The sequence below is a fragment of the Microcebus murinus genome, chromosome 16 (genome assembly GCF_040939455.1).
Source record: "Microcebus murinus isolate Inina chromosome 16, M.murinus_Inina_mat1.0, whole genome shotgun sequence".
In the NCBI taxonomy this organism is placed as follows: Eukaryota; Metazoa; Chordata; class Mammalia; order Primates; family Cheirogaleidae; genus Microcebus; species Microcebus murinus.
The window spans coordinates 44,848,326-44,920,414 of record NC_134119.1 but is presented as its reverse complement, the minus strand read 5'-3'; the positions used below and the strand labels follow the sequence as shown (position 1 = coordinate 44,920,414).

The 72,089-nt window shown below is 44.5% G+C and overlaps 1 long non-coding RNA gene and 1 pseudogene across 1 annotated transcript; both read left to right on the top strand.

Annotated features, from left to right (window-relative positions):
- The first annotated feature begins 6,495 nt into the window (after positions 1-6,495).
- LOC105857109 (uncharacterized) lies at positions 6,496-10,277 on the top strand. The gene is made up of 3 exons (XR_001147503.2): positions 6,496-6,662; positions 8,025-8,128; positions 8,831-10,277. It is a non-coding gene; the product is annotated as an uncharacterized LOC105857109 (long non-coding RNA).
- Positions 10,278-51,127: 40,850 nt separating this feature from the next.
- Positions 51,128-51,246, top strand: LOC142861398 (uncharacterized; annotated as a pseudogene).
- Positions 51,247-72,089: the final 20,843 nt, after the last annotated feature.

The window sequence follows — 72,089 nt, the reverse complement described above, 5'->3', positions numbered from 1 at the left end:
ATCCTAGTCATCTCCCAAAGGAGGTGACAGAAGAATGAACAAAGTGCAATGGAAGAATCAGTGTTTAAATCAAGTGTTTAAAATTTGGGGAGTCAGCGTGGTTTTGAAGGATGGAGCAGGAAGGAAGTCTTGGGACCGTCAAGGTCTCTGACTGGTGGGATCACAGACTGGCTCCACGAAGGGCTCGGCCAAATGGTGGAAGAGGGAAAATGTTAGGATGAATGTAGTAAATGTTCAGTCTTTATTTGAAGGATCTTGGGGAAAATGGAGACTGTTGTGTTAGAAATGATTGGCACGTGTGTGTCTGCAGGGGCCTTACCCCACCCAGAAGACATTGTCTGAAGGAGAAAGTCGGCCCAGTGTCTGTCCAAATAAAAGCCTGGGAAAAACATCTGTCAAGTGATATTTAGCACTGACATTTTCATAAGGATCCCGTCTATAGAGGGTTTTCACAGGGCTTGGAAAACCACATTTTTCATTCTTCCTCCTTCCCCATCTTCTGTAATTAACAGAGTGCACAGGGTTAAAGGTATGTTTGCAGTGACATGCCTTAAGGACTACATTTTATTTGGAAATAACTTCAACAACAATAACTTCAATAATAACAGCTTAATCATAATAATGATAATATTAATAATTTCAACAAGTAATATTTGTTTCCGAATTTGGAAGTAAGTTGCACACATCATGGCTCTTTACACCTAAATATTTCAGTGTATATTTCTTAAAAATAGCAGTATTTTTACATAACCATAGCACAGTTGTCAACTTCAGTAAATTTAACATTGATAGTATTTTTTTTCTAATCTACCATCAGCATTCTGATCTTATCAATAACTTGACTCAACAAGGTATTATGTAGCATTTTGCCTCCTCAGTATTCATTGTCATGTCTCTCTGGTCTCTTTAATCTTGAAAATTTCTATAATCTTTCTTTGTATTTTATGATCTTGGCAATTTTGAAGAATACAGTCATTTGAAAAATAGTATTTCCTTATTTTCATGTTTTCTGTTTTCTGATTCCCCATGAGCAGGTTCAGCTTGTGCCTCTGCAGCCGGATACCCACAGGTACTGCTGTGTTCTTCCCCAGGCATCACTCGGGGGGCACACAACGTTCATCTGCCCTCCTCGGCGGTGTTGGTTTTAATCTCAAAGGGCAATGACTTTGGTAAAACCCTTAAAAAAAAAAGAAGCCTTTTGAAAATATAAGTCCCTTGAAAACCATTTTCCAAGTTCACATCCGTGGAGTCTCAGTCTCTAAGAATGAAATACTGGGAGCGAATGCTCTTCTTGACAGAGTGAGGCAGGGTAAATATGTTCTCAGCTCAGCAATTGTGCTTCTAACCTGGACCTTCTAGATACTGCTGGTTCTGAACTTCCGGCAGGGTGAGAAGATCCGGCCAGGACACACATGGGCAAATGCTCACTGCCAGCTGGGTTCTCAGACACTGGAGGGGGCCTACACGTGACCTAAGCTTTGGGATATGGAAGCCCCAACTCTGCATTTGTTCTCAATCAACCAGGAAATTCTTGAAGGAGCAAGATGGCTGGAAGACATCCTCTCGGATGGAAGCGCCAGCTCTCCGCCACTGGATCTGCCATGCCTGATATTTTCCCATTCTGCTCACATGAAGAAATAGAAGGGATGTTCACTTAACTTTCAGGGGTGCTGATTGGAAAGGGCTGGCTACCATAATCTCAGGATCAAAAATAATCTCCATAAACTGGACCAATATAAGGCTAAATCTTAGGTTATTAAATGTGAAATGTTCTATGTCATTAAGTACTAAGTTTGACAGTTGATATCTCTGACATCTCACTTTGATGCTTCTTGTTTTATTTTTATTGTGAAGGTACATCCTCATTTTTTCAAATGCACAGTTTGGCTTGTGATTATCTTTCAAATATCTTTTCAGAGCAATTTTTGTGAAACCATGGATAAGTCAAAAACTTGTGGTATTTTTTTTATTATGAGTTCTATTGTGGAACAAATGCTTCACAGACTGGTTGAAATATCAATGAAGTGTTTGAGAAGGATGTGGCTAATGAACACACACTACGTTGATGGTCTGAGGAGTGACATTCTGGTGATTTTAATCTGGAAAATGAGCCACGCAGTTGACCTGAGACCAAGGTGGATAATGAAGAGCTGAAAGCTGTAGTGGAAGTGAATCCATCTCAACCTACACAAGAATTAGCAGCAAGGTTACTATTCCAACAATACTGCCATTTGAAACAAATCAGCAAGATAAAGAAGCAGGATAGATGAGTATCACATGAATTAAACAAGCGTCAGCAGAGAAATGATCTCCAGGCTTGACTTTATTTGCTGTCATGACATAAAAGCAAACCGTTTCTACACCATATTGTTACATGTGGTGAAAAATGGATTCTTTTTGACAATTGCAAGCATTCAGCACAATGGCTGGGTAAAGATGAAGCACCAAAACAGGGTCCAAAACCAAATAAATAGTCATCAAAAAAGCTAATGGTGTCTATTTGGTGGTCCAGGCTGGTATTATCCAATACAGCTTCAAGAAACCTGGTCAATTGATTACAGTTGATGTTTAATGCAACCAATTAGATGAAATGATGAGGATGCTTGCAATTAAGCAGCCAAGATTGGTCAATAGAGACAGGCCAATTCTCTTGCAAGACAACACTCCACCCCATGTCGCATAAACAACACTGCTCAAACTACAGAGGCTGGACTTGGAAACTCTCTGTCATCTACCATATTCACCAGAACTTGCACCAATTGACTACTACTTCTTCCAGGCTTTGGACCACTTCTTGGCAGGAAAAATATTCAATTCTCAAGAAACGGTAGAAAATGCTTTTCATGATTTCATCCCCACTCGTTCTCCAGGCTTCTTTGCTGCTGGCATAAACGAGCTACTGTTGAGATGGCAAAACCGTGTGGATAATTTAGGCACATACTTGGATTTATTGTACTGCTTCTTGTTTGAGATATAATAAATTACACTTTGATTCAAAATCAGACATTTCGTATTTACATTGAGCATCATAAAATTAACTAGTATATTTCCTTGATTCTGAGGCTTTCCATCACCTTTTATTGTTTCTGAACTTTAGATGCCTTTTAAAATCTATGTCAAAGGCAACTAGCTAATTAATCGGTAGAACAGTTATAAATATTAGTAAATATGCCTGCATATAGTTAACGGTTCAAGTAATTGTCACCTCATTTTTTTCGTATACCATTGGCTCCACTATACAAGAATACATTTTTTTATTGAGGCATAATTTTTATACACTATGTTTTTTCCTTTTTATTGTGCAGCTTCATGAGTTTTGACAAGGCATATAGTCATATAACCAACACCAAAATCAAGATTCAGAACTATTTCACCCCCCAAAAAAGTTCCCTTGTATGTAGCTGTTAGTAGTCAACCCCGCCCCCAGCCCCTGGTAGTCATAGAGCTGTTTTCTGTCTTTATAGTTTTGTCTTTTCCAGAATGTCATAAGAATGTAATTATATTTATGTAAACTTTCCATAAGACTTCTTTTGCTTAATGAATGTGCTTGAAGTTAATCCATGTTGTTGCATGTATTCGTAGGTTGCTCCTTTTTATTACTGGGTAGTATTCCTTTGTAGGAATCTAGCATGGAATGCTCATCCATCCATCATTTAAAGGACATTTGTGTTGTTTTCTATTTGGGGCAATTATAAATAAAGCCATTATAAACATTCATGTACTGTTTTGTGTGCGAGCATATCTTTTCATTTCTCCTGGGCAAATATTTAGGACTAAGGCTCCAAGTGAAGTCACGTGTTAGGTATATATTCAAAAAGTTGAATTCAAAAAGTTTGAAACGTGTTAGGTGAATATTCAACTTCTTGAATATACACCTAACCTTTTGAACAGTTTTAGGAAACTGCTAAACTGTTTTCCAAAGTTACTGAACCAGTTTGCAATCCCACCAGCAATGCATGGGAGTTTCACATCTTGGGATTATCAACATTTTTTAGCCATTCTAGTATGGGCAGATTGATATTTCACGGTGGTTTAAATTTGCATTTCCCTAATGACAAATGATGTTGAGCATCTTTTCCTATATTTATTTGTCAATATGTCTTCCTAGGTAGAATGTCTGTTCAAATTTTTTGTGGGTTATTTTTTTATATATACTCGTGGTAAGTTCTTTATCTGATATATGTTTTATAAATATTGTCTCCTCTACCTAGGCTGTGCTTTTTCTTTTCATTTGCTTAACAATGTCTTTTCTTAAAAAAAAGAACTGTTTAATTTTGGTGAAGTAATTCAATTTAAATTGAATTTAAATTGAAGTAATTCAATTTAAATTTTGGTGAAGTAATTCAAATCTTTAATGTGTCGGATTTTTAGTGTCATATTTTAAAAAATATTTGTCTAATATGAGGTCACAAAGATTTTCCTATGTTTTCTTCTAGAAGTTTTATAATTTTATATTTAGGTCTGTAATCCATTCTGAGTTTATTTTTGTATATGGTGTGAGGTATAGATTGAAGTTACGTATATTTATACATAGTGGGTTTTATTGTTATTTTCCTGCAAAGATAATATTAAGTCAAGGATACATCTTACAAATAATAGACCTTTCAACTGAAATAAGTACTAGACATAGAAGACCAATGAAACCTGGCTCAGTTTTTGTAAGAAAGACCTAGAAGTGAAGATGATCTACATGCTCACTAAATACCAACAGTGTGTCTGATCTATTAAAATAATTTGAGATTGTGACATTCAGTTGAAAGGAAACACTAATCCTGCTGTTTTCCATACTGGTCAAGCAATGCTTGTATTTCTGATAAGTTTTTGTGTGATTTTTTTTTAAAAGAGGGGCAATGACAAAACAAACAAGGATTGGAATGATGTTGGTGGGTTTGGCCTAGGGGTGGAGGGCAGGAAGGTGAGGGAGGTCAGGATGTGACCATCATTCCCGATAAACAAAAAAGAAGGCTTCATTCTTTGGACAGGCATTCTAGTGTTAAGAACTCAAACTTTGATGTCAGCCAAATTGGCTTAAAATTCTAATGCTGTATCACTCTGGCTGTTGGACAATAAGTAACTTGTTTAACCTCTCTGATTTTTTGTTTCTATATCTGCAAACTGTGGATAAGAAAACTCCCTCTCTCATAATTTTTTATTGTGAACAATTAACATAAGATAATCCACACCAAAAGCCCAGTTCAATGCTTGGTGTTTGGTATGTGCTTCAAGAAGAGCTAGCTTTTTTTTTTTTTTTTTTTTGGCTATTTATTATTTATCCACTCAAGTTTCATTCTTTAAGCTTCCACCATGTATCGGGAAGTGGGGGTATCAAAATGAGATAACAATCCCTCAAGAGGCTTTACCTAGTGGAAGTGGAAATTGGACCAATATAGATAAGTGAGTCAATATGGAATGCAGGGTTAATTGTTTGCATCCGAGTTATTGTGTGCATGTGTGTATGTGGGGTATACAGAGTGAGATATGGTTTGAGGTTGTGTACATTTATTGTGGTGGGATTTTTTTTTTAATTTTCCAGTGAAGATGATATTAAATCAAGGGTGCATCCTATAAATGATGGAATCTTCAACTGAAAGAAGTATGATAAATGCAAGACTAGTGAGGCACCTGAGTCAGCCCAAGGGTCAGAGGCCAAGCACAGCTTTCTAGAGGGAGAGCTGATCCTTGAGCTAAGACCTGGAGGGAGCTGGGGAAGGATGTAGAAGGTGGTCCCCACTGAGCGATCAGCCAGTCTCCCAGGGCATGGTGGTGAAGAGCATGGATTTTTTATTTTTTATTTTTTTTGAGACAGAGTCTCACTTTGTTGCCCAGCCTCGAGTGCTGTGGCGTCAGCCTAGCTCACAGCAACCTCAAACTCCTGGGCTCAAGCAATCCTCCTGCCTCAGCCTCCCAAGTAGCTGGGACTACAGGCATGCGCCACCATGCCCAGCTAATTTTTTCTATATATATTAGTTGGCCAATTAATTTCTTTCTATTTATAGTAGAGACGGGGTCTCGCTCTTGCTCAGCTGGTTTTGAACTCCTGACCTCAAGCAATCTGCTCGCCTCGGCCTCCCAGAGTGCTAGGATAAGAGCATGGATTTTAGAGCTGCACAAAATGGTTTTGAATGATTCTGGGAAATGGTTGACCTCTTTGACTCAGTTGTATCACTTGTGAGGCATTAATAATTTCTCCGTCACAGATAGTTGTAACGGTGAAAGGAGACACGAGTGCAGCTCGGAGTGAGCACTCAGTGCTGACTGTTTTCATATTAATATTTATCCGTGGAACTCAAGCAATCCAGTCAGTCTGGAGCAGAGGGTGAGGCAGAGTGGTGGGGAATCAGACTTGAGTGGTAGCAGGGCCGGATGATCAATGGGCGGGGGTGGGGGGGTGGGTTGCACCACAAGGAATGTGGCTCTTATCTTCTAGGTAATGATTAGCTAGAGGAGGCTCTTAAGCAAGGCACACCGAATTTTAGAAATAACTGCTGAGCACTGGATAGGACAATAAATTACAGGGGGTCCGACTGGATGCAGGGAGTGAGGTTAGGGGATGTGCAGATTCGAGGCTAGAGATGGAGCCTGGGAGAACTGGGACAATGACAGAAGGACCAAGAGTAGGGGTTGGAAGTGAAGAACATTTCAGAGGCTTGTGGCTGTGAGAGGTGAGTGGGAGTGGAGGTGGAGATGGCTTCCCAGTGTCTGACTGGGGCGAGATGGGGGAGGATGGAATGGAATGGGCGTGCAGGGAAAGACATGAGTTCACATCCATCTTGAGGTGCCTGTGGGCCACTGGAGTGGAGATGCATGCAGGCAGTTAGAATTTGGGTCTAGATCCTAAACAAAGGGTCCCAGGTGGTGATGCTCACATGGCAGATGTCACCAAATTGGCAGACACAACCTTTAGTGGGGATGAGATTGCTCAGAAACAACTGGTTGAGATGCAGCCCAATGGCCTGTGCTTATAGTCCTCTCTGAGCGATTGAGCTGGGATATGTTACTTAACCACTTCTAGCCTCAGTTTCCTTATCTGTAAAAGGAGAGTCAAAGTACCTGTGTCCTTATCTGGGAATGAAATGTGTATCTATATGCAAAGTGCTTACAGTAGTGCTGGACACAGAGCAGGTCCTCAATGACCTTGACCACCACTTTTACAAGAACAAGAGCAGAGAGCTGAGGGAAGGCGCCAGGAAGGAGTTGCAGGCGAGGGGGAGAGGACTGAGGAAGAGTGGCCATGACAGATCCTGACAAGGAGGGTCTTCCAGAAAGGAGGGAAGGGAGACAATCTCGAGAACCTGGTGATGTGGAAGCTAAGACAGGAGACCCTTTGGAGGAAGAGTGGGTGCTGGGCAGTTTCACAGGTTCTCCAGGGGGAAACTGAGAAGGATTAGGTAACCGAGAAGCCATGGGCATGCATCTTCGGTGGGGTAGGAGGCTGGGGGCAGAGGCTGGAGAAGAGGTGAGAACTGAGAAAAGAGAGTCAAATAAAGGCTTAGAAAAGAAAGAGAAGAGATCTGTATTGAGAAATATTTAAAGCTGTTGTATAGAGCAAAGCATGTCATCTCACGTAGCACAACACGTCCAGGCGGGTGTCGTCAGCCTCATTTTACAGCTCACCAGATCGAGGCTCAGAGAGGTTGAAAGACTTGCTGGAGGCCACACAGCTGGTAAGAGTGGCATCTGATCTTAGACTGCCTTGGGCTTACACTCTAAATCCAACAGGCGGAGGAATAAGAGGACAGGTGTGTGCTTAAAATTAGAAAGAATGTTTTAGCCATTTCAGATACCTAACAATGGACTAAACCGTATCACAAAGTAAGGAGGCCCCCGACACAGATAAATATATAGCCCTTAGGAGGCACAACCACTTTATATTGTGCGTGTATATATTTAAGTGTTTGCATCCCTCACTGGAGCTCGAGTTTCTTGAGTTTATTAATTTTTGGAATGCCCTGATTTCCCACAGTGCCTGGGATATAGTGGGAGCTCCATAAAGCTGTGCTTAGAGGGCATTCCTGTACCAACAGGTGAGACCGGGTATCTGTACCGCAAGACCCTCCTCTGATCTAAGCCTCCAGGAATCTCTGAATCCTCTGAGTCACAAGTGTGAAATCTCCAGCCGGAATCCGCCGTGAGTATGGGAGGCTGGGAGAGAAGCCAGGCAGACACCAGCGGGACGGAGGGAGGAGGGAGGCAGGGTCAGAGCCAAGGCCAAGAGTCCAGGTCAGGGCGAGCCCCAGCGTGCAGGCACGGACGGGGCGGTGGAAACCCAGCGCACGGAGGGTTCACCACAGGCATGTCAATTTCAGAGCAGGGCCCCAGATGGGACAGGGGCCCGGCACAGCAGGGGTGACACTGAGTCCACCAAGATCTCAGGCTTCGCTGTGTGGGCTAGGCCGGCCAGTGGCTCCCACTGCAAGGGGCTGGGCGGCGTTATCAACTTCCCCAGTGATTTCGAGTGAGTCAGAGGGTGGGTCTCCAGGGATACTGGAGCGGGAAGGAAGCAGGGGACTTGGGGAGCCTTACTCACGGACAAGGCACGACAACAGTGCCGCTGAGAGTCATCGCACGAATGCTTCAGAGCGAAGGGTCAAAACCAAGGCACGTCATAGACTTTACAAGATGCGGTGCTCGAAGCAAACCAGCAAAACGTGTGTGATGATCCTGACGGACACAGAATAATGCCAAAGCCCAGAGAGGTTGAGCGTCTCAGCTAGGACCGCACAGCCAGCAAATGGGGAGATTGGAATTAAGCTCAGACTCCCAGGGTTAGGGAAAGAGCAGGGAGCCTCTGAGGTCATAAGACTTCTTAAAATTGTTCCTTTCTCTTCAGAGATATCAACACCAGAGAAGACACTGGTTTGAGACTGAGGCAGCCTTTTTTGGGGCTGGGGAAGTCTCTTGGAGGAAAAGGAAGATTGAGTACGCTGGGTTGTGTTCTTTGATTCCAGGTGCCAGTCCGAGGGCCCTGCCGCACCTCTGGGAGTGGTTGGAGCCACTCTCAGAAGTCGCAGCAGTGCTGGGCATCACGGAGGGGACGTGTCACAGGGTGGCAGAATGGTGACAGCGGTGTGTGTGCCGTGTCATCTTTCTCAAAGGTGCCGTGCGGAACCGGTCCTTTGTCATACAGCAGGGCCCTCGTGGGAGCCGGATTCCGAGACTTCAGGACAGACGGCCTCTCTGGTTGGCTTTCCAAGCGCCAGACCTGGAGAATGACCTCAGGTCCCTGGAGAAGGCTTTGTTCTTTTCCCCCTCCCCCCAGCCTTTGTTCTTGGCAGAGCTAATTAGGCTCAGTGGTTAATTAACAGGTCCCAAAGCGAGGGAGAACAATGGCAAAAGCCCTGGTGGCTTTGTCCCCCTGACTCCCCTCTTCCAGGAGGTGGGTCATCCGGGCTGCTTTGATGGGACTAGCTGGCCTGTTGGAAAAGTCCACCTGGGAAGGGCCTGCGGGCAGCCCCAGCTAACAGCCCGTGAGGAGCCGAGTCCCTTGAGAACGCTAGTGCCACCAACGGCCACCGCAGTGAGCCTGGCTGCAGTTCCTTTTCCACTGCAGCTCCCGCAGGAGAGCCCTGGCCAACATCCCCACTGCAGTCTTACGAGAGACCAGGAAGCAGAGACCCCGCCTCGGCCAGGCTTGGTTTCCGACCAACAGAAACTGTAAGATAGGAAACGTGTGTGGATTAAGCCACCGAGATTTGGCGTAATGTGTTCACACTGCAGGAGTCGTTAATAGCACACCCTAGATTAACTGATTTCACGCGTGCATCATTTCTCAGAGAGGTTAAGTAACTCCTGCCAGATCACACAGCTACCGATTCATAGACTAGATATTTGAACTCACATCAGAGGTGCTTCTCAGAAGAGGATCAGGATCCAGGATCCTACACAGTCTGCTAAGACTTCTGGGCTTCAGTTTGCTGGAATGATCCCCTTGCTTCCATTGTCTGATGTGAGGGAGAAGTTAACCACCTGGTTAAGAAGGTAGTTAAGCAGGTGGTTAAGAAGAAGTTAACCACCTGGTTAAGAGGTTAAGAAGTTAACCTCGCTGACCACCAGGTTTTTGCCAGAGACTTTGCATGTACTTTCACATCCAACTTTCCCAAGATGAGGTGGGCATCACTGTACCCATGTATTGGATTTTCTATGGTGGGTTTTCCAGATACTGATCAAGCTGCTCTGTAAAAAAAATATTCTATTGCTCAATATTTTTGGGAAACACTGTACTCTTGGAAATTCACTATGCGTGTGAGTCCATTAAAGGCTCAGATGAACTGCAGAAACCTGCTTCCTGTTTTCTCATATGTTCTAATTTTTGTTAGACCGTGAAAACTTTCATTCATCTAAGGACAGCTCACTTTCCAAGGAATATTCCACAAAAAATACTTTAGAAATGCTGGCTTATAGGAAATTTTTATACTTGTGTATATATTTTTTAACCAAACCTCAAAACTTTGTAATGACAGAGTAACAGTTTCCATTTTAGGGATAGGAAAGCTAAGTGTCAGGGAGTTGTGAAATCATCGTCAATTAATGTTCATCCTTTGGGTTGTAACTGATCTCTGCAATGTTTGATGTGGTCAGTCACTCCTTTTCTTCTTCCTCCCTCCCTCCCTCCCTCCCTCCCTCCCTCTCTTCCTTCCTTCCTTCCTTCCTTCCTTCCTTCCTTCCTTCCTTCCTTCCTTCCTTCCCTCTTCCTCCCTCCCTCCCTCCCTCCCTTCCTTCCTTCCTTCCTTCCTTCCTTCCTTCCTTCCTTCCTTCCTTCCTTCCTTCCTTCCTTCCCTCTTTCCTTCCTTCCTCTTTCTTTCCCTCTCCATCTCCTCCCTCTCCCTCTCTTTCTCTCTCTCTCTCTCTCCTGTGGTCCACAAGAAAATTGTAAGGAATTCCAAAAAAGATTTCTTCTATGACCTCGCTCCACTCACTGTCTTGTTCTCTTTCTATTTTTCAGACCAGTCCTCCTCTCACTGTCCTTTCCTGAGTGTGCCTTCTCTATCCTGTCCTCAAATGTCTGCATTTCTGTAGTCGTCCTCCTTCTGCCCACTCTGGTGTGTCCTCCCTGACTGACCACAACCCCCATAGAGCTTCCCCTGCCCCTGAACGGTCCAGCCCTCTTCCCAGACCCTCCCTTGGCTCTAGGTCCTGCTGCACAACTTCTTACCAGGTGTCCCTGCTTGGACACGCTTCCAGTGCTGCGTTCAAGCTGCACCAGCACCCTCCTCCCACACCCACCTGGAAGCCTTCCTCGTCCACTGTAAGCCCTTGCTAATCTGGGTGACATCTAGTCCCCTTGCTAAGCTGGAACCTGGGTGGTGTGCTGACTTCTTTCCTCCTAATCAGTTTGATCCACATTTTAACAAACCCGCATCAGGCAGTTCCGGAAGTGGCTCCTTCACCCCCTCCCCCACTGTCCTTGTCCCTAATTAGGGCCCTTGCCGGCTGTTGGTCGGTTTCCGGTGGGCACTCCATTCCGGACAGCCCACCAAGTCTTCCTTCCTCTGGAATTTTTCCCCACACCGGCAAATCTGACCCTATAGACTGTCTTTCCTTCCTCTGGGCAGGTCCCCCGTTACCTCCAAAATCAAGTGCATGTTCTCCCACACGGAGTGTGAAGAGGTCCTTTCATGATCTCATCTCTGCTTACCTCCCAGACCAGCCTCACCTCCCAGACCTGCCTGCCTGTCTCCCAGGGGTGCCAGGAACTTCTCCACTCTGCCTACAACCCCCCTTCCCTCAGCGTGCACACTCCTTATCTTTTTGTTCACTCACAGACAATTCCTGCTTCAAAATTCTGCTTGGTAAGTGATTAAATGGTGACAAAGCATGCAGCCTCATAGTATCATCCTGGGGAAAATTTGTAGCAGGTATCAAACATTTTTTTAAAAAAGTGCCTACCTTTTGTCTCTGTAAATTCATCTCTGAGAATTCAGGCTTGAGAACTAATCTAATACATGAAACATTCTTTAGCCCCAGAGATGTCCGTCACAGTGTTATTTATAATGAACTGTGTTCTCAAGAACAGGAGAACGATCAAGTTAATTATTCGATATTCGCTGGAACGTGATGAATAGAAAAGTGATGTGGCAATGTTGTACCTGCTATAAGTTTAAGTGACACAAACAAATGGGAGACAAGTTATTATACGTTTTTATTTTTTTATTTTGATTGTTAAATATGTGCAAAAAAGCTGGAGGAAAAAGCACACAGCACATCACTGATCCCAGGGGCTAGAGCCAGACTGCCTGTTCTTTTCTCCCCGTGACTCAGTTTCCTTATCTATAAAATGCACATCCTAATGCCCAGGTTGGAGAGCTCTTGTGGGAATTAAATGAGTTTAGAGTAATGCCCATAGAATAGTGTTTGGCAACTAGTAAGTACCTAACAAATATTAATTATTATCATTGCATATCTATATGGCTATGCCACTGAATTCCTTGAGGGTCAGAATGTATCTGATTTTGTTTACCACCTTAGTTCCATATATATATAGAAGGACTGCAAGAAATATTGTTGCTGAATCACTGAGTTAAGTAGCCTGGAATCTAAGGTTCTCCAGAAACCAAATGGGCACCTAAGATCTCTCCCTAGGAAGATGGGGGGCCTGAACCGAGACCCTGGAAATTTTAGGTCGTTGGCAAGCCGGCAGCAGACAGAGGCTTGCAGACTTGGCCAAGTGGGAAGCACGCTGCCGCCCTTGAATTATGGTTCCTCAGTCTTGCCTAGCTCCAGGTGAGTGACCAGGAGTTTTAGCTGTGATCATCTGAGATGTGACCTTGACTCTTGCTGCCCCAGGAACAAAGGGCAATTTATGGCTCTTTTGTGAAAGGCAGTTTAAGTGGAAGAAAAAGGCAGGTTCATCCAAGGTCGGAGGACCTAGCCACGGGTTCGATTTATAAAATAAATGTCCTACCTGTGTCTCGGTTTCCTTATCTGTAATATCCCAACCTTCAGCTGGTGGTCCCCAGCTCTTTCTAAAACATTGCTATGGGATCATTTTGCTTTGGGATCATTTCGAAACATCTTGCTCCCCTCCCCACCCCCCCTGCCCCCGCAGGTCTGTGGTCTACAATATAAATTTCATGCTCTGAAAAAAAACAGTCTCTGTGAAGCCAACTTCAAAGCTTGGGCACGCAGGCCCCTTGCAGAAGTGCTGGGAGCAACAATGGGCTGGAAGCAGGGCTGGGCTGGGGCTGCCCGGCGGGTACTCTTTAACCTGGCAACTATTGTGTTCAAAGTCATTGCTGCAGCCGTGGTGTAACAATGCATTTGGCAACCCAGCGAGGTTGGCTTTCACAGCGAGGTCGTTCTTGCCAGCAGTACCAGGCTTCGGACCCTGGGCATAAAAGCTTCAAATGACACTAAATAAAAATAACAAAAACTTTTTTTTTATTAAAAAATAAATATAGTATAACCACATCAAAGGAAAAATTTACATAAAAAAGTAAACATCTTCTTGTAATCTCAGCCCCCTTCCCTGTCACTGTGATTTTTGGATGCTTCTACTTTTGAGCTTTGGGTGTTTCTGTTTTCCTTTTTTATTTAATATCATTGTAATCAATGCATAAAAGTTTGCCTCTCTGTTGCTTTACTGAACGTTATAATAGGCGTAAAGTCTATCATCTTTTCACCTATTGTTTTAATGGGTATAGAGCATTTCCTAACGGCGATATAGCATAACAAATTGGAACATTTTTTCTGGTTTTGGAGGACAATGTGCTATTATAAATAACACTGTAATGAATATCCCTGGACTATAACATGTTTTACTGGGTCAAAATTTTTAACTTTTTTTTTTTTGGCATTTTGGTAATGCTACCTTTATTGATTAATTTGTTTGTTTGTTTGTTTCTTTCTTTTCCAAAAGAGAGACTCCTACTAAATGTATTGCCTCTAGACATCTGTGAGACTGCAGTTTTCAGTTAAGATGATTTTTTTTCCTCCCAATAGTTTCTTTTGAACATTTTCAAACACACAGAGCAGTTGAAAGAATTTGATAATGCACGTGCACATGACAATTCGGGGTGACTTTTAAACACAAGCCTATCTTTGAAATGCTGAGCAGAAAACTAGTAGAGAAATATGCGTCTTCTTTCAGCTAGTGCTTTTTGGACATAACAATCATGGCAATTTATTATTATAACATTTTATAGCCTTAAGAATTTTTCAAAATGTCATCAGGTTTATTTTATTCCTTGATCCTAATCCTCAAGTTATAGATAAGGCAGGAGTTATCATATGTCATTTATGTATTTATAGGTGATGAAACAATGAACAGAGAGGTTAGGGGACCTGCATAAGGCCACACAGCAAGAGACGTGGCACTGTTATCATGGTGCTGAGCGCTAAGCTGAGCCATACTTTTATAAAAATGTTTCCCTTTTCCTTTCTCCTTAACAAATTCCACTGTCTTATGGGAAACCCTGAGCATGTGTCACCATAGTCCAGTGGCACCTTTGCAGGACAGGAGGGCAGGAGCAGGCGTCGTAGATAGCCCAGTGACTGTACGTGCCCACATGAGGATTAAAGACTAGCTACAAAAGGAGTTCAAAATCTCCACCCAATTCTGACACTTTTCTAAAGACACAATTTAGCTGGCAAAGTAGGACTAATTTGGACAGCAAATAGACCCAGAAAGTAGGTGTGCGCATGCGTTGGGTTCCTTTCCTGGAGAGAACCTGGGAAGAATCTAAATGATGTCTGAACCACAATTCTGGAAGTTCTAGAGGGCAAAGGATTCACCCTGGAAAAGAACCCTCCATCACCATCCTCCCCAAGTCTCATGCCTGGGACCAGCAAAGGCCAAAGACCTTGGCATGGCTCAAATGTGAACTTTCACCACTAATGGTGGTTTCTCCAGAACAGCTCAGTGCTCAAGATTTAAATTTCCCTCTCTGGGGATGCAGACTTCAAGGCTCAGGAACATGACCCGAGGTGGGACTGCGTGCCCCGTTCTGACACGGCAAAGTGCCCTGGGACCTGGGGTGAAGGAACCTTCCCCAAATCTCACAGGCTGCACTTTCTCAACTTCCTTTTCTTTGCTCCTCCATAAGAGCAAGCAAACTGTTTCTGTCCTTGCTCTAATAACCCATTTAATGCACCTTGAAACTGTCGCCTGCAGAGGCCTTGTCGTTCCATTCTATGGATGATGAAACTGAGCCTGGAAAGCATTTGGTAAGATGACCGTGGCGACTCTACAGACCTTTCTCTTTTAACCAGACCACCACGGGTCCCACCCTGCACGCAAGGAGAGGCTGTGCTTATGCAACTTGGTGGCATTCCTCCAGCCTGGTTTCAGTGTCGGACTCTGGAGTGACTCTTGTTTTGCGTGGACAGAGCTGTCCTGGTCATGGGAACCCTTTGCTGGTGTGGAAACACATCCCAGTCCCTCTGGGTCTGTGCAGAGGGTCCCCCCGGCGACTGAGCTCCCCAAGACGGCTGTGCACACGGGCTCGGGGTTCTGAGATGGCTTCTTCACCTGGACAGCTATTTCTTCAGCAAGATGCCCTCTGCTCTCTGCAGAGGCAGCCAACCTCAGAGCTTTTCCTTTCTTTCTTTTTTTTTTTCTCCCTCAGCCTCCAGAAGAGCAGCTGTTCAACATAAAGAATAAAGGGCAAGTGCTGGAAAACCATCGGGGAGACCATCTGCTTGTACTTGCTCTTTGGAAAAATCAATGAATTTGATTTTTGGACAGTCAGTTCCTTAAGCCTGAAAATATTCATTGGATCACTGTGGGTGAACGAAGTCCACCTTTCCAGGCCTCATCGATTTCTCTGAGGTTGGTCAGATGTTGTCACAATTTCCCCACAACAGGCCCGGGGAAGTTGGGTGGTGAGAATAGCACTTGGGGCTTGGATGAGCTAGGACACAACTGTGAAATGGACAGTTATCCTAAGCAAAGGATTTATTTGGTTATTTAAAAAAAAAAAATTTGGCAGGGTACGGTGGCTCACACCTGTAATCCTAGCACTCTGGGAGGCCGAGGCGGGCGGATCGCTTAAGGTCAGGAGTTCAAAACCAGCCTGAGCAAGAGCGAGACCCCGCCTCTAGTAAAAATAGAAAGAAATTAATTGACCTACTAAAAATATATAGAAAAAATTAGCCAGGCATGGTGGCACGTGCCTGTAGTGCCAGCTACTTGGGAGGCTGAAGCAGTAGGATTGCTTGAGCCCAGGAGTTTGACGTTGCTGTGAGCTGAGTTGATCCCACGGCACTCTGGCACGGGTAACAGAGTGAGACTCTGTCTCAAAAAAAAAAAAATTGTGTACAACATGACAAATAACAAATAAAGCAAATACAAATCCTATAATGCACTCATTAGGCCAGTGGAAATTCAGTGGAGGTGCCCTCATAATCTGGAACATCAAAACTGGTAACTTACTAACTTGTCCCAAGATAAATGATAGAAAAGCTTGATCTATGGATGGGTCATAAAATAAATATGTAAAACATTATGGATTAATAAAAAAAAATCGATTGCCAAGCTGGCTTCCTTCTGGGGCAGGTGGGCTGGGAACCACAGCCAGGTCTGAGGATGGATGAGAGGCCCCCAGGGAATGGGCGTGGAACGCTGGAGACCGAAGAGACCTGTCCACAGCACGCGTCTTGCAGGCCCACGTAAGTCCAGCACCTGCCCAGAGAGTTGGGTGCGATTTCACTCCTGGTGGCCAAGAATCTGAGCTCCCTGAATGCCAGCCTAGCTTGTTTTGTCCCGTGACTAGCTACACTCTTTCCTTCATCCAATAGCTTTAACTTAATTTTCATGATGTCATTATTTCTGTGACCCAGACATGCCAATGGCACATCAAAACTATTTTGATAAGAACTTTACTTCATGGCTTAGGATTACAGCAAATTACACACTAGCTTTCCTTCCCCCAGGGTTCTCTGGCAGAAGGGAATAAAACCACTTAATCCAAGGCAAGGGGGAAGGGAACTCGCTTTTATTGCATTTCCCCTAAATCCAGGTGCTTTACATAGATTATCTCAGATAAATTAATCCCAGGCAGCAACCCTATAAGGATTGTCATTTAACAGACAAAGAAAGAGAGATTTAGGGAGGTTGAAAAAGTTACCCAAGACCACAAGACCAGAGCTGAAAAGCGGGCAGATGTGGGGCCAAAGTCCAGAATCTTTCCACTTACAAAGCACCAGCTCTAAAACAGAATACCAAGGACACTAAGGCAGTGTCCCCAGTGCCTCCAGATGAGTGGGGGTGGGGAGGGCAGGGGTAGGGGAAAGAGCGATCCTTGCAAGCTTGTGTCTTGGGGCCAGGAAGAGGTGTGTGCATGGCAGGGCCAGGGAACCCAGACCACAGCCTAAGGACAAGAGAGCTACAGCCACCGATGGGCCAAGCCTCCTTCTCCTGAATGCAGTCCTGCCCTTGTTTGGTGGGAAACGACAGCCTTGCTGGTGGGCACAACACAGAGGACGTTCCCACTCCTATTGGTGGTGGCCCTCACCTAGCTATCAAGGCATGCAGGGCTGAATGTCACCTCCAGCCTGCTTCAGGGAACTGCCAGATGGCATTCAGGCCAATTCTGTGCCTCTGGCTGACTAATCTCTCCTGGTACAAGAGTAAACACAGAGCTTGGGGACACCATATGTCCCTGACTCATAGAGCTTACCGGAATCACCACCATTCTACGTGGCATATGCTTGCCCGGGCCGAGGTGGGAGGTGTGTCAACGTAGTAGGGGACACTTGTCTTAAAATATAGGACAGAGTGATGCAAAGCATAATGAGGGAGTGCGAATATGGTAGTCACATCCTAAATGACATTAATTTTTAAAATGTGCTCTGTTTTGCTAGACAGTGTTCAATGTCCTCCCAGTCAGCGTCCGGCACGGAGCTGGGGGCTGTGGGCCCTTGGGGAGTGTGAGTTGAGTTGGGCTACATTCATCATCCATTTTCTTTGTTTTACACTCTGGAGTTTGACCCTAAGTTGAACGTGAAGCTGAGCCTAGTTTATTTTAAAGGAACTCCTGTTGACATTGGGAAGTGGCATCCCAATCAGATGCCTGTCTCTTCTGCCCCTTCTAGAGCTCACCAGCAAAACAGAGAGGGAAAGGTGGGATGAGGGAGGCAGAGTTGGCTGCTCAGGGCTGAGCACACCTGCACGCTCCTGAGTGCTCACGGGGAAGACAGTGGCTCTCGAAGCTTCCAGCACCTCTGCTCCTTAGTTGACGAGAGAAATGGGAGGTGGGTTAGTGGAGTCCAGCGTCTTAAGTGTAGACTCACAGAGCTGGGGAGTTGAACCTGTCCAATTCATTCCCTTCCCAGGTGCAGTGACCGAGGTACAGAGAGGTGAAGAACCCACTTAGGGCCACACACTTGTGAGAGGTCCAAGTAGGACTAGAGTTCAGGCCTCTCAAAGGTCCAGAGCTTTTCTAGAAAGACATAATCCAATGGGGACTCTGGCATTTCTGAGTCACTGTGAGCCACACGCCGTGGGACCCCACGAGTGGACTGTCTGCCTTTCACACTGCAGGCTGAGGCCATCACCTGCACAGTGCCACCAGAGCGTAGGACGGTTAAGCATGATCCAGAGCCGAGATCATAGTGAGACATTCTAGACCAAATCTTTGTTACTTTCAAGAGCTTTTGGTGTTCATGGCAGTTTCCCATTTCCTGTCCCATCCGACCTTGACAAATCTGAGCCAGTCTTATCACCCCTGCACAGATAAGGAAACCAGATCTTGAAAGGCCGAATGACCCACCCAAGGGCACACTGCTAATTGCATAAAGATGGAACTAGAACTTAGCCCAGCGTCTAAGGTATTTCCAAGGCTATACTTGTAGTCTTGAGAAGATTGTTCTCAGACACATGGGCTCTTGTAGACGAACTCAGAATTTAATGTGCTTGCTTAAAATACTTTGAAAATGTCCTGCTCTAGGACAGCAGTTGATAGGTGGGCTGGACAGAAATGGCCCAAAGGACAATACATCAGTGCTTGTCCCCACTCAATTCTCCATCTCCAAACCCTGTCCCATGGGTCCCTGCTATGAAGGACACAGGAGTTTTCTCAACTTTCTTTATATTTTGTTTTTCTATAATCAAGTCTCTGGAGCTTTTCTTCTAAAGCAAAAGTTCCAACTCAAATTCAGGAATGTTCCTAATGCTGGTCCATAACAGAACTTATTCTTTACTCTTTAGAAAGCTGAACCCCATCGCTAGAACACCAGCCTGTTTAATAAATTAGGGTTGTAGGCTGGGTGCAGTGGCTCACGCCTGTAATCCTAGCTCTCTGGGAGGCCAAGGCGGGCGGATTGCTCGAGGTCAGGAGTTCGAGACCAGCCCGAGCAAAAGCGAGACCCTGTCTCTACTATAAATAGAAAGAAATTAATTGGCCAACTAATATATATAGAAAAAATTAGCCCAGCATGGTGGGGCATGCCTGTAGTCCCAGCTACTCGGGAGGCTGAGGCAGGAAGATCGCTTGAGCCCAGGAGTTTGAGGTTGCTGTGAGCTAGGCTGATGCCATGACACTCACTCTAGCCTGGGCAACAAAGTGAGACTCTGTCTCGAAAATAAATAAATAAATAAATTAGGGTTGCTTTTAAGAAATGAAGTTTTAGAAAAACAATCCTTTCAGAAAAGGTAGGAATAAAAATCACAAAGTTTCTTGTCCATCAGAGTGGAATTTCACTGAAGGAGAAGAGTTGGCCCAGGGTTCAATTGAGCCTCACTGAGCTTGCTGGGGAGAGGCAGATGGGCACAGACCAGTTACTATTAACGACAGGGGTATCCGTGCTGGAAGGGATTTTTTGGAAAATAAACCATTCTGAAAGGCTTATGCTAATGTTCCCCTAAACTGGTAGAGCCCTAAAGTTACTGTGACCTGTTTGACTTCTCACTGGAACTTCATATCTGAATACTCTTCTGCCTGTGGCAGCGTCTCCACGAGCAGATCCGTCTCAACAGTCACCTTTTAGCTGCAGCTCTTGGTGTCCCCCACACTGTCCTCAGCTCTTGCCTCTCTGTTCATTCGCAGCCCACACGGGCTTCCTACCTGCAGCACCTGCCTTTCTGCCTGCATTAAAGAAAGTCACAGTCAGTGTTGCCCTGGATGGAGGATAAATATCCCAGCTCCCCTCCCCTGGTGGAGGAGCACTGATACCATGCAGCGTGCTGGCATCTCCCCAGGTCCCCGAGCAGGACTGAGCCCCAGTGGCTGCAGCAGTCACCTATGTAATCCCGTGCTCGTGCCTTTCCTCCTTTGCTGTGTCCTCCTGTCCTCACAGTGTTTCGTGAGGTCACCTTCCAAAGAAGCTTCTCGTAAGTGGATCCTTCTTGGAGAATCATTTTTGGGGGGCATGCAAACTGAGATATAACTCAAACTCAGCATGCTTGAAGCAAATATCTCTCCCTCCTATTATCCCATCTCAGTTAATGACAACATCCCTGACAGCTCCCAAATCAGAAACCAGCAAGAACTATTTTTTATTCTTCTTCTTCCATATTGGAAAACTCAACATCTTTCAACTGGTCACCAATTTCCATGACTTAGGCCTCGAAAAGCACCTCTCTCTGATTAATTCTTCCCTCACTCCCAATTCTCTCTGGTTAAAACCATCAATGAAATACTGGACAATTTTAGTAGCTTCATAACTCTTTTATCTCCTTTATTTATAATTTACCCTCTCTCAGATCTATTCTTGATAAAGCTACACGACTTACCCTTTAAAAACACATATTGCCCTGCCCCAAACCTTCTTTTATTTATTTATTTTCAGAATATTACAGGGATACAAATGTTTTGGTTACATAAATTGCTTTTGTGCAGTTTGAGTCGAAGTGTGCTCATTCCCTAGATAGTGTGCATTGTACCTGATAGATGCGAATTTACCCATTCCCTTCTCCCCTCTCCCTCCTGCTTGATTTCTGATGAATGTTATTTCCATATGTACACATGACTTTTGATAGATTAGTTTCAATTTAATGGTGAGTACATGTGGTGTTTGCTTTTCTATTCTTGTGATACTTAGAATGGTCTCCAGCTCCATCCAGGTTAATACAAGAGGTATTAGTTCACCATTTTTTTATGACTGAGTAGTACTCCATGGTATACATATATCACATTTTATTAATCCACTCATGTATTGATGGGGACTTGGGCTGTTTCCACACCTTTGCAATTGTGAGTTGTGCTGCTATAAACATTCGAGTGCAGGCTAGTGCAACCTCTATGGAAAGGAGTATGGAGACACCTCACAGAACTAAAAGTAGAACTACCATTTGATCCAGCAATCCCACTGCTAGGTATTTACCCAAAGGAAAAATAAAACATTCTACAAAAGAGATATTGCCCAAAACCTTCCAATGGCTCACAGCTGCCTCCACCAGAAGGTCCAGGCTCCGTAGCTCAGCATGTCCTAGTGAGTGGGCCTCTGCTCTAAGTCCCTCACTAGCCTGGGCCTCCTTCCACCAGTGACCCACTATCCACTCTCTATTTGCAAGCCCCCAAATAACCTACCATCTTCGTCAACATTGGGCTTTGCACATGCTATTTCTTGACCTTAGAATGCCTTTTCACTTCTCTTTTGATCTGACGAATTTGTAATATCACTAGATAACCTAATTGAAACTTCCCTTGCCTGTCCCTGACAACCACACTAGAGTGGACATTCTCTCTGTCCCCAAACACAGGTAGGTGGATACAGTATATTCTCACACTCATGTCTTTCTTTGCCACTTTGCTGGGAACTCCTTCAGTGCAGGGAACGTTTCTTGCAGTACAAATTCCTGTATTTTCCATCTAAATGCTGCCTGGCACAAGAAGTGGGTCCTCAATATCTACATCCTCCCAGGTCCTTCAGCCCAAAGCTGGAAGTCATCCCAGACCCTTCTCTGCCTTTCCATCCACGTGTGTAGTCCACAAATCCATCCTCTTAGTTCTCTCTCGAAGCTACGCCTAGGATCCTGCCACTTTTTACCATTCCCATGTTACCAACAAGATCCACCCCTCACTTTCTCCTGGATAGCTGCAGGGTCCTCCTGCTCATTTTCATCCTGCCAACCTACAGGCTATTTTCAGCAAAGCAGGTCGTCATCTTTTAAAGACGCAAGGTGGTTTAAGCCACTCCCATCCCAACACTCCCCAGTTTCATCCCCGCTTCACTGAAATCAACTAAAAATTCCTGCACACTCAGCCCGACCACCCCACAGAGATCACTTACTCCTCTCTTCCTTGCTCAGTGGCTCCGTTCCCACCAGCCTCAACTCGTCTAGAATGTTCTCTCTTCAGTGTCATTGACATTCTCACCTCCTCCATGTAATGCTCCAATGTCACTTTCTTAATGAAAACACCAAATTTACAATGGTAACCCACCTGCCCACACCTCCCTCATTCCCTGCTTTATGTATTTTCCCTGATAGCACTCATTGGCTTTGAGCATACTCTAAAATTCACTTATTTCCTGTTATTACTTATTGGTTGCCTTTGCACATGAGAAGCTAAACCTCATATTTACTGGGAACTGACGTGGGCCAGGAACAGAGCCTGACACACAGAAGGTGCTCAGTCACTTTTTTTTTTTTTTTTTTTGAGACAGAGTCTCACTCTGTTGCCCAGACTAGAGCGCCATGGCATCAGCCTAGCTCACAGCAACCTCAAACTCCTGGGCTCAAACAATCCTTCTGCCTCAGCCTCCCGAGTAGCTGGGACTACAGGCATGCACCACCATGCCCAGCTAATTTTTTCTCTATATATATTTTTAGTTGTCCAATTAATTTCTTTCTATTTTTAGTAGAGATGGGGTCTCGCTCTTGCTCAGGCTGGTTTCGAACTCCTGACCTTGAGCGATACTCCTGCCTCGTCCTCCCAGAGTGCTAGTATCACAGGCGTGAGCCGCCAGACCAGGCCTCAGTCTCTTTAATATCAAGGGGATAAATGGAAGAATGGGTACAACTTCTTTGACTTGAGTGTCACCTTGGATGTCCAGAACTGTTTGCAAAAGATATGCCTCAGAGAGGTGGCCACCTGTTAAAATCCTGGTTAAGATTGCCTTTTCATTGAACAAATAATATTTGATAAGGATAGGGTGACTTATACAGCCAAACTCTCAAAATATAATTGATATTAAAAATTTAAAAAGTGAAATTAATTTTAGTAATATTTTATTTAACCTAATATTTCTACAAATTATGAGTTTATCATCAATATAAAGCTATTATTGACCTATTTTACATTCTTTTTTATATTAACTCATCAAAATATTGTGTGTGTTTTACCCTTATGGCGCATCTCAATTTGGACCGGACAGCTTCAACTGCCCAACGGCCGCCTCTGCTATCCTATTGGACAGTGCAGGTCTCTGCAAGTCCCAATTTAGGAAAAAGGACTTAGGTGAAAGATCAGTTTTGTTTGCTTGTTTTTGTAACAAAATGAGTTACTGGAAATATATCCTAAACTCTAGCACTTTAAATAAGTTACTTTTTAGGGCAGCCAACATAAATCCTATTAATCACTCTAAATCTAACTGTTTAACTATCAACCACATCCAAGCACTGTTGTAAACTTGGTGCCTATTGGATGTATCACTAGATTGCAGATCTGCAGTAGGCCTGCGTTAGCCTAGTTGGGGCTCTTTTATTATTTTTGGGTAAGAAGGTACCTATCTAGGTCAGATGCTCTGTTGCCTGGGGCACCGTGATTTTTAAAGTTAAGAAGCAATGTGAGAAGAGATTCCCTGATGCCTCTTCCCTCCTACCCGTTCGTAGGTGTGCATAGTTCGTCTATGAAGGACTGCTGGTATCGAACCTAGAGAAAATTGCCTGGTATTCTTGAGTCAAACAATTATACCACTTTTCTATATATATACCTCATTGCCAAATTGTGAGCAACATAGCTAAACTGTGAGAGGCCGTGCACTATCAGTGGCTTTAAAAACTTGATGCATTGATCACTTAAGATTTTTTTCAGAGAGGCATTCATTGAGCTAGTATGGTGCTAGGCATTTCACACATGCATTTAATCCCCTCAATAAGCCAGTATCGTGGAAGGATTCTGAGGCCCAAAGAGCCTGTGGCCCTTTTTAATGAGGATTTATTATGTGTCAAGCCCCATCATGCTTTATTGTATTGGCTCTCCCCACACCCTAAGAGGGAGATACCTTTATTTTCCCCACTTCACTGACAAGGTTTCAGAAGGTTAAAACACTTAGTGAGACCTCTCTGATTCTGACTTCTAGTTTCCAGAATTTGTTGAAAGTCATGGTCTAAGGAAGCAGAGTGAAATGATACGGTAATATATAGTTGGGCATTTTTGCCAATGCTTTTACATACATTTTAAAATGGCATCTTCTGAGATTTGCTAAGATGGTGAAGTCACAAAATGGAGATGTTGGATAACTTTGTTAAAGTCAAACGTGGTGAGCTGCAGATGGGAGGTAGAATGTCACTGATTCTCAAAAATGGATCTGGGAAATGACAACCTCAGGTCTAGAAGGCCAGATACCAAAAGGGGGTTGTCTGGGTCTTTGCAATTATGTGCTTTTGTTTTCCCACACTTCCTTGGTGAGGGTGAGGGGCTTGCCCTGTCACCTCCGCAGGAATCGATCCCCTGGTGCTGGCCCAGGACTGACTGGGGGCAGAGCTGACAACAGGAGGCAGCACCCCGGCAGGCCCCTGAGCACCCTCTGCCCCAGCTCCCACCTGGGCTGGGTGGGGATGGTTTTGTAGGAAACAGCTGTGGAAAAAGAGTAGCACCCCAGAACTCTCTATAGCGGCTCAGTCACCTAGCACAGAGCATGGGTCACTCTGGGGGATGGTGGTGGCAGTCCGGCCCACTATAACTCTGCACCCTGACGCCATTCCCTAGCCTTGTTCTCACCATGAGGAAGAGAAGGCCTAGGCCTGGGCTTCTCCTCCCAGGGCCATCTGACCAGACAGGGCGGCTGGTGTTTCTAGCACATGTGGACTCACCAGGGAATGAAAAGGTTGGGGCCACCCTCATAACTGAGCCATCCCGCTAGATGGCATAGCACGGTAGGTCAGTCAGGGCACAAATAAATGAAACTTAGTAAATAGTCTCAAAGAGATCAGGAAACACAAATGAGAATACACCGCCACAGACAAATTTTGATTGTTGAAATTAAGAGTGTAATCGAGGGACTGAATAGCAGGGTGAGTACAGTGGAAGAACAAGATCAGTGAGCAGAAGGGCAGGCTAAGAATCTCAGAAGACCTTGGGAAAACAAAGAGAGGGGAAATAGAAGAGTTAAGAACATGGAGAATAGAAGCGTTGGGCAGGATTCCCAGAAAGAGAAAGAAATAAACAAACAGGAGGTGAAAACATACACAACTTCAGAATGCGAAGTCTCATAGATGTGACAATCGTAACAGGGATGTTAATGTGTCTTTAAAGTAGTCACTGTCTGATCAAGGAGCCAATAATTAGCAACAATTTGGAATATTTGAGAAATAATATAAACATGATTTAATGCCGTGTTGTCCAATACTATAGCTGATAGCCACGGGTAGCTCTTGAGCAGTTGAAATGTAGCTAATGCGAGCGAATTTTAAACTTTTATTTAATTTTAATAAATTTAAATTTAGATTAAAAACCCTACTACTTGATTTAGGTATTGGAAAACTTTTAAGTAGGTTTGGAGCAAGTTGGGTATGTGAATCTACTCTTTCAATTCTAAATTGAAATCTAAATACGTATCAAATGTATCTGAAGTGAGTTTAGTATTAATATTTATGTTGAAATGTCTTGTAAGAGTGAAGTTCACCCCAGGTTTTTAATACTTAACACAGAAAAAAGAATGTAAAATAACTCATTAACAGTTTTATATTGATTATATGTTGAAGTTATATAATTTTGGATATTTGTGGTAAATAAAATATAATTATCAAAATTAGCTTTATCTGTGCATTTTTACTTTTTTAATATGGTCACTAGAAAATATTAAAAAAATATGGCTAACATTATATTTCCATTTGAAGCACTGCTCTAACAAGTATACATATAACTTACAACATATTTTAAGTTCTCAAGGAAGAAAGGAAACTTTAATAAAAGCCAAACAATCAATATTTACAGACTATGCTTTCTGATTGCAATGAAATAAGGTAAGAAATCAGTAATAACAACAGAATATCTTTGAACATCCCCTAGGCCCATAAAAAATAATGGTATGTACTATATAATCATTGTGGTTAATAGGAAATTAAAAAAAATTATAAAATACTTAAAACTGAACAAAGATAAGTGTCAAGTGTTAAGCTTTATGACCTATAACTCAAGTAGCACTTAAAATTTTGCATAATTTTGAATATATTAATAGCAAACAAGACATATTAAAAATCAAAAACCTAAGTGCATAACTGAACCTATTAGGAAAAAAGAAAAAGAATAATAGAATAAAACCAAAACAAGTAGAAGGAAGGATGTAAAATAAGTAAGAAGAAAAATTAATGAAATAGCCTAAAATCCCCAATAAAATATGATTCTTTGAGAAGTGAGACGACAAAGGTGGCTATGAAATTCTATACACCAACATATTTAAAAATGAGGTGAAATGGACAATGTCACAAGGAAAAATAGCAATCCTGGACTAGAGGAATGAAAAGAAAAGAGTTGACATGGAGTCAAAGAAAACACGCCCACTGCCAGACGGACCCCTGCAGACACATGCCAACACGCCCCTGCACATGAAACCCACTCAGGGTTGTGCTTGTGTGAATGGTTTGCAGTTCCCAGAGACCAAGGGGAAAGTAACAAAATAAGATGGAACAGAAAGGGCCTTGTGTGAGCTCACTGTGCCACGCCTGAGTGGGAGTACTGTTTTAATTCCTTGCACTGGAGGAGATGCATGGTTTCATTAAATGATATAAAGAATTTGCAGGTGAACTTCTCAGCCTATGCTTTGCTCCTTTATTGCATTTCAAAAATATGTCAACACAAACTTTATCACTTCACTTCCCACTGCTTTTTCCCATTTTCCAGTTTCTAAACGGATAGCGCTTTAGAAAGGAATGGCTTTCTTTTCCTCGGGATACATTCTCAGCACTTACCTGCTCACTAAAGGCTCCTGATTTGACTTTACAAGACAAATGCCCGATGCTAAGTGGAGACACTGAGGTCCAGAGCCAGCAAGATAGATCATTTTCCTAGTTCCAAAGGTGTGTGTGTGTGTGTGTGTGAGAGAGAGAGAGAGAGAGAGAGAGAGATCAACTGGGTTTCTTCTTCCGTAGATGTAGCCAACATGGCTAATTTTAGGGCTTATCTGCTGGGTGCAATTTCTTAAGTTTATAGCTGGAAATGATCTAATTTAGGCAGCGGAGGCTACCTAAAGTAAATACAGCACCTGTTCAGCGAGATGAGGTACATGCACCACCCATAAAAGAAGATAAAGACATCTGAACTGTTGGAAATACTTAATTGATCGAGACATCACATTTTCCTAATAGACCCAGATAATGGCCGTCCCTGTACTGTGCTTTGGGCCCACAGGCACGACCACAGGGCCTGTCCTTTCTGCCTCACCTGAGATGAGTCCCTCCGCCTCACCCACCACGCACTCTCTCTTTGTCTGCAATAACTCAGAGGAGCAGGTTGGAGCCCAGGCAGCAGAGACCCGGCCTAACAGCTGACTGGGCCAGGTGCGTCTCCATTGGCTGTGGAGGCCGGGTCGAGCTCTATTTTCTTCTGTACATAAAGATAAGAAGCCAAGGGCCCCCTTCCGAAAGCAAACACGTTTAATTGGAACCACCGCCTCCCCATGGTTCACCGGATGGAATTTACAATGGTGTTTACCCTTTTCCGCAAAAGTAGCAGATGAATCAATCCTAATAGGAAGTATAAATCTAGGACATATAAATCCCCAGCAGATGCATTTTCAACCACACAGGGAAAGAGTCACCGAGAAGGCCACTGCAACTCTAGATAGTGTGCTTTGCCCAGAAGGAAGAGTAACCAGTGTCCAGATCGGTTGGGAAGAAGCAACTTCAGCTACGAGCAAAACAAGTCTTTGCATGTGCCAACTCCTGCCCGGCCCCTCTGAGCGGCGGGAATTCAGACAGAACTCCAGGAATGCTTTCCGGGGCAGCTGGGGTGCATTCAAAGTAGAGAAACTGCCTTAATCTTTGCAAAACCAACAAAGATAAGCAATAGCCTTAGCCGGGCTGAAATTAGCCAACGAGCTGCCACACAATGCCCCGGTGACCATTATCCAGGGTCTGACCGCTGAACGGCACTGCGCAAGTATGCTGGCAATGTTTAACAAACCATCTGTCTTGTACCTGTTCCCACTAAACAGGAGCCTTTGTGTGAACCCTGGGCCCATCCAGCACGCCTGCTATCTCCCCAGCAGTGAAATCTCCTCGTCCTGCCGTGTTAATTTCATTCCTCTCTTGGTTGCGGGTTGTCCTCCTACAAAGTGGCTTGTGGCCCCCAGAAATTTCTGGAAGGGGGCCATGGCTTTGTGTCTGTCCATCCATTACTTCGCATAGCACCATGTACGTAAAAGCCTAACTGGCTTAGTAATTTCCCCCTCATTGTATCTTCTTTTAAGACGAATTTCAATATTCATTCAGATATAGCTGTTGCTGATTTCATTTTTTTTTCTTGGTTAGTTGTCCTTAAATTGGAAACCTCTCTCTCTTGCTCTTTTTTTCTCAGATATACTTTTTATACCTCAGTGAAATATTTTCTGCCTAAATATCCCTAAATATCCCACTATCAGGAGTTTACTGATTATTACATAAGTGTTAGGTGGAACCATTTGGACTTAAAATTTTCATAGATTTAATTACTTAATTGCCAGTCAAATATTGGCATTTTCAAATGGTTCAATGTATATATTTCTTTGTAAAATTGTTCACTGTATTTTAGGATAGAGGTTTGAGAGGATAACCAAACCAATACACAGATTACTTTTTGTTTAAAAAAAGGTTTTTTTTTTTTTTTTAAGAAAATAAAACAAAATTCTCTTTTAAGAATTTATTTCTCTTTTTCTCCTGCCTTTCCTGACTCTCAACTACTCCCCTTCACACTCAGGAGTAAAATGTCCCATTTTCTTTTCCTAGATGTCACCGTGTTAATGTAGTTCCGGCTATCTCAGACACACCTTCGCATGGTAACCACAGGAATCCGCTGAGCCTTGGAAGCTGTCCTTGAAACACACCCTTAAATCCCTGCCCGGCAGACAGGCGGCCCGGGGCTGCTGCCAGAGTCACCCCCTGAGTCACCACCTCACCGCCTTATCTTGGACTCCCTGGGACTTTCAGGACACACATTTTTTTATCTACCCAAGGGGCCATGGGCCAGCACTGAGTTAGATGTGTAGGAGACTCCAAGACATGGTGAGTGTAAAGGGGAAATCCGCTCTGTGTTTAGAGGCAGGTACAATGTATCAATCTATTTCTTGTCCTCCTACCAGAGCTCAGTGTGAGGTCGTCTGTGTCCCATCTCTATCTTGGGCGTGTCCTAAACACAGTGCTGTCATTAGAGCAGACAGACCTCTTTGAAGAAATTGCATATACCCATGATTTCTTTCCAGAGGAAATTTGGAAAACAAAGCAGTCGATGTGAAAACAGCAGCATAACAAATGTCGTCCTTACATTTAAATTTTCTTTGAAGCCTGGAATTAAAGCAAAGATGAGGATGGAGGAACATCCTCAGATTTTAACTCTCCCAATTTCCAGGCAAAGAGAAACCGTTGTGGGAATGTTCTAGCAGATTGGTGGTCACCTTTGGGGACTCTAGAAAAGAGACATCCCTTCATGTTTTTTTCTTTTTTTTGAGACAGAGTCTCACTTTGTTGCCCAGGCTAGAGTGAGTGCTGTGGCGTCAGCCTAGCTCACAGCAACCTCAAGCTCCTGGGCTCAAGCAATCCTACTGCCTCAGCCTCTCAAGTAGCTGGGACTACAGGCATGCGCCACCATGCCCGGCTAATTTTTTCTATATATATTAGTTGGTCAATTAATTTCTTTCTATTTATAGTAGAGACGGGGTCTCGCTCTTGCTCAGGCTGGTTTCGAACTCCTGACCTTGAGCAATCCGCCCGCCTCGGCCTCCTAGAGTGCTAGGATTACAGGCTTGAGCCACTGCGCCCGGCCCTTCATGTTTTTAATCTCATTCTTTAATTTCAATTTTGGCTTTAGCTATCTGTTTTGTAAGGTAATCTAACATTAAATGCACGATGCATTAATACAGTGTGTGTGTGCGTGTGAGTGTGTGTAGTATTTATGAATGTATCTTTTCATCTGATATTTGCGTAGTTTCTACACTTTGGCTCTTGTGACTCATGCTGTTGTAAACAAGCGTGTACACGCATGTGTTTGAGTCCCTGTTTTCAGTTCTTTTGTGTATATACCCAGGAGTGGAGTTACTGGCTCATATGTAATTTTTGTTAAATTTGTTGAGGAATCGCCAAACTGTTCCCCACAGAAGCTGCACCATTTTACATTACTACCAGCAATGTACAAGGGTCCCCATTTCTCCACATCCTCACCTTAATAAGCAAACAAACTTACCAACCATGGCCATCTTGTGGGTGTGAAGAGGTATCTCAATGTGGTTTTCATTTACATTTTCCACAGGTCATCTTTGTCCACATGTCTTTTGGAATGAACTTCAAGGACCGGGGTGTGCACCATCTGGTGTTAGTTGAGAGTGATTTGTGGGTCCCTCCACAGGCATTCCTGACACCTCCTAAGAGCCACCATATTGGTGGCAGGGGCCGATGGCTCCCTCAATGGGGCCCCCTCTTTCTAAAGAGGGTCTTTGCCCCCAGGCAGATGCCAGGAGGGAGGAGTGGTGTGTACCCCACAATGAGGGACATAAAAGAGGGCTTCATTCCTGGCAGTGGGGTGTGAGGTCCTGGAGTCCAGAGAGTGGAGACGGCCAGGCTCTGCGAAGCTGGAAGGAAGAGCACCTTTCGTCTACACAGGCCCAGAGCACGCAGTGTGTTCTGAGCACACGGGCAGAGCGAGGCAGCCCCAGGCCAGGAGCAGGCGGTGAAGTGGGATCTCAGATCCAGGAATCAGGTCTAAGTGCAGGCTCAGGCCAGGGAGATGCAGAGTCTTGGGGTCCAAAATACACGGGCAGGTCCACAAATATACAAATCTGAGAAAAATTCTCTTGCTCTTTAGCCTAGAACTTTCTGTCCCCCGTTTTGGGTTCAAATGGTGGTTCTCCACTTTGGCCACAGGTTAGAGCTCCCTGATGAGCTTGCAAAAACCCTGAAGCCCAGGCCAATTAAGTCAGAGCCACCGCACATGAGACTCAGGCATCTAGTAGTTTAATTGTCCCCGGGTGATTCAAATGGGAAGCTGAGTTTGAGCAAAGTAGAATTTTAGGTTTAACACAGTAGGTTCAAAAAGTAGCATTTATGTCATTGTTGTTTTTGTTATAAAGAATATGAGCACCCTGTAGGAGTTTGGAGGAAACGAAGATGAGGAAAGAAGATGATGCCACCTGTTGCCTTGTGGCCTTTGACTGCCGCAGCTGATGCAGCCTGTTCCCTGCTTGGGGGCCCCATTCCTGAAAGGACAGATGAGGGCTGGCAGCCAGGGCCAGGTTGTGCTGCTGGGGCTGCCATGTGTATTCTGTGTCACCGGTGCTGAGGCAGGCACAGCGAGCGCTGCACTCAATAAATGTTTGTAGGATGAGTGAATGGAAGCAGGAAGGCATGAATTCATGAAAAGCGGCCCAAGACACGGTCCCTGCCCTCTAGGAACTTACAAAGGGAGAGTTGAATAGGCATTACAATGACAATAATCGGATGGCAGTAATAGTTCCTGCATCGGTGGTTCTGTGTGTCTGTGCACGCAGCCCTGCAGCCAGGGAAACCAGGGGAGGGATTTTGAGAACTCTGGTAGCTATGGCCTCTCTTATCTTTATTAATGCCCTGTAAAGCTGTGTCACACCGCCTCCTCCTTAATGAAACATAGAAACGGGAGCAGAGCAAAAGCCAAGGAGGCAGGTGCCAGAGGTGCCCGGAGCCCACCTGGGCAGTCACAGAGACAACCACGAGAGCAGAGCAAACCCAGCCCCTGGGATGCGGAGTTGCTCTGCTGACTGCCTGCAGCTCTGCTTGTTTGATAAGAGTTCCCCGGGTTCTCTAGCCCACAGATAAATTAACCAGCCGATAAGCCCCTAGTTCCTTGTCAAAGCCAGCTTCCTTTTCCGAAATGGTGGTTGTAGGGGAAGGGACACCGGCAGGAGGGGGTGAGCCGGGCTTGTCTGATTGTCCTCTATCTACTCACCCTTAGGTAAGGGGATGACTTCTCTGAACTGCAAAGCAGGCAGCAGTTTCTGCTCTGTTTTGCTGACCCGGTGGTTGTACACATTCAGCAATATAGGTCTAAAAGGTACCTTCCCGTCCTCAGGTGGCTTTAGCCTCCTGCCACTCCCAGGGCAGGGAGTGCACAGGACCCTCATCCCAGAGCCAAGCCCCCCAGGTGTCCTGGCTCAGCCGGCCTGAGCCGGAGCCCCGTGCTGTGCTCGGGTCCGGGGAGAGCAGACAGCTGCCGTAGCCAGTAGGTGCTAGGTGTCTACAAGGACACCCAAGAACCCTTTATAAACACAGCTCCCATAGCCCCTACTGCTATTTTAATTCTTCCTCTCTTTTCCCTCGGTTAGGCACCCCTCTTTCCTGTTCAGAAAGAAAGTGGCCTTTTCCCTTACTGTTTGTTCTACTATTTTTTTTGTAGATCCAGATCAAAATGCATGTTGGTGGCCTTAGGTGGCCCGTGAGTTGGTGACGCAACTGGGGTGTGGACGTTGACCCCTGCCTGCCAGCCCAGGGCCCTGGCATTGGTGAGAGCTGCCCACCTGTTTACTCTGAGCCCTCAGGGCGGCTGTCCCCAGGGGAGCTCACAGGTGCTGTGGACACTTGGTGTCAGGCAGGGACTGGGCCCAGGCCCGCATGTTCACATGTCGTTTGAAAAATTGGTATCTCATTTAATCTTTAAATTTAAATTTATATATATTTTAAATATATATTTAAATTTAAATATATATATGTTTGTGGTCAGCCATACCACAGAGCTTCTCTGTATTCTTTTGAGAGGTGATTTTAAGATCCCAACTTGTTTCTGAGCTTTTTCAGAAGAAAGGAGCAGGAGACTAAGTAGAAATTGGAGAGAGAATGTTCGACACCTGTCATGGCTCTGCTGACACCTGGGTCCGGGATTTACGGATTCCTCTCTTTGGACCTCATTTTTCCCCTCTGTAAAATGGGGAGATGGACTCTTCTTATGGTTCTTATGTACAGACCACGATCTATAAAACCCAAAACAGAGATATTTTATTAGTTTAATAACTAGCTAGTATACTAGTTCTTAGCTTAAATGTGTAGTATTGGAACATTGACCTATCAAAAAGAGGATGATACTGTGATTTTATGATTTTATGCTTAACATCGAAACATACCTGTTTTTTTTTGTTGTTTTTTTTTTTTGAGACAAGGTCTCACGCTGTTGCCCATGCCTGGACTGTAGTGGTGGTGTCATCACAGCTCGCTGCACCTCAAATTCCTGGATTCAAGCGATCCTCCTGCCTCAGCCTCCTGAGTAGCAGGGACTGCAGGCGTGCACCACCAAGCCCAGCTGATTTTTAAATTTTTTGTAGAGACAACCTCTCGCTATGTTGCTCAGGCTAGTCTCAAACTCCTGGCCTTAAGCTATCCTTCCACCCTGGACTCCCAAAGTGCTAGGTTTATAGGCATGAACCACAGTGCCCGATCAACATAGTTTTTATTATATAAAAAGTAAAGTTGGGGGTCTTAAACATTTGCAAATCGTATCAACTTCAGTACACAATTTTTTAAAAATAATTTTATTGGTTGCGCAGTTTGGATAAAATTATGATTCACAGAGCTGAACGCTTGCAAGTGATACCTTTTTAAAAACAATCTCTCTGCAGTCTTGACATCTTCTTTGGTGATCAGGGAAGGGCAGTGAAGCCATACCCTGAGGCTGGCACCAAAGTACCCACCTGGTAGAGTCAGTAGAGTATAAGTTAGTGGACTGTGCATGCCATTTGTAATTCTAGTTTTCAAGTAATTTCTATAATATAAAAATACTGTAGGCAAATGTTCTCTGGCCCCTAAAACACATGCTAGGAAAGTAAGGTCAACAGAAAATTATTAACCTCTCGAGCTGTCCTCAATAGCTGGTGTAGACAGTAAATATTGTGATGGAAATATTAAAATATTTTGTTTGACTTCACACTAAGTATGAAGCATTAAGATGAATGAACTGCTTTATTTTATTTTATTATTTTTTTGAGTCAGAGTCTCACTCTGTTGCCTGGACTAGAGTGCCTTGGCGTCAACCTAGCTCACAGCAACCTCAAACTCCTGAGCTCAAGCAATCCTCCTGCTTCAGCCTCCTGAGTAGCTGGGACTATAGGCATGTACCACCATGCCCGGCTAATTTTTATCTATATATTTTTAGTTAGCCAATTAATTTCTTTCCGTTTTTTAGTAGAGACGGGGTCTCGTTCTTTCTCAGGCTGGTTTTGAACTCCTGACTTTGAGCGATCCTCCCACCTCAGCGTCCCAGAGTGCTGGGATTACAGGCATGAGCCACCGAGCCTGGCCGAAACTGCTTTATTTTTAACTTTGTGTTCCTCAGGGTCATTTAATGTAGCTGTGTGGACCCATTTCTGATGAGTCCCCCAGTCTGCAACAAATCAGTGCAGAAATAATTCCATTCACCATCCTCTAACCCTAGACTCTCACTTTTCCTCATGCTATCAGGAAAGGGAACTTTTAATCAAATAGCACCCAAGCATTCTCACCCAAGGATGCCGGGAGCAGTGTGCCTGGCCCTCAGAATGCTCGGCTCAGTGCTGTTGACACTTGCTTTGCTCCCTGTCAATGCCTACTTGGTAGCACTTTTATCTTCAGTTACCTGGAACAAAGGGTACTGTGACATTTTGAGACTGAGAGTGGCGTTGGTGGCTTTGTCAGAGAGCGATATTTTCTACCTGGCAAGGGGCGGGGAAGGCACAGGAAGGAGTCACTTGGCAGACTCCACCTCTGCATTTCAGACCTTGCCACTTGGGCAGCCCAGCAATCTTAACTTTGGAAATCCCCCCAGTGGTTGGACAGCAGTGGCCCGTCGGGGGGAGTTTGGCTCAGGAGGGCAGGGGCTGTGCATGTGTGAGTGTGTGTCACAGGCAGGTGTGGCAGGGGGGTCATTGTGTTTATGCACGGTGGCTGGCACCAGAACCCTGTGGCACCACACCACTTCCACGAATCCCACTCCGTAAGTTAAGAGCCAGAGCGTGGTCCTGCCTGGCCCGTGCTGGGCCACCACTCTACTGGGGGAAGGCGTGACCTGCCAGCTCCGCTGTGTGTTTAGTTCAGATCTCCACCTGTTTCTCTTAGGGTGAACATGTTGTTGCACCAACTGTCAAGATAGTTGTTTTTTTGGCCAAATGAATACTGGAACTCCAGCCAAATACCGCACCGGCTGCTTCTAGGAAGAAACTGCCACTTCTCCCATGCTGGAAGAGAAATGGGAAGGGTTGCAACACACTGAGACACAACATAGCATCTTCCTTGCAGAGATTTTTCAGGGGTTACTTTTAACCACTTTTGTGTCCTGCAAACCTGCTTTAGAATTCACAAGCTGCCACTCTACCATGTTCAGAAAAGACAATGCCTGGGAGACCTTAGAGGAATCAGCACATTCCATATTATTTGCTACCCTGTCCAGGATAGCCGTTATCTTCAGAGGGCTTAGAGGAAGTCTCCTCCCTGGAGAATATGAGAATTTTTAGCCCTTTAAATGGAGACCATTGAGTTCTTCTCAGGAAGCAGCATAACATAGAATGCTACTTCATCGTGTGCACGCATACACCCAGGCACGCATAAACCATTAACACTTGTATGCGAACCAGGTAAGAAAAGGAGTCTGCCGGCACCTGGTAATGAAACTCGCCAATTAAAAGAAGTTCTCCAGATAGCAGAACATTTTTCAGGATTCCCCGTTCCTAAATTTCTGCTTATTGAAGAACGACAGGCCATGGGGGTATAGGGAGGTGGTTTCGAACACTTGTTTACTGTTGCTTGTGATGCGATCAGGGTCAATGTCGGGAGCAGTGGTGTCCAGCAGAGCTTTCTGTGTGATGGAAATGTTCCACGCCTGCCTGTGCAGTATGACAGCCACTAGCCACAGGTGGCCCTTGAGCACTTGGCGTGTGGCTCCGTGGCAGGGCAAGTCCAAGGCCCAAGCCCAGTAGATTCTGCAGTGGGGTTTTAGTCATTGACTGTAAACCTGAAACTTCCTACCTTTTCACCAAATTGGAATTCTCGAACCATCTCTAGTTCACACTAGAACTCTGACCCATGCCAACATGCCTATGTTGCTTTGAATCTGGAACCTTCCCACCCCCAGCGTGGGCCCCTGGTCCTGCAGCAGCCCCGCAAAGAGAGACACTTGATAAATGTGTGTGACTAGTCCTCTGTTCCCAAGCCAGTTGCACTGAGGAATGGCACTTCCAGCCCTGAGTGTTTCCGGTACAGTTCAGGGTCTTAAAACTTTGGGATGAAATAATCGTGGTACCGTTTCACTGCAAAGCGGCCTATAAACCAAACATGACCATGTAAACTGCGGGGACAGTTCTGAAATGGGGCCCAGTGCCCTGGGGATCCAGGCTGCCCTCCCTGGCACAACCTGTAAGCCCCGCCCACGTGGCTCTAGCCACCCGAGTCCCTCCCAGCTCCCCGTGAGCTCCCGGAGGGCAAGGCAAGCCGAACTCTTCAGTGACCCCAACGTGCTGTGATCCTTCTTCAAGTCCTATGCTTCTGTGGGTGTCGTCCCCTCAGCCTGGGACCCCCTTCCACGCTTCCGGGGCCTCTTCTTTGCTCTGAGCCTTATTTCACCTCATGCCCAGCAGAGCCCAGGGCTCCCTGCTGTCAACATGGCTCCCACTGGGGGACGTGGGCTCGGCGTCCATCCTGCTAGCCACACGAGGCCCGGATGCAGGTGTGCCTGTGTCCCCAGCTGTCACACCAGGCAGGTACCGGAAGAGGGCTGGTTGTTAGATTCAGCGGGAATTCCAAAGGCTGCCTTGGTCTCCTGAACAGATTGGGGAAGTTTCCTCACTCTCCCCCACCCCTGCCCAACCCACCACAAAGGCAAAGAATGACTTCTTTGTTCTTCTGGGACAAACTGTTTTTTTTTTTTTTTTTTTTTTAAATCTTGGCCAGCCTGTTCCTATAAAGGGCTTATCTTCACTGCTGTAGGAGACATTTTAATTCCTTCCTGTTTGCTGATCACTGCTCCTCAAGGCCCTTCTGTGCCTGTCCTTCCCTGCGCACCCGGTAATGTCACTGTCACCGAGGAGGAGCGTTGGAGCCCATCTGTCACCTGATGTGCTATCTTTACAGCCACAACAGCTTGGCCACGCTGGCCACCCAGCCCTGAGCGTTGCTTCTAGGGCCACCTAGAGTGACGACTAGACCCACTTTTCTTTGCACCAACCCAGGTCCCTACCTCACGGGGGAGGTGTCCTCTTGACTATTTGATTTTGCGAATCCTGTTTCTTCACTTCCCATTGGCCATCTCCCTTCCCAATCCCTTATGCCTAGTGTGAATTTATGATCATTGTTGTTTTGGAACTTTGCAAGGTCACTGGAAATTTATGAAGACCCCCCCCTCACCTCACCCCCTTGTCAGAAATCGTTAACCCCTGCTGGGAGTTACTGTTTTAAGCTTAAGTCACCAGTTCTGTTTTGCCATGGTTGATCACCCTGAAATTTTCAGAAAATAAAGTGCTAAGGAATATTTCTACTGACCTTGTGAAAGGATTTCTGCATTTTAAAAAATTGAGTGACAGAAAACCGAAAATAAAGCTGTCTGTTTTAAAGACAACACCACACAATGAAATTCTCTCTTGCCCTCGTGGTCTGCCATGGTGTTGTTTACTGCTTTCCTGCTTCACGGTCCTAAGGAGCCCTAGGGAGGGGATGTTCCACTGGGCAGGGCCACCGTGAATGCTCAAGAACTGGGGTTGGAACTTTTGCACAGGGACAGTGGCTGGGGGAGGGGAGATTTGGAAATGGGTTAGGAGATCAGACAAGTATCACCAGCCAGTCAATCTGGGATGACAAGTACAGCCTGCCGTGGAAGAGGGCCATGGCGGGGTTTGGAGAAAGACTGTGGGAAGTGTTTCCTTTGTGCAGATACCACTCTGCACATCCACAGCGCATGTCTGCTTCCTGGGCGGCTGGGCTGAGACTGCAGAGGATGAGCTGGACACACAGCAGAGAACGAGGTGGCACTGAACTGCACCAGGCACCTCTGCATCTGTCTGTCCTTGTGTCTGACCCCCTTGACACCATTCGGAGGGCAATGGACACTGCTTCACTTTTGCAGCCCAAACCTTGAGTCATGCCTCTTTTGGCCAAATCTAACCCAGAATCATACAGGGTGGGGATTCTGGAAAATGCAATTCCCAGGTAAACCACGCTGGCCCAGTGCAAACCACCATGGAAGTGTTAGACCAGGAGAACTGCTGACCCGAACAGCAGAGCTGGGATGGAAACCGGGGCTGTTGCTGGGAGGAGCCAAGGGAAGAGGTGAGGACAAGGGACAGAATACAGGCTGTGCGAGCAGCAAAGCAGGGTGGAAATTGGAGAAATGTGGGGCCGAGAGAGCAGCCTGGGCATGTGCCTCAGGTCACCTTTGATGGGTGGAGCGTTGAGAGCTGCTGAGGGTGACAGCTTGGAGTCAGGTGTCTGTGCTGACCACAGGTGGTTTCCATGGTGAGACACTTCTGATCCCTGCTGGGGTTGTGGCCTCAAAGGGTTCCCCTTGGAATGGCAGGTCCCTGAATGTCCCATTCTCCACTCCCCACTTTGTGCCCTTGGTTTCCACACCTGAACCATAGACACCAATTTCCCAACTTGTGAAGACTGACTACAATCTATAGGCAGCCTTGGTGGTGACTGTGACAATCACGTCCATTATTTTTGAGATGGTTACAGAGAAAAGGTCGGTGACTTTCTCAAGACACGCAGTTGTCCACTGGCAAACCTGGAACTCAAACCCACGTGTCCTGATTCAAAGTCCAGCGCTGGACCAGGTAAAAGGGTGACAGCAATTGCCAGACAGGCTCTGTCTGGTGCCTCCTGAAGCAACAAGATAGTCACCCCATTTATAGAGCACGAGCTTGGAGCCGGTTTTCTCATGTTGAAAATACATTATTGTGATCTTGTTCATATTTTCCTTGTAGGGTCCATTGCAAATGGCCAGTGACACATCCATGCAGGGGAGAGAGCCGGTCCTGGGCTGGGCTAAGTGTCAGGAGTCAGCCCTCATGTCTAAGCCTGTGACCAAGGCTGTGGGGGCCTAGGTCCCAGGCTCCTGGGCTGATGGACCCCAAGCAGGGAGCATGGGGGCACAGCCCACGTGTGATAGGCAGTGATGGAGACGGCAGCAAGGAGCAAAGAGAGGGAGAGGAGGAGACGGCTCCATGGAGCAGGAGGCAGACAGCAGCCATCTCTTGGGTGGCAGAAGTAGAAATACTTCCCCACCAGACCGTGAGAGACAGGCAGGTTTTGTGGGTAGAAAAGGCAGCTATAGGGATCGGGCAAAGATGCTAAGGTGAGGTGGCCCAAGCTACAGAGGATGGCTCAAGCTTCCTGGAGTCTCTTCCGTGGCTGTCAGCAGCAAGGATGACCCTCCCAGGCGCCAGGATCACTACGTGGGGGGAGAAGCAGAGACCCCCAAGCTGGGTTTCCAGGGACTCCTGAAGGTCACCGCTGTGCCACAGGAGGTTGCAGAACTTGGTGGCCATCAGAAACTCGTCTTCAGCTTTGTTCTCTCTGGCGTTCTGGGGAGGGACCCAGGCACAGGGCACGGAGGGAAGGTGCCAGGTCTGAGGGCAGCTCTAGAAGCAAGCTGTTGTATGCAGAGGAAATGTGTCCCTAGAAGCAAGGAGCCCACCAGACAGCTGTCAGGGGTTCCCGATATAGTAAAAAAAAAAAAAAAAAAAGGAAAGAGAAAGGCTTTGCCTGTGAAAACAGCACCGGCAAAACATCTGCCGAGCACACAGAGGACGCCGGGTCCTGGGTAGGGGTGGGGGACGAGGAAGTCTGTAAACAGGCCCTGAAGCAGGTGCGCCCCAAGCTGTCCGTGTCGTCCCTCAGCCCTGCTCGCACCACCCGTGTTCTAAGCCAGGACAAAGAGGCCACGTGGGAAAGGCAGCTGCTGCAAACAAGAGGACGGGGCCCATGAGATCACCCGAGCACGGCACCCGTGACCTCGCTCTGGAGATGAACAAGGTCGTGGAGCATCATCAGTGGAGCTTCGTGCAGCTGAGGGGACGCGTATGTCAAGGGGACCAGCTTGGGGCGGGCGGGGCGGGGGGTTCTGTTTGCAGGCAGGTGTTTCTGGTACACCCTCCCAGCAATTCACCCCCAGCGCCATCTGCCCGTGAAATCATTACTCACGCCAGCCGGCGTCTGCGGCTGTGCCCCACTCCATCCAGAGTGTCCTTTGGCGCAGAGGCAGGGCCACCGGCTCGTGCCTAGGACGCTCTTATCAGCTGGTGAAAGAGCAACCTCTCTCCCTGGGACAGACGGGGAAAATTATGGCGACAGAAATTTTCATTTTCTGAAACACGTTTTCACCCATGGCCTCATTTCACTGAATCTTCGGGGCACCCCTCTTCAGCGGCCGTCCCTGCACCGCTGTCCAGATGGGGGACCGAGGCTCAGAGATGTGCACGGAGACAGAGGGTGGAGTGGCTGGGAGGGCACACCTGAGTCAGACCCCTCTCAGCTCACACGGTGGCTCCGTGACACTAATTCCCATCTCTGTGACCCTCAGTTTCCCTGCCCGTCTAATGATCATCACACCTATTTCATGAGTTTTTGTGAGGCATTAAGAATCAATGCACAGTTTGTAAACTAGTGCTTGGCACCCCTAAGAGCTTCTTAAATACAGTAGCTTCGTAAATACATAAATACTTTATCCACAGTTTTCCTTTTTGCAGTTTCAGTTACTCAAGGTCAACCTTGGTAGGAAAATATAAAGATATGTTAAGAGACAGAGAGAGAGAGAGAGAGAGAGAGACCACATTCATCTCTTCTTAGAGTATATGGTTACAATTGTTCCATTATTATTGCTGTTAATCTCTTACTGTGCCTAATTTATATATTAAACTTTATCATAGGTATGTATGCATTGGAAAAATATAATATGCTTAGGGTTTGATATTATCTGCCATTTCAGGTATCCACTGGTGGTCTTGGACCCCAAGGGTAAGGTGGGACTGATGTATTAGCAATATTATATTAAATAATATAGTCTAATAAATAGTTTTGCTACCAGTATCTCTTTCATTCTTCCCTATTGAGCTTTCCAAAGACACTGGGGTCTCTGTTGTATCTCTCCACCCCTTCTTACTTACATAAGTCTGTGTTTAAGGTATTGCTAGCTCTGTCCTTACTCTAAAATCACTTGCCGTTCTTATGTCCTTCAGAAAGCGCTACTATAGCACCAGCCACCCAGCGCCACCTCTGTGACACTGGACCCAGGTTCCTCTGTCCCTCCCGCCCCTTTGCTCCCTGGCCCGGGGTGGCTGCCTTGCAGCACGTGCTCCACCACCATATAGAACTGGGGGAGGCAGATGTCCAGTAGTGGACCAATGGGGGCCAGCAGTGAGAACTGTAAAGCCATTCAGTGAAGCCTAGTCTTCGGAATAAGTCAGTTTCTTGACTGTCCATTCAGAACAGTGAGGGTTGTTTTAACTCAGTCCAGGGAGCATAGTCTGTGAGCTTGCTCCACGAAGCACTGTCATCACTGCAAGTGGGGAGGTGAGCACTCAACGTGTCCAGAGGGTATGGAAGAATCTCGCTATTTGTACTGAGTCTTGCAGTGACCCAAGTTGAGGGAGTTAACCCAACGCATTTCAAATTGCTGCGAAACTGGATTCTGTACAAACCAAACAGTGCCATTTTATTACATAATTCCAAGGAGGTCATGAAATTCTCCCCTGGCTCATGTGAGAGTCTTCGAAGAGCCTCTCGTAGAAGAGGAGCCTTTTGGCCATTGTGGCTCAGGGGTTGTGATCACCAGCAGGGCAAGGTAGTTCAGGATTGGAAGAGGGTAAACTTGTTTTTTAATGATGTTTTTCCAAGCACTATATTATGGAAAACTTCAAACACAAAGAAAAATTCAACGAATTATTCAGGGAACACGCATTTGCCCACTATCCAATTCTATAATCCTTAACTTGTTCTTATCCTTATTTTCTCACATACCCCCTCTACCAATTCCTCACTCTTTTTGATGCATTTCAAAGTAAGTTTGGCACATCCATGCATATCACCTTAAACACCTCAGTATGCACTTTATTATTAATTAGAGTTCAATATTTGTTAGCAGCTTTTTTTTTTTTTAAGGTACAAGTTACATACAGTGAAATGCACCAACCTTACATTTGCCATTTGCTGAGTTTAGACAAATGTCGACGCCTGTGTAGCCCAAATCCCCGTCAAAGTAGAACATTTCTATCGCTCCAGGAAGTTCTCCTCTGCCCCTTCCCAGTTTATCTTGTTGTGCTCCCTCCCCTTCCTTAGGCTGCCACCCTAATTTTCCATCATTAAGTAGTTGTTGTGTTTTTTTTTTTCTGTTTCAGAACCTGATATAAATGGAATATACAACATGGAGTCTTTTGAGTTTGGTTTCTTTCGCTCAACATGTTTTTTGAGATTCATCCACTTTGCTGGATATATTAAAAGTTCATTCTCTTTTTCACTGCTGCATAGTATTCCATTGTGCAGAGGGACCAGAGTTTATCCTTTCACCTGTTGACAGACACCTGGGCTGTTTCCAGGGCAGCGTTGTTATGATGAATGGGATAATGTTTTTAGGTTTATCATAAGAGTTGTAAATGGTTGACAAGAGCCTTTCAAGCTCAGTCCAGATGAACTTTTTTTTTTTTTTTTTTTTTTTTTTTTGAGACAGAGTCTCACTTTGTTGTCCAGGCTAGAGTGAGTGCCGTGGCGTCAGCCTAGCTCACAGCAACCTCAAACTCCTGGGCTCGAGTGATCCTTCTGCCTCAGCCTCCCGAGTAGCTGGGACTACAGGCATGTGCCACTATGCCCGGCTAATTTTTTATATATATATATCAGTTGGCCAATTAATTTCTTTCTGTTTATAGTAGAGACGGGGTCTCGCTCTTGCTCAGGCTGGTTTTGAACTCCTGACCTTGAGCAATCCGCCCGCCTCGGCCTCCCAAGAGCTAGGATTACAGGCGTGAGCCACAGCGCCCGGCCCAGATGAACTTTTAAAACTAGATGTGGCATGAAATCATCGATGAGATGTGTGTTCTGTCTGAAGCACTGCTCTGTGGACAAAGTGGGAGAGGGAATGAGAAATTCCCCTGCACCTGACTACTGGGGAAGAAGATTAGTGTCCCTAAAAACTAAAAGTAACGACAACAACCAAAGGCACAAAAGCACAGTTAGTTTGTGCTTTTAAAAAAATCTAAAACAAAACTTGAGAAAGTGAAGTCTTACTTTTTAGCTGATGCTTTTTTCAATAAGAATAGAGAATCAGATGATTTTCTAATAGCCTGTCTAGAATCATAAGTGGAGATCAGGATATGGGGTGCCGGGGGGTGTCCCTCTTCTGTGAGGGTGAGTCTCAAAGTCCATGGGTGAGGCCACTTCCCTGTGCTGGACACCGGGGTGCGTCAGAGGCTGAACCCCCCCCCCCCCCCGGCTGCTGAAGAACACTGCCTGGCCAAGGCCACGCCCCTGTCCAGGTCTTCTCCTGCTCAGTACGTGATCAATGCTGAGGTCTAAAGGCCTGGCTTCCTTGTCCCAAGTGGGAATCCACCCAAAAGTCAGCCCAGCACCAGAACTCCCCATGGGATCAGCTAGGAGCTTTTTGGGGATTTTTCTCTGCCCAATCCCCTTCCTTCCCTTCTCGCTTACACATGTAGATCCATCCCACTCGCTAACAAACATCCTGCTAGTTTCCGTCTCACTGTCTGAGTCCATGGAACCCAACCTGCAACATCTGGGTAGTTGAGTTCATTCTTAAAAATCCCATTAGAAGGGGCCACGCTGGTGACTAACACAGCTGCTCTCAACGCCTCCAAGGAGCCAGTGTTATGTTCAGAGTTTGGATGGATAACTGGAGACTCGGTTGAACTTGAGCACCAGGAGAAGCATCACGTGTGCACATAAAGCCATTGTGTAGACTGACTGGGATGCCCACATCCTGAGAGGCAGGGTGGGCAGGTGTGCTTGCAGGGTGGCGTGGCAAGCTCTCGTCCCTGCACCTTTCCAAAGGCCCCTCCTTACTGTGCTGAGCACACAGCTGAAGTCGCTTGAATTCTGTGCCCCTCTACTATAAGAACAAGTCCTTCTGACTCTGTTCTCTTGTGCTCAAGATCAGTTCAGAGAGGACCGGGAAGAAATACCATCATCCCCCACCAAACAGACTAAGAGGGAATCGCTGTTGCAAAATTTCAAATGTCTGTGTTTCCCTGTTTCCCAGATGCATGGATTTCATATTTTCATACTTTTTTTTTCGTTTGAGATGTGTACTGTACAATCAAGATATCCTTCTCCCCATTCTGGAAGGCTGTTTGTAACTTGATATAGTATCTTAAAATTTGTACCATTTAAAATATACATACAAAATAGGTGAGATGTGCACCATCTGGGGGATGGTCATGCTGGAAACTCAGACTTGTGGGGGGAGGGGGGAAAGGGCATTTATTGAAACCTTAAAATCTGTACCCCCAAAATATGCCGAAATAAAAAAAATAAATAAAAATAAAATAAAATAAAATAAAACTGAGGATGGGGGGGAGGGGTGGGGACAGAAGTTCACAAGTTGCGGTCCCCTGGAGTACCAGGGTTCTTTCTCACGCTCCAGCAGGATCTCCCGGAGGGCTGGCTACAACGCAGCTCCCGGCCTGTGCGGGTTTCTGAATGAGCAGGTCTAGGGTAGAGCTTGAGGATTTGCATCTCTGGTAAGTTCCCGGGCGACGGTGAGGCAGGGTCCAGGGACCGCACTTTGAGAACCACCGATGTGAGGCATGAGTCGCTTCCAGGGACACGGAGTAGGTGAACGGAATGTATAAAATCACTTTGAACAGAGAGGCTTTACGAATGAACACTTTACATGTGCTACAAACATGAATAAACAAATGCATTTACTCCACTCCCTGGTTCTTCATTCCAGTGCCAACCCCACTGGGCTCCCGACGGCTGGGAGGATGAATGTCCAATGAGGCGGAAGCTACTGGAGCTGATAATGGCTTTATTGTGCTTTTTAGGTAAACCCTCTGGACATCTGTGGCCTTTGGGTCTCATAGAGCCCGTCTCTCCATGCTAGAGTATGCTTGTATCGCAAACAGAAGGCTCCAGAAAGAACAAAAGTTGATGCAAACAGTAGCATCTTTCTTTTTTCTGCATTTAGGGATGTCCATGACGAGGGGCTCTGCTCACAAGCTGTGTGGACCTCAGTCAGCCCCAACACTAGCCTCCTTCCTCTTCCTGCTGCTTCCCTTTCAGTGAAGTCCTGGTGGCTGATGTCTTAGAAGCTTCACCAATATCCCCCAGAAGTCACCTGCAGACAGGCCCGTCTGCACGGTAGGCTTCCTCTGCCCGAGCGTGTTCTCTGACCGGAGGAGTGTGTTCCCTAGGGGGTGGGGCGGTGAGATGGCTGCAGAGTTGACCACTTAGGAGGGACCCTCAGTCAATAAAGGACAGGAGTTAGTGGGCAAATAACCCAGGTCTACTAAGCCCAGAGTCACCTGCAGAGCTTGTTCAGATAGCTGGGCCCACCCCTAGTGTCTGACCCAGTAGATCTGGAGTGATGTCATATTTCTAACATTCCTGGGAAGTTTCAGGAGTTGCTGACGCTGAGTGGGAACTGAGTGGCTTCCAAGATTCCTCCGTGTGTTCCTGCATGGCCAAGCTCCAGCCATCCACGGTGCTGTCCTGATCACTCACACACCCCTCAGTGGTTGTTCTCATCTCCCTGTCTTACCTCTCCTGTCCCTTGCTCTGCTTCCTGGGATCACCTTCCATATAAACAATTTGCCCTCAAATTCTTGACATCAGGGCTGTGTTTAGGGTATTCTAAACTAAGGCACCTCTCTTCCAGGAAATGAGATTATGCACGATTCACACCCATCTTTGCGTCTTGATTCAATCTGCTTTAACAATTGCAGGAGAATATCAATATGAATTAATATCAATACATCACTATCAATACGTTAATTTTACCTCCATCATCTGCCCCCAAATATCCATTTAATTGCTGGCTATCCCAATGAGTGATTCAGATAATTCTGCCCCCAAAATAACAAAATAATTTTCTATCTTATCTCCTTTGGGCATGGTGACATATATTTGGTTGAATGCATGCTTAGCCAACTTTGCCTCCTTTCAAAGCCGAAGGTTGTGTTCTAGACCAGTTATACATGGCGGAAAAACAAAGATGGGTTTTTTAATAATACAGTCAATTCCTAACCTTACGTACAAGTCTGCGGTTGTTGAGCCTGTGATCAAACGGAATATGTAGGTTACACGATTCGCTCACGCTACCTGTATGAAGAATTATTTCAAAAAATGAAAGCTGATGACACCACAGAGCTGCTCCTTATGTTAAAACTGATAACATTATTTGAACTGGATGCTTTCCACATTCTAACATCCGGGCCTTCCGATATCACCAGCTTTTCTCTCTGTGGGAGAGTTTTCAGATCTGGAGCAGAGCTCTGCCAGGTTGTAAGTGCTCAAGCATTTCTTCATGTAACAGTTAGATGCCTCACACACTTTCTTCTTGGGCTGTGTTTATCCGTGGTCTGAACTGCTTGTCAATGGCAGGGACTGTATTGTGTCCATCTTTGTTCCTTCTGGACTCAGAAGTACAAAGTAGGTGCCCACTAAATTTGAGGGAGGATGAACTATTTCCTAAAGAATGAACCAGGCCGCAGGTGCAGGAAGTAGCATGCAATGGCAAGCAGTGCATCAGTCCTGAGACACCGTCACACATGCTAATCCCTCTGGGATTCCAATCATCCGTCTGTTGTTCCAGTTCCAGATGACGAAGTCAGTCAGTCAACTTTCACTTCCTCATCTGTTTAAAAAAAAATATGGCAATAAAATCTGTCATCATCCAATATTCCCTAGAGGTTGTAAAGATCAATTGGGTAAAGTCTTTAAAGGTAGTTTCACTCTGGCTGAAAGGAGATCCAGGAACACATGGCAGTACCGTATTTAGTGTGATAGATAGCGCTCCTGACATTGCCTTCACCCGTGATCAACAGTTACTAGTGAAATTTTTCATGTGTACAATTCCTAGAAAACAGGTCAATTTGCGGTGTATATCTCCGCAGCCAGTTAATGCTTTTGAGGAGGCTGGCAGTAAGAGGGTAGCACAAATCTAAAGAACGTTTTCAGCATGTTGGAGGTAAAAGCATAAAGACGGAGGGTTTGGATATCTCCTTCCTGGGGAGGTGGCAGCTTTACAGAGTGAAATGAAAGAACCAGTAGCAGGAAGGTTTTAATGCGGTTCCCACTTACCCTAACTCCAGTCATGCTGACACACTCGCTACTTACTGTTAAGGCTATTAAAGTGGGCTTTTCCACTAAAGCAAAAAGCTGTCAGGGACTCCTGCATTCTAGTTGAGGAGTAGAAATATCACAGCATCCTCATGGGTGACTTCTCTAAACTAGATTTTGGGAGGAAAACACCCCATTGCCCTTATAGCAAGACCATCCACTCTTGGTCCACGTTCCACATCCAAACCAACAAAAAAACCATATTCGGTTCAGCTTTTCTTTTCCCCCCCCTGGTTTGGGGAAAGATAACACAGGAGGATTATGCACTTTTATAATCACACATTTCCTAGCCTTGGTTTGCTGGACTCAGGCAGATGATTTGCAGAAACACGCCGGATTCCAGGCGGGTGGGTGTTCAATCAGAACAAGGTCAGCAGGGGTGGGGTGCACCCTGGGGTGGGGAGGGGTGCAGGGGGCAGGCAGGATTCAGGTGGAAGGGCTGAGTCCAGGACCAGGGCGGGCTCTGGAGCCTGGAGCCAGTGGGCTCATTAGTACCTGGCTATGACTGCAGCCGGCTGATGGCAAATAGAGGCTATCAAAGCCCTGTCAGCACTCCTGAATGGGACAAAGAAAAGGCGCATTAATGATTAACTCTGCTAAAAGCTCCGGCTTTTGTATTCCCATGGTGCCTGGCCTATCTGGCTGCCATGTGACCGGCCGGGGCCATTTTCTCGCAGATTGGGGAAAGCTAGTGAGCAAACACAGGTGGTTCCGAGTCGGCCACGCTGTCAGGGACAACCACGGACAGCACCAGCTATGCCTGGTGAAATTAGCTGCTCTGTTTGCCTCCACTTTTGCTTCCTGGTGCTCTTACTTTCTAAGTTGAATGTCATTTTGCGCTCATTTTCAACTATTCACAGGAGGTGTTAAAAAAGGGGCAAAGAGCCCCCCCCCCCATGCAAAAATGGGAAAGGAAGACACACAACCTCATGTTCTTTGAACTCTGCAATAACATTTGGTGACCAAATGCGAAGGCCGGGTAAACTAATTAAAACCCCTCAGGTCTTTAACTCCCTGCAAAAGCAAATTTATTCTTCTCAAAGGGAAATATTTTAGTGATCCCGACCAAATTTGCAAGCCACGACGATGACGTCATAAGCCCGCTGTGTGCACCCCAGCTTGGTGCCCTGTGCCCGGGGGGCCTGGAAGGACCTGCTCTTTAAAGTCAGCAATGGTGCTGGTGCCCACCGTACAAGCAGGGCGAGGGCTGAGTGCCCTTCGGAGTCTGACCTTGCCTATTCGTGGTTCAGAGCCAAGGTCCCTCTAGTGGCATTATTTGTTTAAATGCATTTCTTCCTTGGCCTACATCAGACAGACCTTCTTTTTCCTGTTCAAATATTTATATGTGTATATTATTGCACGCGGCTTCAACTGCTCCCCATCACACCAGCAGCCATAAAGCACAGATTATCAGCACGAGGTGATAAAGGCCCTTTGAGTCAACACCAGAAATGAACAGAAAATGAAATAAAGTTATAAAAAGAGGACAGTGTAAATGTCTGCAAAGAGTCTATCAGTCTGCAGATAGTCAAGCAATTAGCTACACTAGGAAAGACATTTTATCCAAACTAAAGTACCGCTGAAATGATTAACAATGTTTGATATTTAAATATAACATTCCCCTGGATTCCTAGTGAAAAAGGCGGGTGGTGTATGTAGGGGGAGACCTGTAAAGTCTTTTTACTCGAATGCAGTTCGGAGTTAGTGAATATCAGCTTCAACACAGCTGCAGTGTGGGGTGTTAGTTTCCTCTTCCAAGCGATGGTGACCATAGAATGAACTAGAACACTCACAAGCTCCGCATGGCCTCAAGCTCCGCAGGGCTGTTGTAATCTGTCTGTGCTGTTTGTTTGGGGTTTGTGGTGGCATTTATCCTGCACATTTTCCCATGATTCCTTAACTTTTGATTTTTGTGAGATGAAGATAATATGGTTACAGATCCCAGCTGTAGGAGAGACTTGGTTACCCCTGGGTACAAGCACCTCAGTGTGGACTTCATTTTAGTAGATACTTGTGGGGTTTTTGGGTGGGGGGTACTGATAAATAATTGGTTTTCCCTTGCAAATGCCTACAGAAAGCAGTGGTATCACCCTTGCCTGGATTACTTAGAACACAAGCATCAGAGTTCAATGAAAATCCTCTATTTATTCATTCATTTATTTCAAATCAGAAATAAACAATTATGAGGAACGTGTGGCTGAACTAAAAACTCAGCTTTTGGTTTATGTCCAATACCTTCCCCTACTCTGGCCTTTATGTTATTTGACAAACCCAAAAGTTATTTCTATGATAAGGTCAACATACTGACAAACCTTTAGCTAAACTGACCAAGAAAAAGAGAAGAACTGGACACCATCAACCAATAGGATCTTGTCAACATTTATAGAACACCCCACCCAACAACAATAGAATACTTGTTTTTTCCAAGTGCCCAAGGAACATATACTGATTTTGACATAACCCAGGCCATAAAACAAATCCCCCCAAATTTATAAGAATTGAAATTGCACAGAGTGTGTTCTCTGACTACAATGTGATAAAAGTAAAATCCAATAACAGTAATATAATAGGAAAATCTCCAAATACGTGAAAACTAAACAGTATACTCCTAAATAATACATAGGTCAAAGAGGAAGCCCCAAGTTAAAAAAAAAATTGAACAAAATAAAAATGAAAATACAACATGTCAGCCTTTGTGGTACACAGTTGGAGCAGTGCTGAGAGGGGAATTTATAGCACTAAATACACACATTAGAAAAAAATTAAAATCTCAACTCAATAATGTAAGATCCTTCCTCAAGAACTTGAAGAAGAGCAAGTAAATCCAAAGCAAGCAAGAAAGGGAAACTAAAGAAGCTGCAAGCAGAACTCAATGAAAGTAAAAACAGAAAGGAACAGAGAAAATCTATGAGATAAAGAGGTGGTTCTTTGAAAAGATCGATAAACAAACCTCTAGCAAGACTGACAAAGAAAAAAGAGACAAGACACAATGACCAATATCAGGAATAAAACAGGATATACTAATATCATTACAGATCATGCAGACAACAAATACAAAGGAGGTACTATAAACAACTCTGCACACATAAGTTTGACAACTTAAATGAATTGGGCATTACTGTAGCTACATACAGTAATCAAGACTCTGTGGAATGGGCAAAGGAATAGACACACTGAACAATGGGACAGAACAGAGAAACTGAACATAAACCCAGATAAGTAGGCCCCCAAGTTTTTGCACAGTTGCAAAGGTTGTTCAGCAGAGGAAAAGCCTTTTCAATAAACATTGCTGAAGTAACTGAATATCCATAGGCAAATTATGAACCTTGACCTAAGCCTCAAACTGTAGACAAAAATTAAATCAAACTAGATTTTGAACTTAAACATAAAATGTGAAATTTTAAAACTTTAAAAAGAAAACATAGAATCTTAGGGATTTAGGACTAGGCAAAGACTTCTTAGACTTGACACCAAGAGCATGATCCATAAAAGGAAAAATTAACAATTTGAACTTTATTAAAATTAAAAACTTTTGCTTTGTGAAAGAATGTTAAGAGTAGGAAAAGATAAATCTATGGCCATACCACCCTGAACATGCCTGATCTTGTCTGATCTCAGAAGCAAAGTAGGGTAGGGCCTGGTCAGTACTTGGATGGGAGACAGCCAAGGAATGCTGGGTATTGTAGGCTTCTGTCAAATAAATAAATAAAAGAAAAAAACAAAACAAACAAAAAAAAGAGGTTGAAAAGATAAGCTACAGACTGGGAGAAAATAATTGTAACCACCTATCTGAAAAAAGAACTAGAATATAGAATATATAAAGAACTCTCAAAACCCAGTAGTAAAAAAACACAAATCTATTAGAAAATGGGCATGAAAAGATATTTCATGGGAGAAGATATACAGATTGCAAATATGCAAATGAAAAGATCATTAGGGATTAGGTAAATCATTAGCCATTAGGGAAATGGAAATTAAAACTATAATGAGGAACAGTGACAATATCAAATGCTGGTGAGGATGTGGAGAAATTGAATCACTCTGAGATTTCTAGTGGGAAAGTAAAATGGTACAGCCACTCTGGAAAACAGTTTGGCGATTTCTTCAAAAGTGAACATGTTACTACCGCATGATCGAGCAATTACATTCACGGACATTTATCCCAAAGGAATGGAGACTTATGTTCATACAAAAATCTGTGCACAATGTTTATGGCAGTTTTATTTACAATAGCCCAAAACTGAAACAACACAGGTGTTCTTCAAAGAGTGAATTGTTAAATAAAATGTGGTACATCCATATCATGAAATATTAATTAGCAATCAAAAGGAACAGAATATTGATGTATGCAATAACCTGGATAAATTCCAGAGAATTATGCTAAAGGGAAACAATTCAGTCTCCAAAGGTTGCATACTATGTGATTCCATGTATGTAACGTTCTTGAAATAATAAAATTATAAACATGGAGGACAGATTAGTGATTGCCAGTGGTTAAAGAGAGGGTAGGATGGGAAAGAAACGTGATTCACTATGAAAGGCCAACAGGAGGGATTCTCATGGTGCTGGACATGTTTTACATCTTGATTCTATCAGTGTCAATATCCTGGTTGGGATATTGTACAATAATTTTATAAGAAGTTATCACTGGGGGAAACCAGATAAAAGATACATGGAAATTCTTTGTATTATTTCTTACAATTGCATATGAATCTGTAATTCTCTCAAATTAAAAAAAAAAAGCATTTGCTAAGTTTTTTTTTTAAAGGGCTATTTTTAACTTTTTAAGTCAAAAAATATCTGCAATAAAATGTGAAAAAAAAACGACTCCAACCAATGTTCCTAATGTCACCACTTGGCTCTCTGAGGCTCACGGGTGCATTCCATGTCTGCCTTCACATTAGCTCTCTTGAGGGACAGGAGAGAACCAAGCCTCTCTCCAGAACCAAAACAGATGGCAAAAATTAAAAAAAAAACGTTAAATGTAATGTCATGATAATTTGTTGTGAAAACAATATATTAATCACAGTCTGTAACTCTCCATGAATTAACCTCTTTAAACCATGTTTAACTAATAAACGTATCCTTCTTAGGATGCATAATCATGATTTTAAAATAGAAATAATTTAGCTCACCAGTTATTTAGCCTCAAAATCAGCATTATTAGCTACAGAAAAAATTGTCAGCAAAAACAAAAGATCAGAGAAAGAGTTGGTGGTGAATCATACATATTTATCCATTTCTTTCTAAGTTAAACCCCACCCACTTCTAGATAGAAACTGAGGCAGTCTGCAATATTAAAACACTCAGGGACCATAGTTATTCTTGTATATTGTATACTGGATTATTCTTGTATATTATTTGTGTATTGCAAATGAAGCCAATATTGTTGGTTTCTTTTTAGTCCTGCCTTTCCATCATTGGCAAAAAGAGAAAAAAAAAATGGGAAAAAATATTCGAAAAATGAAAGGTTTATTTGCAGCCTGTTTTGTAGACATTTTGTAGACATTTTTAGTTGGGATTCTACACTCGGGCAGTGCTACTTCCTAACAACCTTAACAAATCCTACTGTGGACTCCACATCTCACTCTGCAATGGCCTTTTTGTTTCCTGAGTGCATCCCCGAGTTGAGGATCCTCTAATCTCACCCCAGCTCTGGAGCTCATGGCTGCCTCTCCTCGCCAGGGGTCACCACGCCTTCTCCTAGCTCACAGCTGTTTCAAAGGCACAGTAGCACTCGGGGTCTCCCGAGCCCCACAAAGGTTTAAGTTCCCAAGGGGAGCCTACTCCCTTTGTGAAGGTGCAAGGCGGGAAGTGATATGCTGTTAATCAATGCGCCCAGCGATAAATGTTTATCTTGAGCAGAGAGCAAACAGAGACAGGTTAGCGAGCCCTTTATTGCCTGCAGTGTGGTCAGAGCCACCTTCGGCAGCTGGAGTCTTTTCCAGGTCATGTGGCAGAAAAGTTTAGCAACCATTATTTTGCCGGAGTGCTGAGAACAGGTAGGAAAACATTCGCCAAGCTTAGTTTTCAGTATTTATTCTAAAATTTTCATGAAAGTGTATGTTGTTGTTGTTTTTTTTCCCCAAAGGCATGGCATCAATGTTGGAGAACGGTGTTAAGGTTAACCCCCAAACACCCACTTGCATGGGAGAGCCAGAGAGAGGCTGAGACTTAAGACTTGTGCAAGATTCTCAAGGAAAGCTCTCCTGTCCATACCCTCTGGGCTTCCCTTAGTGCAGTGGCCCTCAAAACGTCACAGGACTCCTCCTCCTCTGGAGGCCTTGTTAAAACTCAGCATGGTGGTTGGATCCTGCTCCCAGAGCTTTCGATTCAGTTACATCTGGGTGAGGATCCAAGAGCTTTCAACCATTCACAAGTTCCCACTAATGCCAACGCCCCTGGTTGAATGAAGGACTCTACTTGAGAACTGCTGCATGAAGGCATGGTTGCTATTCTTGGGTGAGCCAGTTGAACAGATATTTCCACCAGTGGTTCAGCTGATGTTCCCAAGAATGGACACATTATATCTCCAGTATTTTTTCTGAGCTGAGCAGAATTTCAAAGACTAGACAAAAAGATGGGAGAATGATCCAACATTCAGCAGCAATTAGAGCAGCCATGCTCAAGGGCAGAGACCCCAGACGATCACAGACTCAGGGCAGAGTGACCACGACCTAGAGGAAAAAGGCTGACCATCACGAGATAGACAAGAGGCCACAACGCAGGGAGGCTGTTTTGAACATTCCTTTTGAAGAGTCCTTTAACATTACAAAGCTCAGTAAGAAAGCCAAAGCCATGTCCTTGACCATCTGGGCAAGTAAATCCCATCTCAGCCAGGGGCACACGAGGAGTGAGCAGGAAGGGCATTAAAGAGCTGGCAGTTTAAGCCATATAACTTATATAATTCAACACCCCCTGGGAGTCGGTGTTGTTATCCTCCTGTTGAGAATGAGGGAACTGACTCTCCCAGCACCACTGCCTGAATATGGCAGAGCAGAGATGGAACTTGGATACCTGATTCCCACTCTCCAGGCACATGTCCCTAAAGGCACATGTCCAGGCACATGTCCCTAAAGATTACAGTCACCCAGTGGGCATCTGCTCCCACGAAGAGGGGGCCTGGAATATTCTCCCGAGAGATTCCTATGCCGAGGAAGGAGAGCTGAGCAGAGACAATACCCATCAGAAAGCAGAGAGGCATCTATCAACTAGCATGATAGGATCAAGCTCCACGTTATAAAAACAGTTGAAGAATGCAAAAACTGTGACTGAAGTGATCCAGTATGGATTTTAGCAGGTCTTTGGCTGGCCCTTCTCTCTGCAGAGCAGCTGTTTAGATGAACATCAGTGTGCACAAGATTTGTTGGGAAGCGTCCTTGCAGTCAATAATTATGGAGGGTGAGGATGAGGAGGAGGCAGGGCTGGGTGGCAGAGGGGCAGCGAACTTCAATGCAGGCATAAGAAAACCTCTGCTCACCTCTCGGGCCCTCTGCAGGTGGGACGACCCTTCAGCTCTGTCCTTGGGAGGGGTGACAAGGCAGGCCCTATGCTCCCACATGAATCAGTCCTTGGGCGTGGGGCTCCCAGGAAGAGAGGCATGCTCTTTAGACAAATTAAATGATCTGTTACAGAATCCAGTTCTGCTAAAGGGCTCCAGCCCTGGCACAGATTGATGTCACATGTTTCCTAGGCCTTCATTAAAAATTACAGTTGAATTCTAATTTTCACCCTGGAATAAGCAAGTCTAGGGCCAAAATAAATTCCCCATTGATTTTAATAAAAAAGGAACATGAATAATCCTTATCAAAGTTAGCCATATCAACATCTTTGGAAATTACCATAAATGCTTGTGGCAGAGGCTGTTTTTAGACCCTGAGAGTCTCTGGCCCTTATCCCCCACAGTAATAAATTCTCAGTTTTTAGCAGGGCCTTGGTTATTCATGAAAAAGACATTTCTCAACCCCCTGGGTGTGGCCATGGTGATCAAATTCAGGCCAGTGATTTATAAACAGAAATGTTGCCTGATAGCTTTGTGGATCCTTCATTAAAAGACAATTGATCCATCCTCCTACCTGGAAAGGGTATATGGTGTTGCCATCTTGGATCATGAAGACCAGGACCATAGCAGAGAGGTGATTAGTGACCGGCAAGGAGTTTATGGAGCAAAACCTGGATTATGTGAGAGAGAAATAGACTTCCTTCTTGTATAATTCACCCATTGTAGATCCCTGTTACTTGCAGTCAAACCTAGTCTTAAGTAATACAAATGCCTAAATGTTCTCTTATTTTGAGCATTGATGTTTGTATTTGCTCATTTTGGGGCATGAGAATGGCTTATTCCAAGCACACATAGGCCACATATATACACAAAATTACAAAAGAATTTGGTGATTCTTATTCACCGGTTGGCGGACCCATTTCCTTTTTTTCAGGCCGGCTTCTTGATGCCAATATTAAATACAGCCACCACCACCCCCCCCCCCCACATCTAGCACAAAATCTAGAAACAGCAATTTATCGTCATTTATATGCTAATTTAATTTAAATAAATGATACTGTGAACAAAGTACATCTCTGCTGTACGTGGAAAACATATGGGTGTTAGTCTACAAGGGGTTATTAATTTTACACTTTCCATCTGGAGCCCATAAAAGATCCATTCTCAGAGATAGTAAAGATCCAAGGTCATGCTAAAACATCACATCTGCAGCGAAGGCGAAGGTCTTAGGATGTTTGAAATTGGGAGCTATCACACCTTCAATAATTCTGAGGACACGGCACTGTCTCCTAGTCTCCCATTTACACAAAAGCACCGACATAATTAACACCTGTGTGTGTGTGTGGGCATTCCAAGACGGGTTATGGTGCCTAAAAGCCATCTGAAAAATCACTGAGACTCAGAAAGTAGTATTCAATCTTCATAATCTTATCAGTGACATGCTAATTAGCTTTCCCTCATTAGCAAGCCAAGTGTCAGCGGAAACAAGAGTAAATTACTTGGGGAGAGTCACTCTGGGATGCTACACGCTGATCCTGTCAATTTTTAATGGCAGCACACTTTGAGTTTTAATATCAGTGTCGTAAATATCCTGGTGGGTAAGAAATGCTCTCGCAAAGCAAAAATCCAGAAAAAAGGAAGCCGAACATCTTGGGTTGTAGGAAAATTTGTAAGAATATGACAGTGGGTGGAATGGCAGAGAGAGGCTCAGCAGCCCTGCTGTGGGAGTCACCAGCTTTGGGTTCGAGTGCTGGTTTTGCACTTGCCTCTGACACCCCCTGTTAGACCCCTCCACCCCCATCTTACCTTTACTGTTTCTGTTTCCCCTCTCCTAGCTGTGGTGTGCGTTTGCTTTCAGCACACCTGTGTTGAAAGTCCACACCTGTGACTATTTTCCTATCCAGCAGAAAGAGCCAGAAACGCCTAGGAGTGGTACATACCCCTGGGGGGCCCATAGCCAGCCAGCAAAGGGGTGGGGGAATGTGAACCCCACCTCCTGCTGGGGAAACTGACAGGAAACTGACAGTTTCCCTGCTGGGGAAACTGACACCCCAGCTCCTCCTCCGGATTGGGATGAAGCCATCCTCTAGGAAGCTTTTCCTAAATATCACCCTTGCTACCCTCTTCCCCCATCTTATCCTGCGCCCCTGACTCTCTCATGGTCCCCCCTGGGAGCATGTCATTGCTAGATTGCTTGCCCACGAATCCTCACGTCGGGGTCTCTGGGGAACGGGCTATAAGACAGTAAGTAGTTCTGTGATGTTAGGCGAGTTATTTCTCTCTCTCTGTTTCCTCATCTGAAACCTGCAGGCAGTAACCATCCTCACTGCATGGGGTTGCAGTGAGCCAGATAACGTGTGTAGGCAGTATCTGACGTGCGGTTAGAGCACGATCATGTTATTATCCAAAAAGCTGCTCCAGGAGGAAGATATGGCATCTGTTTTGTTCATCTGTGTCTCAATTCCTTTTCTTTTTCTTTAAAACACATATTGCAACTTATAATCTTTTTTTCAAAGTCGACCGCTTCATTGTGTTTTGTTCATGCCTCTCACTGGACAGCACGTTCCTAGATGCACCTCCTGGTGACTGACCATCCCAGTTTGCCTGGGACTGCTCTGCTTTTAGCACTGAAAATCCTGCATCCTCAGTCCTGGGTAAATTGAGATGGTTGTCACCTTACACCTCTTGTTTATAATTGTGTCTTACCATCTAAGCACGGCGACAGCATATAGTAGATGTTCAATAAATACTTGACAAAGTGTTGATGACAGAATATGCACGACATTTTATGATGTACTTTTTGATCATTTTGTTCTAGGGAAGTGTTCACGGACTACAAGGTGGGCAAAATAATGGTGTCCCCAAAGATGGCCACATCCTGACCCCTGGTAGCTGTGACTATGTTAGATTACATGCCAAAGGGGATGAAGGTTGCAGATGGAATTAAGGATTACCTTTAAACCGGGAGACGACCATGGGTTATCTGGGTGGACTCAATGTGATCACAAGGGTCCATATAAGTGGAGGAGGGAGACAGAGGAGAGTTCAGAGGCAGATGTGACACCCAAAGATGGGCACCGAGGAGGGACCCAAGTCCTGCTCCCCTGGCTGGCTTTGAAGAAGAAAGAAGAGGGCCACATGCCAAGTGACACAGGTAGCTTCTAGAAGATGGAAAAGGCAAGGAAATGGAGTCTCCCCCAGAGCCTCCAGAGGAGGAAATATCCCCACCCACATCTCAATGTTAGCCCATTGAGACCGATTTTGGCCGTATGACTTACAGAAATGTAAGAAAATAAACTTGTGTTTTAAGCCTCTAGATTTGTGGTAATTTGTTACCGCAGCAACAGAAGACTAATCCAGGCCCTTTGTAGAATCTGCTGAAAGTTACACAAACTTCCTGCAAAAGTTGAAGTTATTGAAAATAAACGCATTCCATGTTGGGAGTCCCCAGACCATGACCACCAGGTGGGGATTCTCAGCTCTGACAATGACAGCCACGTTCCAGATGGAAAGCAAGATGGGGCCCCCAGAAAGACTACACCCACGGCCAGGCTCGGGACACTCGACTGCTGGGTGCAGACTGCAGGTTTACAGACAAGGGTCTGGGGTGAATGTCACCTGGCACCCTCACAGTCTGTGAGAGGCTGTGGTGGAGCATCACACAGCACCAGCCCGCGGAGGGAGGGGACCAGAGTCTCCTTTATCCCAGTATAAGCTCCGGTGTCCCTCTCGTGCAGGGTGGCCTTTTTGATTCAGAATTCCAAGTTTCAACTGTGAGCAAAGCACTGTGCAGGGCACTACGGGCCTAACAAGGCTGGCAAGGCAAGGCTTTCTCGTGCTCTGGTGCTAACTCGGCTCTGCTGGTGCCCAGTGCAGCAGAAGCCCCCGTCCAGCGTAGCAGAAGCCCCCGTCCAGCGTGGACACGGGGGAGGTGGCTGCAGACTGGGGTGTCCCAGGGGTCTGTTAGAGCAGAGACTCTGAGTAGGAAAGAACCAAAAACCTAAACAATATCCTGCGAATATATTCTGTAGGTAATGAGACTGCTGTTTAAAAAATTAAGGCAAGAAAATGTAAATATGTATCCAAGGAGGAGCCATCCTCTCGTGGGCGGACTTTCCAGCACGCCCTTACCCGGCACGTGGTCCGGCCATGAAACACCGTCTCCTGCCCGCACGGGCTCCAGAGCATCCATGCCAGTTGCCCTCTCGTCACATTTCAGTTTCTGTTGCATGGGCTTGTCCCCACTTTTCTCATCTGCCTTCTCAAACGGTTGGCTTTGACGGACTTCAGACTGTCTTAAACAAACAAAAAGCTGCATCAATCTGGGTGTCTTTTAGAAGCATTGTAGGCTTCTAAATTTCACAACCAAAGGCTCTTTTTAATAATATTAATACTTCCTCTGTTTGAACAGAGAATAACCCCCTGAGGTTATTGCTTTGAAGGAATTAATATTCATCTCAGTGCAAAAGTTCTGCCTATTTTTTTAAAAACAGAACAAATTACTGTACCTGTGAAATACAATAAACAAAATAAGTAAAACCACTCTGTAAATTGCTTAATAGGATAGCAAATGCTAACTCTGTGGTTAGAGTGATGGTGAAATGAAGGCAGAGTATGAAAAAGTCTATTGTAATTTTTGTAGTTAAATTTGCATATGTATGCAAAAAAGTCTAAATATACACACACACACACACACACACAGGCACACACAGGCACCCAAAAACAGTAGTATTCCTGAGTGTTAGCAGTAATTTATGAGTAGTGGTATCATTTTTAATTTGTTATTTTTAATCTGTGATTTCTTAGTTTCTTTGGCAAATATTTTATACACTTAAGCATTTTCCAGAAATCCCTACCAGATTTGTAGTCTTATTTGGTTTCTTTTTTTTTTTTTCAACTTGTTATATGTGCATTTATTTTTTCTTGTTTTTTTTTTAAATATTTATTTATTTCATCATATTATGGAGGTACAAATATTGCTAGGGTTACAAATATTGCCCCTGCCCCCCCTCCCTCCCCATGTTTGGTTTCTTATCACATTTCCTCCTCAGTAGATTTTGGGTAGTCTTTAATGGTTTTGTGTCAGCTGATTTAGGGACACATTTTTTCTAGGGCTTCCTGGCCCAAGGTCTCTGTGTGGCTATTTGCTTATAGAGCAGACAGAGTGCACTGTCACTAAGTGAGGATGTTTGTAAAACCCATCAGATCAGCCCTGGCTGTTCAATCTCTTGTTCTTTAGGATACAGACATGGCCAGGCACACTATGGAAGAAGAGGGCAAGTGGAGTCTCAGGAGCAAGTCTGGCTCAGGGTAGCAAAACACAGGCGAGGGCTGGTCGCGGTGGCTCACGCCTGTAATCCTAGCACTCTGGGAGGCCGAGGCGGGTGGATCGCTCAAGGTCAGGAGTTCAAAACCAGCCTGAGCAAGTGTGACTGAGTAGCACCTAAGTGGACACATAGGTACTACAGTAATAGGGTATTGGGCAGGTGGGAGGGGGGCGGGGGGCGGGTATATACATACATAATGAGTGAGATGTGCACCATCTGGGGGATGGTCATGATGGAGACTCAGACTTGTGGGGGGAGGGGGGAAAATGGGCATTTATTGAAACCTTAAAATCTGTACCCCCATAATATGCCGAAATAAAAAAAAAAGAAATTAATTGACCAACTAAAAATATATAGAAAAAATTAGCCGGGCATGGTGGCTCATGCCTGTAGCCTCAGTTACTTGGGAAGCTGAGACAGAAGGATTGCTTGAGCCCAGGAGCCTGAGGTTGCTGTGAGCTAGGCTGACACCACAGCACTTACTCTAGCCTGGGCAACAAAGTGAGACTCTGTCTCAAAAAAAAAAAAAAAGAAAGAAAAGAAACCACAGGTGAGGTTAGCACCTTTTCTTATAAAAGCTTAATATCTACAGCTCTTTCTGTGTCCAAGATGAGGATTCCCGGGCAAGTGTTAATGTGTCTAGAAAGTATTCCCAGGGAAAGTCAATAAGGAAGTAGGAAAAAAGAAGGCCAGGAAGGGAGGATGCCAAGAGGAGTGCGATATTAGAGTTGCGCAGACAGTAGCATCAGCCTGACCCTGTGGGGACTGCAAGGCAAGGTGACTGTGCTTCTAGCTCCCACCCTGCCAATCACTGGCTAAGTCTGCCCCAGGGGCATATAAACTCTCAGTCACTTCTTCTATCTGCAGGGAGGGAGCAAAGTGTTGCTGCTAGCGGAGGGGAGAGGCCAAAAGAAGTGCCTTGCTGCTGCCGTGCCTCCCTGGAAATGAACACGCTGATTCTCTCCAATTCCACACGCCATGTATTCCGGACGCTGTCCTTGGGCCTGTGTGATCACACAGTCTCAAGCTCCAGGGGATTAAAATCAATGCAGACATCTGAGCATCTGGTCTCCTTAACTTGATTGCAAACGACAATGCAGAGGAAAATAACAAGACGATGTTCAAATAAGACAATGTTTTTCATTTCTTCTCGGGCAATAACGCTTCCTGTTATAGTGCAGTATCACAGGGTGGAGCACAGACAAGTGGAGCCTCCTCCCAACAGAAACAGAAATAACCGTAAGTTTAAACTGCAACTTAGAATGGCTGATTGGACTGCCAAGAGTTCTGAAGCCAGGTGTGAATTCAGAGGGGAAGATGGACATGATCAATTAGTGATGTCTGCCAGGTGGAGTTAAAAGGGGAAATGGGCACGATCCATTAGTGATGTCTGTCAGGGTCCTGGGAAGAGGACAGTGGAGCCCTGGACCAGGTCGGGCCCATCCCTGCTTTCCTTTGTGATCAAAGCTCATCAGGGCAAATTCTCCTCATAGTCCAAACTTTTAGCTCAACTTGTTGCCCAAGAAGACAATTTCTTTTCCTTTTTTGCTTTTTAATCTCCCTCTCACTCTCTCTTCTGCTCTTTCACTCCCCCTCCTCCATTTTATCTCTCTTTGGCGCTTATAGGTTTTTATTCTATAAACACTTTGCCGTCTTTGTGACATGGACTCATTCAGGACATGTTTACAGTGCTTAATGACATCTCCCTGAGAAATAATGAGAATGCCTTTAAAGGTTGCCTTCCTCCCAGCAAGAGCAGGGGGATGCACGCCAGGCCTGCGAGATGAGAGCCGAGGGTCTGGCGGGGGAAAATTGACTTAATTTCTTTTCACCACATGAAATGGAGTGTCTGGGTGATCTGACCTAAATGCATGGCCTAAAAACCAATTAATTCTGAATTGTGAATTTGTGAGTGCATCAAGCTGTGTGTGGAATTTTCGATGAGGCAGACAATGCATACCTGGCTTATTTGCAAAATGTGAAGATTTTTTCCACATAAATATGCCTAATGGCCCATTATTAGAGTGCAGCCTCAGTCATATCGCACCTCAGCACCAAGACCTATAGCGGCTCTCCTGACCTTGGGATGGACAGCCCTGCCCTGGGCCTGACCTGCCCGCTCCCCTCTGTGCAGCTTAACTCCCCCTACGGGTCCGCTAACACTGTCATCAGAGGGGACCCTGGCTTCCTGCTGCAATGGCTCTAAGTTAGGGTGTACACTGCAGTCCATGTGCCCAGGAAGCAAGGCACTGAGCCTTTGCCATCAGGGAGTTAGTTAAGAAATTGCACAGCCCCCGTCCTTCACTGAGTCCTCGATGTTCCCACTGCTGTGCAGTGATTTATTCAGTTCCTATGCTGTTAAATTAACTCTAATTTTATTGTGATTAGTTTAATTCATCTAATATTCCCTGAGACCGCAATGCCTGTGGCACTGATTTGTTTGTGGGGAACACAAATTAACCAGACATAGCACCTGATTAAGGACCAAATAAAAAGTTGGAAAAGAAAAAAAAAAGTTGGCCAGAAATATAAATAACTACATAAACAAAGGCTAAGTTTGGTGATAAATGACAGTGCAATGACTGTGAGAACGCACAGGAGGGAGGATCACTAACAGCCAGGAGGAGGCTGGTGGTGCGTGTTTGTGCATGCGTGGTGTGTGTGGTGTGTGTGTGGGGTAAGTGCATGTGTCATGCATGTTGCATGTATCATGCATGTTGCATGTGTCACACATGTTGCATGTGTCGTGCATGTTGCATGTGTCGTGCATGTTGCATGTGTCGTGCATGTTGCATGTGTGGTGTGTGAGCGTGTGTGGGCGTGCCGTGGTGGGGGCGTGTTGTGCGGAGTGTGTGGAGTGTTCGCACATGGTGTATGTAGTGCTATGTGTATGTTTGGGGGGGTGGGGGGGGATCATAGCCAGTTTCTCGGGAGAGGCGGAGTCGGAAGAACAGGCAGGACATCTCAGAGGAGACAGTGGTGGAGGGTGGAGAAAGACCACCCAGGTGAGGGCTGTGGTGCTGGCGCAGCCTAATGGCCAGGCCGGGGTCCTGGGCCCCCTGTGGGGAGTGAGACAGAGCACTGAGACCTCAGAGTGACCCCACTGAGGGGCCTGCTCAGTGCAGGTGGAGGTGGGAGCAGAGGAAGGAGAGGTGTGGACCATGAGTCAGGGCCGGAGAGTAGGAGGCGGCAGGGAAGGGGACTTTCCAGCCACCAGCCTGTGCTCCTAGAGCTTTGTCATTGCTGTTTTTGCCTCCAGGCTTTTCCTGAAGCTAAGGGTGTTCACTGAGCTATGGGCAGGGAAGCCCCAAAGCCTGGGGGCGTTAATGTCCCCAGGGCAGCTGTCTAACAACAGAGGAGGTGAGTCTGTGGGTAAGTAGAGGACAAACAAGTCTGAGGCACATCCCATGGGTTCCTGCAGGGTGCCCGCAGCAGTGCCCAGCTCGGTGGTTCAGCCTTTCCTGCATTTCTCCCTTTCCCATCTCCCTTGCCTAACTCCCCTCCTTTTGCTTCCTGTGATCAGCTCTCAAATGATTCTAGGCACCCAAACCCTGCTGTCAGGCTCAGCTTTGGGGAAACCAAAACTAGGACACTTTGAGTCACCCACGGATGAGTGGCTGGCACAGAGAGAAATAGCAGTGGATACGGGTGTCTGGACAACTCTTGACCAGTGCAGAGTCACAGCCTGTAGACAAAAGCTCCACCTTCCTGCCCCTTAGATGGCCAATTCTGTGCCACCCAGCAATTCGGAGAGTCCTACTGGGTCTGAGCCTCAGTCATCCACACTGGGGGATTTTCTAACTCCAGAGTTCAAGCCCTGGAGAACGTGCACAAATTAGACTCCAGGGTTCTGCATGAGCTTGTGAATATACTCATGAATTCACGTGTTTGCATATTCCATCTATTCAACATGTGTAAAATCTTACACACCTCTCTCCTGGGAGTCCCATTAGCATTTGGGAAACCCTTATCTCTATACAGCGTTTCTACAATGTCTCTCTGTGTAATTTATGAAATTTTCAATGTAATTTTTAATCCCCCTGTATTAGTTTCTATGACCCTGTCTATATAGCTAGAAAAAGTCTTTCTTTACATACACCTCTTTCTGAATCCTATAAATTCCCTAACTTGATCTATAGCTTGAGATGACTCTTTAATCCAAGTCTGTGTGTAATTTTCTTTTGATTTTCTGTTTTTTTATATCATACTATAAATCTTTATCTTTCTTTAAATATAATTCATTTTTCTTCCTAAATTATGACTCTTTAACAAAACCTCTTTGTTAGTCTTTCTTAAACTTCCTTATAAAGACTATTTTTTGTTCACTGATTCTTCTGAGAAGCTTATAAAGGCAGGGAACCTTGATCCTAACAAGGCACGTACACACACACACACACACACACACACACACACGTATTCTGGAAGGACTGACACCCACATCCTTCCCCCCTCCTCAGCTCCTTCAAAGATCTTTAAGGTACCTCTAAATCAGAGGTGGGGGATCTCATCATGTTGCAAGGCCACATTAGGTTAGCTGTAATCAAATAAGGTCCCATTCAAGAAACTTCAATTAGATATACTTAAAAATGTCCATTATTTTGTTAAAATCTAACTACGATGTACTTGATAATTTCAAAACTGAAAACTGTCTGGTAAATCACCTTTGAATGACTTTTTGTGTCTGCCTTTTGTTAGAAAGCATTTGAATATTTGGTTGCAGCATGAAGGTCCCAGTGTCAGTTGATCCTCTAGTTGGGTATCAGTCATTTGTGACCTTAAGGGAGTTTTGATTTGGGTTAGGTAGGAGAGTGTAGATTCGTAGCAATAAGTGGTTGAAAAGCAAGAAAGCATTTCTTGAGCATGTTGCCAAAGGCAGGGGTGTTCTACTGCATTTTTCCATATTCCAGTTGGATCTTTAGCATCAAACAATGACTTTTAAATGTCATCTACTGAGAGCTCAATCAATTCCATCCGTTGTTATTTAGGTGCCTTTGTGATATCAATTAAGTGAGGCTGAAATGCTAATTTGAGCATGAGGTCATGATTCTCTAAGTCAGTGAACCTTTCATTGTATTCTCCAATTAATAGGTCTACACCAGCTGCACATTCTTCTGAAATGATTCGAATATATCATGTCACCCTGCTCATCAGTGGCCTTTGCTAACTGGGGAAAATGTTTATCTGAAATTTCCTTTTAAAGAAGACTTTTGAAAAAAGATATCTTTTTTTTTTCAAAAAAAAGATATCTTTTTTTTTCAAAAAAACTTGGATTTTTTTTGCCACATATCATATATAGACTTAGTTTTACATTGGAAAGAAATATTCAATTCGTTTTGATTCGATGTGATTATCGAACAGAAATGCCGCATTCCTATAGAAATCTTTCAATAATTCACACTGCTGATTGTGTTCTTCATAAACTCTGTTCTTGTAGAGATGAAATTTTGGCTAACACCTGTTCCTGTGATAACCAACACACTCTAGAATGATGGCAAATCCATATTTGCCTCATTGTTCAACTTCAGCATGTTATGAAACTGACAATGCTGTGTTGCTTTTTGCAGGAATATAGTTAACAATGCTTATAAGTTGTTGCAAAGTATCACTTAAAATAGTAGCTTTAACTCAGAGATTTTGCTGATGCAAGATACAATGAAAAGAAATGAGAGCATCTGGATCTGTTAATACTTTTTTTATCTGTGGAATAAACGCTTCATGCTTTTTCTGTCATGGAAGGTGAACTGTCTATACATACACTCACTAAATTCACCAAATTCAATCCAACTTCAACACATTCATCTTGAAAGTTGTTGAAGATATCTATTCCCCATGTTCCGTTCACAAGATTGCCCAAAGTAAGTTTTCGTAGTAAAGAAAATCCTCTGTTACAATCTGAAAGAAGTATAAAACCTGCACTGAGTCAATAGTACCAGTTGATTCATCCAAAGTGATTGAATAATATGTATTTTCCTTTTCAAATATTACATGAAGTTGTTCTGGTAAATTGAGGGCTAATTCATGCTGCCATCAGTTATGGTTCTTCTTGAAAGAGGCGGTTGTTTGTACTTTGAAATGTTAGAGGGGTCTAAGTACCCTACAACTTTGACAATGCATTCTTTCACAATTTCTACATTACTGAATGGCTTCCTTTTTTTCCTAAGTATAAAAATACTCTATAAGTTGCTTCAGTGGCATTATTTCCAGATCTTATTGCTACTTGAAAGAATTGTCTTTGCTTTTGTTTTTCATCTTTTAATTTCTGCAATACAAGCTTTCACACCTCTCCCTCTAATTCAAAATATTTGTTGTCCTTATGAGTTACAATGCTGATGAGCAATGAATTTTTTTTTTTTTTTTTTTTTGAGACAGAGTCTCGCTTTGTTGCACAGGCTAGAGTGAGTGCCGTGGCGTCAGCCTAGCTCACAGCAACCTCACACTCCTGGGCTCAAGCAATCCTGCTGCCTCAGCCTCCCGAGTAGCTGGGACTACAGGCATGCGCTACCACGCCCGGCTAATTATATATATATATATCAGTTGGCCAATTAATTTCTTTCTATTTTATAGTAGAGACGGGGTCTTGCTCTTGCTCAGGCTGGTTTCGAACTCCTGACCTCGAGCAATCCGCCCGCCTCGGCCTCCCAGAGTGCTAGGATTACAGGCTTGAGCCACCGCACCCGGCCTGAAATTTTTTAATGTTGATATTGTAGCATCACAAAGCAAGCAAATCACCTTATCTTTAGCAGAAACAAGATAATATTGCAATTCCCAATCCTCATTAAAAAAATCTGTTTTCTTCCTTCAGCGTTCTCTTGGTCTTCTTTGACAGGATGGGCTGTTAAGCAGATAGAATTAAAAAATACTGTTGATCTGTGCAACTGTTTGCAAATTCTACATCAAACAGAAACACAGTCCACTGTTGTCAAAAGGTGACAGCAAACTGGCATACTCAACCCCCCACAAACTGTCACCAACCAGCCTTGTGCAGTAGTGGTGGTAGTAAGGTGAGGGAAGTTAGAATTAAATCATGAGTGTAGCAGCTGCCAATTTAGCCCTAATGGCTTAATAACGTTTTAATTGTGCTGGTCAATCTGGGAGGATTATTTCACTGAAGCTTATTTTATTCTTTGGTATTTTAAATGCATTCATTTAAAGAATAAAACAAAAATATAAAAAACAAAAACATTAATAAAAATAACAGGATTTGTTCTGTAAAATTTGGATTCAGTCAAAAGGCTGCACTTAAGGACCTAGAAGACCACATGTGGCCTTAAGGCTGCAGATTCCTCACTCTTGCTCTAAACCCTAAGTGTCTGACTCTCTTTTCAATTAAAGGTCTGCGTTTGACAAAAGATTTGTGAATGTGGCATGAATTGATGATGTTTTGTGAATTTTCAAATTATAGACAGGTTTCCCTGCTAGAGTGATCAACTTATCTGGTTTGTCTGGGACTTTTCATGGTTTCAGCATTGAAAGTTCCATATCCTAGGAACCCTCTCGGTCTAGGAAAAACAGAGACATTTGGTCACTCTACTTCTTTCTCAGCACACATGGTATATGTGTCCACTATTACACATACATTTTGTGTTTAAGTTATATCTTTATATCATTGATTGTCTGGTAAGAGAAACTGAGTTGCCATACACTCACATGTAAACACACTGCCATACCCACTGTTGTGGGCTGAACCATGTTCTCCCTACAAATTGGTATGTTGAAGGTTTAACCCTCAGCATCTCAGAATGTGACGTTACGTGGACATAGAGTCATTGAAAATGTTTTCAGTTAAGAATGAGGACATATGGGAGCAGGGTAGGCCCCTAATCCAAGATGACAATGCACAGGGAGAACACCATGTGAACACGAGGCAGAGGTCAGGCGGACATGTCCGCAAGCCAAGGAACACCAGAGATTGCTGGCAAGCCCCCGAAGCTAGGGGAGAGGTATGGAGAAGCTTCCTCCTCAGAAGGCACCAACCCAGCTGACACCTGGATCTTGGACTTCAGCCTCCAAAACCGTGTGATATTCAATTTCAATTGCTTAAGCCACCCAGTTTGTGGTACTTGTTACGCAGCCCTGTCAGATTAATAACACCAATATTCAAAAGTCCTTTGGTTTACTATTCACAAATTATCCTTTGAAAGTTTTCCAAAAAAATGCAAATTCCAAGACTCACAGTAGTCAAGATGAAAACCTTTTTGTATGTGGTAAGCATTAAAATTTCACACTTTTTCTTAAAGCAATCAAGCAGAACCATGCCAGATCTGACTGCCTTCTGCAGACATTCTGTGTGGAATCTGCTCCTGGAGCTAAAATGACAGATGTCGGGATGGGGGCTTGGAGCAGGACAGGTGGGAGAGAGAATAGAAATTAAACCGGAAGTAGCAGCCTCTGTTTCCACCCACCCCCTCAACCAACTTATTGAGCACTTCTTGCCTGTCCTCACCAGCCCACGCATGGGAGGAGACTTGGCTGAGTCCTGGGTCATGGGCTGACCACGGGGGAAGAGCTACCCTGTGGTGTGGCCTTGACCATGGCATTTGTAGAAGGGCACAAAGGAAGAACCAAAGCAAGTGGTCAGAGCACAACTTTAAAATTTAACTATGGTGCTGTTTTGTTTGTTGTTGAAATTCTAAGAAGGAACTGTCATTCACAACTGGTGAGTTCATCTAAACTTTCTTTATCCCCACCTGACCCAAGTCAAGGCACATTCACCCGAGGTAAGCAGCTGGACTCTCACCTGCTCTGTTATTCCAGGAAAATGTGTGGTGTGTTCTTGTTTTTTTGTGTTTTGTTTTCTTGGTCTGTTTTTCTGATTTCAGCCTCTCTGCTTCCTGCTTGCTCGATTTTCTTTTGGAAGGAAAACCATTTCAGAGCTTTGCTGATTTTACCCATGAAGACTCAACCAATAAATTCCTAACTCAAAAGATTAAAGACATTTATGTCCAACATACAAAAAGAAAAAGTCTTGCTTACATCAGAGTCCTGGTGTTTGTATAGCTTAACCAAACAGAGAATAATGTTTGAAAGACAAGGACTAACACAGACATTTCTTGTTTTCTAAAACGAGCCCCAATTACTCAAAAAATGTTGCCTGCTTTGTTGGTTTTAAATGCTTTTATCTCTTTCTGATTTATGGCAGTCCCATGTATAGAAATAGAGCTCTTCTTAACCACCTGTAGGCAGGTGTATCCCTGTAAGAGCAGGATTCATCCATCACCTGCACCCAGTTGGAGCCAGGAATATTCAGCATCTTTTATCTCAGTGACCCAGTCAGCAGGTCTACTTCATTATAAATATTAGCTTCTACATGACAATCAAAGAGAGCAGAAAAAAGGAAATTTGGTGGGAGATGAACAAGATCTGAATTCAGAGGGAAACAAAGAAACAAATATTCATTAAATATCCATTTTGGGACCAGCAGTAAGGTAGACATCTTCTAATTTTTTTTTTTTATTCTTGAAAAAATTGTGTGGCTTTGGACAAGTTACTGAATCTTTTATTTTAAAAAAACATCTTTAAAGTGTGAATACATTGAATTAAAAAGCTAGCTACCTCATATAATACCAACTTACATTTATGAAATGATTCTGATTTTTTTGTCATATTTCCCATGATTTACATTTTGAAATACTTCTTTCAAATTCTTCAACCCCCATGATATTTTGGATTTTGTTAAACAAGTAAATAAATGTGTGACTAAATTTTTTTAAATTAAGGTATAATGATGAAGCATTGTTTTAACCCTGGGAGATGCAACTGAATACACATCCAGGCTCCTGTCTTGTAATGAAAGATAAAGATGGCTTTTTTAAAAATAATTTTGCTGTTTCCTTTAAAAGCAGGGAATTACGTGTGGTGCTTTACATAAAATTTAAATGCTTTATAAACCACAAGAGAAGGTGGGTGCTATCTTCTACTCAAATAGTCATTTTAAGCTATTTTTCCAGGTGAGTGTTCTGAAGATTCATCACAATCAGCAAGATTGCCTAAGGGAAGTAGCTTTTTGGCATCATTGACTTTGAGAAACAGAATCCAGTCTTGGCAAAAGTGCCCAACATCAACAGCCACCATTGACAATTCTGCGTTTTCAGTTGGTAATTACCGATTGCCCTAGAATTGCCAAGTTTGAGCATGTTTTCTACAGTAGGGGACCTCTCAAGGACCTCTACTCTTTATCCATATTAGATGCAGAAAACTGTACATAAGAACTTTCTCTTACTCCAGGAAGCAACAGCAATAGGTCTAAGAGATGGCAGATGGATTGCAAGCTCTGATCTTTCAATAATTTCAGAATCATTGGAAGCAGTGGTTATAATACATTCCACTTTCGTCTTCCTAGATGGGAAAACAAGTGGGGTGCTCCTCCCTGCACAGTGGGTGGCTTGGGGCATCCCACAAGCACATCCTCCAGCTTCAACTCACTCACCCCAGGAAATCCAAACAGGTGCATACAGGATCTGAGTAGCAGATGCTGCTGTGGATTAGTTTTTGCACTATTCCTGCAGAGCAGGGTTGGGGACTGTTTGAGTTGCTTTCTATCTGCTCCTTTGGGCAGCTGTCACCTGCATGTGAGTGTTAGAGAAATCCTGTATGAGGAGAGAGATGTCCTTGGGGCTTCACACGTGCTTGCCCTTCTCTGATGCAATCATCTAATCATAGAAGCCCCTTGCCCCTTGCTTAAGAGGAGAAGGGGCTGCTTAGGAGAATGGGTGTTAAGACTAAGCTTTGCCCCCAGTGCAGACTTGGCTGAGGCCATGGACAGTCTTTCTGGCAAGGGATGAAGCTTGGATCTTAACTGACAGGCAAATGTGGAAACTCCTCAAAGATTTCCTTTAAGATCTTGACATTTGTGTGATTGGAGCTGAAAAACAGATCTTGGTAGGAAAAGTTTCCCCTTTTGCTAGAGCTAAGGTGGATGAAAACTTGGGTATCAGAGGTCCTCAGACTCTTTGATCTTGACCATCTTCATGTTCTCAAAAAATATTGAAATCTCCAGAGGTCTTTTTTTAATTTATGTGGGCTGAATCTACTGATATTGACATTTACCATCTTAGAGTGTGAAATTGATAAAAGTATTTATCAATTCATTTTGAAATAACAATAAGCCTATTCAATGTTAATGTGAATGATAAAAATAACCATATTTTCCTAAACAAACACAATTAGGGAGAAGGGTGGCATTTTTTTTACATTTCTAAAGATCTCTTTATTGTCTGGCTTATAAAAAAGAACTAGATTCTCACATCTGCTTCCACATTCAACCTGTTGTGTTATTTATTTTTTCTTGGCAGATGTATATGACTTAAAGTTAGCCTTATACAGATTGTTGTTGGAAAAAAAAGAGCCTTTTTAAGTAGCCTTTTCAAATCACTGTGAATGCTCTTTTTTTGATACACCAAAGCCCAATAATTGGTAGGTTCTTAGAGGTGAACTGAAATGGGACTTCTAGAAAACTTGTCATATTTTTATGCTTAGAAAATTTCTTTACTAAATTATTTAAAAGGGGGTTTATTCCATTGTGATTATTTCTAAAAGGATGAACGATTGTTTCTGTATCCGAATGTTTACATTGGGCCTTCCCAGACCCCCACCCCATATTCCAGAATCCTCCCAGGTCTGTGCTCGCCTCCCCTACACATTCACTAAATGTTTCTGTGGGGTAGGTACCGTTTAGCACCAAGATCCTCTCTGCTGTGGCAAACCT